At 43.6% G+C, this 72,089-nt stretch overlaps 2 protein-coding genes across 2 annotated transcripts in view; both read left to right on the forward strand.

Annotated features, from left to right (window-relative positions):
* Window positions 1-10,010: 10,010 nt before the first annotated feature.
* On the forward strand, window positions 10,011-36,748 carry NLRP9 (NLR family pyrin domain containing 9; the record flags this gene model as incomplete). Its single annotated transcript, XM_082863001.1, has 9 exons — window positions 10,011-10,290; window positions 12,858-14,421; window positions 17,521-17,682; window positions 27,142-27,309; window positions 29,263-29,433; window positions 32,502-32,672; window positions 34,760-34,930; window positions 35,338-35,508; window positions 36,616-36,748. The coding sequence occupies 9 exons, from the start codon at window positions 10,011-10,013 to the stop codon at window positions 36,746-36,748; spliced, it is 2,991 nt and encodes a 996-aa protein (XP_082719127.1).
* A 24,942-nt stretch (window positions 36,749-61,690) lies between these two features.
* NLRP13 (NLR family pyrin domain containing 13) overlaps window positions 61,691-72,089 on the forward strand; it is a gene marked incomplete at both ends in the record, with an annotated part of 12,277 nt that continues 1,878 nt past the window's right edge. Inside the window, 7 exon segments of the mRNA XM_082863002.1 lie at window positions 61,691-61,989; window positions 63,765-63,853; window positions 66,075-66,178; window positions 66,181-66,662; window positions 66,856-67,471; window positions 67,475-67,677; window positions 69,782-69,949. Of these exon segments, the coding sequence (XP_082719128.1) occupies window positions 61,691-61,989; window positions 63,765-63,853; window positions 66,075-66,178; window positions 66,181-66,662; window positions 66,856-67,471; window positions 67,475-67,677; window positions 69,782-69,949 (1,961 nt within the window).

Raw genomic sequence — 72,089 nt, forward strand, 5'->3', positions numbered from 1 at the left:
TATATAGAGAGCTATGAATAGCATTGTGGCTACCAGGAGTCAGCAACTCCTGAAGGAATTATTCACTGATGCATGAAGGAAGATCATTCCCACCTGAGGTGGAAAACAAGCCCAAACAGGTTCACATCGCCTTCGGAGACTAGTCAATCAAGAGTTACGCCAGCCAATGGGAAGGGAGAGATTCTATGGCCAATCAAGGGGCAGGCACAGCCTTTAAGTCTCAGTTTCTACAGCTGTTCTTTGATGGGGACCAACCAGGAGGACCAGGGACCAGACTGGGTGAGGAAGTCTTATCACTGATCTTTCTTTTTCTTCATTTCCCCCTCTCAGAGCTTACTACAGGTCTGGGGTGCTTAAAGAACAAGAGAGCGGGGTATGGGAAATGGTCAAGTCTTCCCCTTTGTTTTGGCAAGGATGTACTACAGTGAAAAGCATTTAAATTCACAGAGAGGTTGTGTATCCAGCACCTTCCCTCATTAAATCTCCATGGTTCTCAACTTTTAGGAGAACGGGACTCTTCCAGGCTGAACTGGGGCTCCCTATTTTTCTAAAATTGAATCGGAGGGGACTTCCCTGGTGGTCCAGTGGTTAAGACTTTGCCTTCCAATGCAGGGGGTGAGAGTTCAATCCCTGGTCGGGGAGCTAAGATCCCACGTGCCTTGCAGCCAAAAAACCACAACAAAAAACAGAAGCAATATTGTAACAAATTCAATAAAGACTTTAAAAATCATCCACCTCAACAAAAAAAAAAAAAAAAAAAAAAAAGAGGGCTTCCCTGGTGGCGCAGTTGTTGAAAGTCCGCCTGCCGATGTAGGGGACGCGGGTTCGTGCCCCGTCCGGGAGGATCCCTCTTGCCGCGGAGCGGCTGGGCCCGTGAGCCAAGGCCGCTGAGCCAAGGCCGCTGAGCCTGCGCGTCCGGAGCTTGTGCTCCGCAACGGGAGAGGCCACAGCAGTGAGAGGCCCGCGTACCGCAAAAAAAAAAAAAAAGAAAGAAAGAAAAGAAATTGAATCAGAGACATAGAAAATTCGAGGGCCTTGGATATTGGAGAACTAAAGAGAAATAATGAAAATACCAAAAGTCGAAGAGCTGTTTTTAACTTGGCTGGTCTATTGGTTCTGATTGTGAGATTCATGTAACCTGGGGAGACAAATGAAAAACAGAAGTTTTGGAGCCGGGGCCGAGGGGCCGTAAAGCCGGAGCCCGTGCCTCCGAAGAATAGTGGCCGCCACGGTGAGGCATGAGGAGGGGAGGGGAAGGGAGGCAGTTTCGGGGCCGGGGCTGGGAGCTCCGGCTGGGCTGCGGGCGCCGCGCGCCACCTGCGTTCCCGGCGGGGGGCGGGGACTGGGGTGTCTCAGCCGGGGGTTACTGAGGCGGGCGCTGGCGACCTCGGGGCCAGGGAGAGCCTTCTGCCTGGAAGGCAGGGCGGGTCTGGCGTGCCGGGAAATACCGAGCGGATGCAATCGCCGTGTGCGTCAGCCACGTGCCGGCAGCCCAAGGTGGAGGTAAGTCCGGCCCGCGAGCCCCTGCTCGGTCCCCGAGCTAGTTGATGGTGTCGCCCTATTATCGTCCCCATTTGAAAGCTGGTGAAACGGGCTCCGGGACTTTCACGAGGAAGTGGCAGAACTGGGACTTGAACCAGACCCTGCAACACCGAAAACTGAGCGTTTCTGCGGTACCATTGGCCCCCAGAGCCAGCCCACAGATCTGGGCCACACTGGCTGCGTCAGGTCACCTGGGGACCTTTAAAAGTACAGGGTCCTGAGCTCTATTCCCGGATAGAGGATTGTTGAGTGATTGAGGCAGTGGGTTTGGGGAGCCACTTATTAACTGATAGTGTTAAGGATAAGGTAAGAGCTTACAAGGGCCAGGCCCCGAGCTGAGGCTTATGTAGATTCCCATTTAATTCTAAAGAAGTCGGTGCTCTCATTGTCGCCATTTTACAGATAAACAATCTGAAACTCAGGGCATCTGACTTTTCCAGGGTCACTCATCCCAGTGTTGAGCCCAGCTGCTCTGTGTCCTGAGAGTACACACTGAGCCCCGTTGTTCCTGCCTTGTAATGGTCGCTGCCATTTTCTGAGGACCCCGCCCCCCACCCCAGCCGGGTCCTTCACACACATTCCTGCATGTGGCTCTGGAGGAGTTGGTACCTTAAAGGAGAAAGCAGGCGAGTCCGTAAAATAGGACAATATTAATAGGAAAATGACATAAGCTAAGTCTTTATATATATCTATCTATAAATTTGTTTATTTATTTTTGGCTGCGTTGGGTCTTCGTTGCCCGGGGTTTCTCTAGTTGCAGGGAGCAGGGGCTACTCTTCGCTGCGGTGTGCGGACTTCTCACTGCAGTGGCTTTCCTTGTTGTGGAGCACGGGCTGTAGGTGTGCGGGCTTCAGTAGTTGTAGCACACAGGCTCAGTAGTTGTGGCTCACGGACTCTAGAGTGCAGGCTCAGCGGTTGTGGTGCACGGGCTTGGCTGCTCCGCGGCATGTGGGATATGTGGGATCTTCCCGGACCAGGGCTTGAGCGCGTGTCCCCTGCATTGGCGGGTGGATTCTTAACCACTGTGCCACTAGAGAAGCCTGACGTGAGCTAAGTCTTGAAGGATGTTGGGATTAGACAGTATTGGAGTAGGAGAGAGGATGTTCAGTGGGTTAATGGGTATGGAGTTTTGGGGGGAGGGATAATGAAAATGTTATACAGCTCTATGAATATCCTAAAAAGTGCTGACTGTGCACTTGAAAAGAGTGACCTGTGTGGTGTATGAATTCAGAGTAAAGAAGGAGGGGAGGGCTTCCCTGGTGGCGCAGTGGTTGAGGGTCCGCCTGCCGATGCGGGGGATGTGGGTTCGTGCCCCGGTCCGAGAAGATCCCACATGCCACGGAGCGGCTGGGCCCGTGGGCCATGGCCGCTGAGCCTGCGCGTCCGGAGCCTGTGCTCCGCAGCGGGAGAGGCCACAACAGTGAGAGGCCCGCGTACCGCAAAAAAATAAAATTACAAAAAAAAAAAAAAGAAGGAGGGGAGCCGATCCTGGAGTAGATGGTGTGGCTGCAGTACGTGATGTGGAGAGAAAACTAGAGAAGTCATTTGTAGCCAGAGCTGGGGATGCCAAGCTGGGGGTAGACTGAATTGGCTGGCAGTGGCAGCAGAGGTAGGGTATTGTGTGCGTGTTTTGGGAGGATGGCCAGAACCCTCCTTCAGCAGAGGGAGTGGGAGGCATTTGGAAGCCCTGTCAAGTGTCACATTCGTTCAGATGTGTATCGGGCACCTGCTGTGCTAGCCACAGCCCAGGCCCTGGACCTATCATGGCAGATGTGACAGTTGTGGTCCTGACCTCCCTCCTGCCTAGTTGTGATGCCAGCAACTGTTTGCAGGGGCCCTGGGTGAAGAGAGCCCCCTTTCTGTCTCCATGTGTCCTTGAGAAGAGGGTGAGTCGGTGGCTGTCTCTACCCACCAGCCCAAGGAACTGTGCCTTGAAGGGAACTTTGCACATCCAGCTGTCCAAAGCCAGGTTGTCTTCTTGATGCACTTCACACAGGACAAACCACATTCCTTGGGGCTTCCCAACGCCCCCCCCCCCCCACTGCCTGTGGTCCTTTGTCCCAGCTGCAGGGCTTTGGTCCCGCATCGTGCCACGTGGCTCTCCAGGCAGGAAAGCATATGTACCATCTGCGGTGTCCCAGGTGTGGAGTCTCATGGCTCTGACCTCTGCTCCTTGACCAACAGCTTGGCCTGAGTTGGATGCTGTGTTGGCCAGTTGCTCTTGCCCAGGGTCTTCAGGCCCGAGCATCAGTCAGTGGATTATGGGGTGTTTTAGGGCTTTCTGGGAGAGGCCTCCGCCAGTAACTGTCTTCATCCCTTATGGTAGCTGCAGCTGGCACAGCTGTGCTCCCCATGAATCCTCAGCTCTGAGCATAGCTGACCTACCTGACACTTGGTAGGTGTCTGGGTATTGAGTAGGTAGCTGAGAAGCTTGGCGGCACCTCTGATCTCTAGATCAATCAGCACCAAGAAGGATCTGGTCTGGAAGCAGAGACAGCTGTTGAGCTACTCTGGACCTGCCACTGTCAGGTGTCCACTTTTTACATGCCTTGCCTTCTGAGGGCCTTAGCCCTCCTGTAAGGGGGGTATTATTCTCCCCATTTTGCAGATAAGAAAACAGGTTCAGAGAGGTTGAGTGATTGCCAGGGCCACACACACACACACACACACACACACACACACACAAAACAGAAGTTTTGGCAATGGGAAACTCTGAAAGGGAGACGGCAAACAACAGGCAAATGGAAGAGTTCAGTTTGGGACCTATTGTTATGGTAACTTGATTGATTGGCTTTGAGCAAATCGATTACCATCCAGAAGTTTCTAGGATGTCCTAATTTTATGCTAAATTGTATATAAATACTTTGTCCCTAATGTTTGTTCTGTATGACCTTAGAAGTCCTATGAGAGTGGGAGTGAGCCAGGTGATACAATTTGTGAGGAATGAGGCAGCCTGTGCCACAGACCATGAGTACATGCAACGTGAAAACATAACGGGTGATGGAGCCTCCAGTGTGCCTGATGAAAGTCCGTGAGGTGTTAGGGAGTGTTGGCGAGGGTACCAACCCCACAGCTGGGTCCTGTAGCAGGAGGGAAGGGATGATTAAGCAGCCAACATTTCAAAAGGCTTCAGGGATCACCGTCTTCAGGTGAAGCTTTCAGCTAGAGAGGGAATGAGGAAAGAATGTTTAGAGAAAATGTTTAGAACACATGAGAGGTTTTCTTTCATTATAAAATATCCATAAAACAAAATGTACTTTTTTTTTTTTTTGGCCACACCGTGCAGCATGCAGGATGTTGGTTCCCTGACCGGGGATCGAACCCGTGCCCCCTGCGGTAGAAGTGCGGAGTCCTAACCACTGGACCGCCAGGGAATTCCAAAATTTGCTCTTTTAACCATTTTTTACACATTTGAAAGTAGTTTATTTTAATGATCAGATTTACAGGCAAGAATAGAGGACTGTTTTCTATAATTTGCCTGATTGTTTTTTAAATAAAAAGTGCAGCTTTTTTCAGTTATACATGTTTATTCTTTTTCAGATTCTTTTTTTAAAATTTATTTTATTTTATTTTATTTTTGGCTGTGTTGGGTCTTTGTTGCTGCGCGCAGGCTTTCTCTAGTTGCGGTGGGCGGGGGCTACTCTTCGCTGTGGTGCACAGGCTTCTCATTATGGTGGCTTCTCTTCTTGCAGAGCACGGGCTCTAGGCACCTGGGCTTCAGTAGTTGTGGCTCACGAACTCTAGAGCACAGGCTCAGTAGTTGTGATGCACGGGCTTCGTTGCTCCTCGGCATGTGGGATCTTCCCGGACCAGGGCTCAAACCCATGTCCCCTGCATTGGCAGGCGGATTCTTAACCACTGCACCACCGGGGAAGCCCCTTTTTCAGATTCTTTTCTCTTATAGGTTATTACAGAATATTGAGTAGAGTTCCCTGTGTTATACAGTAGGTCCTTGTTGGTTATCTATTTATACATAGTTGTGTGTGTATCTTAATCCCAAGTGCCTAATACACCCCTCCCACCCCCTGCACCACGTTCCCCCTTTGGTAGCCATAAGTTTGTTTTCGAAATCTGTGAGTCTGTTTCTGTTTTGTAAATAAGTTTATATCATTTAAAAAATTAGATTCTACCCATGAGTGATATCATAATATTTGTCTTTCTCTTTTTGTCTTACTTCACTTAGCATGATAATCTCTGGGTCCATCCATGTTGCTGCAAAAGGCATTATTTCATTCCTTTTGTGTTTTTTTTTTTGAATTTAATTTTATTTATTTGTTTTTTTTAATTTGTTTTTTATACAGCAGGTTCTTATTAGTTATCTATTTTATACATATTAGTGTGTATATGTCAATCCCAATCTCCCAACTCACCCCCCCCCAACTTTCTCCCCTTGGTGTCCATACGTTTGTTCTCTACATCTGTGTCTCTATTTCTGCCTTGCAAACCGGTTCATCTGTACCATTTTTCTAGATTCCACATATATGTGTTAATATACAATATTTGTTTTTCTCTTTCTGACTTACTTCACTCTGTAGGACAGTCTCTAGGTCCATCCACATCTCTACAAATGACCCAATTTCATTACTTTTTATGGCTGAGGAATATTCCATTGTATGTATGTACCGCATCTTCTTTATCCATTCCTCTGTCGATGGACACTTAGGTTGCTTCCATGCCAGTTTCATGGCCTTAAGTATTCACACTGTTGTGCAACCATCACCACTCTCCATCCCCAGAACTTTTTCATCCCCCAAATGAAACTGTACCCACTAAACCACTCCCGTCCTCCCTGCCCCAGCATCTCTATTCTCTATTCTACTTTCTTTCTCTATGAATTTGACCATTTTAGGTATCTCACATAAGTGGACTCATACAATGTTTGTCTTTTTGTGTCTTCTTTCACTTAGCATAATATTTTCAAAGCTCATTCTTCTTGTAGCATGTGTCAGAATTTCATTCCTTTTATGGGTGAATAATATTCCACTGCATGTCCATACTACATGTTGTTTATCCATTCATCCATTGAACATTATGTAGTAAACATGATCCATACGTTATGACCTGTAGTTACAAAACTAGAGAAATACACGCTTGATTACACAAAACTACACGTGAACGCTTGTTCAAAATGATAAAACCTAGAGAAATGTGTGCTTATTGTCACTAGGGTGCATGTGAAAGTTTGTTCATAGAAGCATCACTTAGGTTATAAAACAGGTCCCTGACCAAGGATCGAACCCATGCCCCCCGTGGTGGAAGCATGGAGTCCTAACCACTGGACTGCCAGGGAATTCCAATTGTAGCATTATTAAGCTGTGGGAATATCATCAGTGTAATACTATACACCAATATAAATGAACCACTTAGAGCTACATGTAACAACATAGGAGAATGTTACAGATATAATGCCAACCAAAAGAGGCCAGATAGAAACTCCTTTAGCATTCCATTTACCGAGAATAAGCATATGCTATCAAGCTATATTGATAAAAATGCATATCTAAGTTTTAAAATCATAGAGCAAAACTTACAAATTAATGTGAGAATAGTTGTACTCTTTCAGGAGGAGGGTACAGATAATTGGCAAGGAGAACATGGGACATGATTTCCTACTTGACCTGGTTGTGGTTACATTGGATTTGCTTTAAGTTTAATAAACTATAAGTTTGTTTTATACAATTTTTTTACTTATGGTGTTTTACAACTTACAAAGTTAAACAGAAGCTACTCTTTTTGTTCCTTTGTTCTCCACTATTTGTTGTATTCCATATGAACTTTCTTTTAAAAAATCATTTTATTGTATCTGAATTTTAAGTCATAATTTGGAAATTCTTCCTACATCTGGTTACAAGAGAATTCACACGTGATTCTCTTAATACCTGCAATTTTTCAATTTTTACATTTAGATCCTGGATCCTTTTGTGCTGTGTTCTTGCATAGTAGATGAGGTTTACATTTAAGTTTAGGTCTTTCTAACTGGCTAATAAGTTCCTGAACTATTTATCAAAAAGTCCATCTTTGCATTCGTGGTTTGAAATACCTGCTTTATCAGTTACTAATGTCCATATGTGACTTGGTTTATTTCTTTGTATTCTTTTCCACTGGTCTATTCATTTGTGAGGACCACTATGCTTTAAGTATAGATACATTAAGAGTACGTTTTAATAGCTGGCAGGGTAACCCCTTTCTACTTCGCAGTTTTTCAGTTTTCCTCGTTGTTATGAGTGTTTTAAAGTTTTTCTCATATGGATTTGTACATTTCCTGTTGAATTTACTCATAGGCATTTTCTTTGTTGATACTATAAAGGGTTTTTCCTTTACATTAAATCCTCTAAGTGGGTATTGTTTGTCTATATTAAGACTAATAATTTTTGTATTTAATTTCATGTCCTGATACCTTAGTGAATTAAAAACATTTTTACTGAGATACAATTGACAATATAACATTGTATTAGTTTCAGGTTATACAACCTAATAATTATATATATACATACTATGAAAACTGATCTTAGCAGATATGTCCCTAGTGTGTTACCACCTTTTTGATTAATTTTTTATTTTCTCTGACTATATCCTCTGCTGAGTCAGAAGATTTTTGCATGGTAAACTGTGAATATCTTCATGTCTGAAATGGTTTACTTTTCTCTTGCATTTGAATGGAAGATATCACCCAGCAGAGATGTCGAGGTCAGCAACTCTCCACTCTAAATTGTTTGCAGATTCTTTCTTTGTACTGCTAACTTCTATTCAGGGTTGTCAGAAAGGATTCTCACAAAAGGATTCTTATCCTCTTGTAGACAAAAAACGATATTCAGTGCATTTTTGGGAACGTGAGTGATTATTCAATATTAAATCATTACATAATTTGAATATCACCCCTTCTTGTTGGTAAACTGCTTACATTTCTAGGAGTCTAGACATACACTGTCTAAAATAGTAGCCACTAGTCACATGTGGTAACTGAGTACTGCAGTGTGTCCAGTGAGACTGAGGAACTGAATTTTTAATTTTCATTAATGCAAACTTTGACTTTAAAGCTGATACTCAATTCAGTTTTTAGAAGGTTTATGTATGTATTAAATAACGACTATGAGAGTTTACTTTTTCCAATGCGTATTTTATAAAATCTAAATAGAGATCAAGTATTTCCAACGACAATTTACCTTCTGAAATAAGATATTCTGTAGGTATAAAATACACAGTGGATTCTGAAGACAATATTAAAAAAAGTGAAATATTTCATTGATTTTTTAAAAAAATGTTGTTTACATGTTGAATTGGTGTTTTAGATAGACTAAGTTAAATAATATAATATTAAAATGAATTTCCCCTGTTTGCTTAAATTCTTTAATGTGGTTACTCAAAAATTTAAAATTACAAACATGGCTCACATTATATTGGACAGTACTCCTCTAGCCTCAGGACTTTCCTTATTTTTGAAATTATGAAAGTTAAGTATCATGTGATCTTTTATCTTTCATTTTCCTTAACGCTCGGCAAGGTCTTTTATTCTGAAGATGCAAGTCTTCATATCTGGAAAGCTTTCTTCCATGAATTATTCCTTCCCTCTATTCCCTCTGGGTTTTTTTGTTTTTTTGTTTGTTTGTTTGGAACGTCAATGAGATGGATGTTGGAATTTCTGGAACTATTAACATTTTTCATCACTTCTCTTTGCACTGAGGCCGAGTTGGCCAATGTTCTTTGAAACGTACTTCCGTGACCCATCGTTGAGATGGCTGTTCAGAGTTCTTTCTGTCTAGGACCACAGTATGTAAGCTGGTGTGCCCTTGGATTTGTGTTTTCCTGCCCTCATTTTGAAATTTTGAATTTATTTTTCCAGGCACAGCTCTCTGCTTTCCATCTTTCAGGGATTCATCAAAACTTTCATGTACCAAAGACGTATCTTTAGGCTTTTGATTTCTTTTTTTTTTTTAAAGTCTTCAAAAGTTAGTCAGGCTAGACCAGAAACTGTTTTCCTTCAAGGAATGTTCAGTATAACATGGGCTTTTGAACTGTAGATAGACTGTCCCATGAGAACACAAGGTCAATAGTCAATGCTTCTCAGAAGTGCCCGCAATACACAGTAGGGACACAAGGTCAGAAATACCCTAATTTTTCCTTGCCTGGCCACACTGATAAACCTCAAAGCTTTATTATGATTTTAGGTAGTTGGAATGCTCCCTGACATTTGATTTAGTATAAACCACATTTTTAGTTGCTAGCACTGAATTCACATACATGATTTCGGAATGTTGAGAAAGGATGGGGTACCTTCCCCAAGTGAAGCTGGGAAGATAGGTTTTAAACAAATGCATGATATCCATCATTTTAAGCCCCTTTACACTGCTGAGATTTAACTCCATAATGACATCATTCTTCCCCAGGTATCACTTAGTCCTTGTTTTTGAGGAACCTCCCCCCCACTGCACCCCACTGGAGAAGTCCAAGCTCCACAATCCTGTGACGAGATGGCTGAATCTTTTTTTTCTGACTTTGGTTTGCTGTGGTACCTGGAGGAGCTCAAAAAGGAAGAGTTCTGGAAATTTAAGGAGCTGCTCAAGCAAGAATCTCTGAAATTCAAACTCAAGCCAATCCCGTGGACCGAGCTAAAGAAGGCTTCACGAGGAAAGCTGTCACAGCTGCTGAGCAAGCATTACCCAGGGACACTGGCATGGGATGTGACCCTGAGTCTCTTTCTGCTGATCAACCGGGGAGATCTCTGGACGAAGGCTCGGGACGAGATCAGACGTAAGTGTCATGAAAGGGATGCAGCGCAGGGAGCCTTGGGGGAAGGTTGGTTTACTGGGAGCTCCTAATAATGAAGGTCACATTGTTACTGTGTTAGTGGCCATGGCTCCGTCAGTTGAGGATGTGTGTAGGTCAGTAGGACGCTTGGAAATAGTAGAAGAATTGCAAGCCAACTCTGGTCATTCATGGGCCAGTGATGGACTGTGGATGCGTCGTGTCCTGAGACAAATCGTTCCTCTAAGTGTCTGCTCCCCATTTTTCTGTTCCACGGTGAGTCAATGCTATTCCAGGAGATGACCCGGGACTTAGTGTCTGCACAACCAGGACTGCTGAGATGGAATTCCATGATGGTTATTGTCCATCCTTTTTTTAAAAAATTTATGCAAACATTTTTTTATTGGAGTATAGTTGATTTACAATGTTGTGTTAGTTTCTCCCGTACAGCAAAGTGAATCAGTAATATAGACACATATCCGCTCTTTTTTAGATTGCTTCCCCATGTAGGTCACATCCTTTTGACCAGACCTGCACAAGAGACTGGGCAGAGTCCTAAGATGAGGAAATCATTATAGAGAACATATGCCCCTGGTGCTATAGAAAGAACTTTTTATGCATAATGTCTTTTCATTCTTACCACGACTCTGAGGTTTACAAGTGAAAAAGATGCAGGTCAGACGGTGTCTCCTCATGTTAGATGACTTTTCCAGAAGGGACAGAGCTGACCCGAACCAGTTATTTTTGGCTCACTGATTGCTTGATATCCTCCTCTGGGGGGATACACCGTTTTGTCTCCCGTCAGAAAATAAGATGAGTTGAGTTGTAAATCCTGGCAAATAAAAGTGACAAAATATGAGACAAATCACCCATTAAGGTTTTTTTTCTCTTTAAATATGTTCTTAGTTATTTTTGAGTGTTTCACCTCAAACTGGAGTTCATGACCATAGAAGCTCTCCTGGCATTTCTATGTATTTTATATTTCTGCTCTCCAGATTCTCTCTCTCATGTGTTTTCATGGCTTTATTGTGATTTTTTTAAATTGAAGTATAGTTGATTTATAATGTTGTGTTAGTTTCAGGTGTACAGCAAAGTGATTCAGTCATTCATGTATCTATCTATCTATCTATCTATATATATATACGTACATACACATATATATATATTCTTTTTCGTATTCTTTTCTCTTATAGGTTATTACAAAATATTGAGTATCGTTTCCAGTACTATACAGTAGGTCCTTGCTGGGTATTCATTTTATACATAGAAGTGTGTATATGTTAACCCCAAACTCCTAATTTATCCCTCCCCCTCCCTGAAATCACCCATTTTTATAAACAAATCTTCCTCTGTCCCAGAGAGAGAAAGGCTCCCTAATTTCCAAGCTCTTTTCCTAGTCACACATACTTAAACAAAACTAGCAATGCCCTTTGCTCAGAAGACATGCAGAAAGGCCTCACCTACCGTAGTTCATATTTCTTCAATGCAGGGTATGGTCCTTGTCTATGTTTGTAATTTGTTTATCTCCCGTAGTGCGTAGCCTTGAACATGGAAGGTACCTAATAAGGTTGAAAGAATGACAGTTCAAGGGTGCATTTCTGAAATTAAATTGCAATCAGCATGGTCTTAACAGAAATAGTCTAGACTTTATGATTTCAAGTCAGACAACTGAGACAAATACCTGACCCAAATATCTGTTCATTAACCAAATTAGCCAAGTAACATAAACTCTCAACACTTTTCTGTAAAGTAGGCATAGAATGAATCTTAATGGGTTGTTGAAGAGATGGAAGATGAAGTACCAGTGACAACTTTCTCAGCCCCGATTCCTGGGTGGCCCTCAGTAAATAAATAGTACTGCTTATGAATTCTTGACTGGGGGGGCTAACACCCCTCTTCTAGTTTGAAATGTAATCCCCAAGTATTCACACTTTCTGTAGCCTGTAGCTCTGACATGGGCTTCCAATCTTGATCAGGTGTTTCCACGGACATGAATTCAGATAGATTTTGGTCTTAACAAAACTGAGTTCAGGAGCCTGGTCCCATGTGGGCATATACATCAGTCTTTGCATGTGTGTCTGAGTAAATCTGTAGAGGTCAATCTGAGTCCCAAGGATGGAGTGTATTTTTTTTTAATAAGGGCTTTGAGTTACTGTTTATTTTCATGGCCAAGCATGTGCATACATGCATATGTTTATTTTATTTTATTTTTTAAATTTATTTTAATGTATTTAATTTTTGGCTGCCTTGGGTCTCCGTTGCTGCGTGCGGGCTTTTCTCTAGTCTCGGCGAGCGAGGGCTACTCTTCATCGCGGTGCGTGGGCTTCTCATTGCGGTGGCTTCTCTTGTTGTGGAGCACGGGTTCTAGGCACGTGGGCTTCAGTAGTTGTGGCACGCGGGCTCAGTAGTTGTGGCGCATGGGCTTAGTTGCTGTGTGGCATGTGGGATCTTCCCGGACCAGGGATTGAACCCGTGTGCCCTGCAATGGCAGGTGGATTCTTAACCACTGTGCCACCAGGGAAGCCCTGGAGTGTATTTTTTAATTGTCTTCTATTCTGTCCCCGTTAACTCAGATAAGCTAAACCCATATAGAAACCACATGAAGAAAAAATTCCGAGACATATGGGAAAAGGAGACCTGCCTTGAAGTTCCTGAGGATTTCTACAAAGAAACCACAAAGGATGAATATGAACAACTGAATGCTGTCTACCTTACTGCAGACAAGCCTGGAAATCCCTCACCCACTGTGATCTTGCAAGGTCCTGAAGGAGTTGGAAAAACAACGCTTTTGAGAAAAGTGATGCTGGAATGGGCGGAGGGAAACCTGTGGAGGGACAGGTTCTCATTTGTCTTCTTCCTCAAAGGCAGTGAAATGAACAGTATTACAGACACGAGCCTAGTGGAGCTCATCTCCAGGGACTGGCCTGAGTCTTCAGAGCCCATCGAAGACATTTTTTCCCAGCCAGAGAGAATCCTGTTCATCCTGGATGGCTTGGAGGAACTGAAATTTGACCTGACGCTTGACGCTGACCTGTGCGGTGACTGGGAGAAGCAACGGCCAACGCAGATTGTCCTGAGCAGTTTGCTGCACAAACAGATGCTCCCAGAATCCTCTCTGCTTATCGCCCTAGGAAAGATGGGTATGAAAAAAAATTATTTCTTGTTGTGTCAGACAAAATGCATATGTCTCCCAGGATTCTCTGAACGCCAAAGGAAGCTGTATTTCTCCCATTACTTCCGTGAGAAGAATAAATCCTCCAGAGCCTTCAGTTTTGTGAGAGAGAAGAGACCGCTGTTTGTCTTGTGCAAAAGTCCGTTTGTTTGCTGGTTGGTTTGTACCTGCTTGAAGTGGCAGCTGGAGAAAGGCGAAGACCTGGAGATTGCCTCCGAAAGCATCACTTGTTTGTATGTGTCCTTCTTGACAAACGTATTCAAAGCAGCAAGTGGGAACTGTCCACCTAAGCAGAACAGAACCCGACTACAAAGCCTGTGTACCTTGGCTGCAGAGGGAATGTGGACTCGCACGTTTCTGTTTTGCCCTGGGGATCTCAGGAGGAATGGGGTGTCTGAATCCGACACCTCGATGTGGGTGGACGTGAGACTTCTTCAGAGGAGCGGCAACTGCTTGACCTTCATCCACACGTGTGTCCAAGAATTTTGTGCCGCCCTGTTCTATCTGTTCAAACGACCCAAGGACCGGCCTCACCCAGTCATTGGAAAGGTGACCCAGTTTGTCACAGCAGCCATGAGCGAAGCCTGCTCCCATTTGTCCTGGATGGGGCTGTTCCTGTTTGCATTTTCAACTGAAAAAATAACAAACATGCTGGAGACATCTTTTGGTTTTCCACTGTCCACAGACATAAAGCAGGAAGTAACTCAAAGCCTTGAAACTTTAAGTCAGTGTGACCCCGGTAAGATGGTGGTGAGTTTCCAGGAATTGTTCAATTGTTTGTTTGAGACCCAGGACCAAGAATTTGTAATCCAAGTGATGAATTTCTTCAAAGAAATTGACATTTATATTGGTACCATTGAAGAACTGACAGTATCTGCGTTCTGTCTGAAACATTGCCAGAGTTTGCAGAAATTTCACCTGTGTATAGAAAATGTCTTTACAGATGAATCTGGATCCATCTCCAAGTGAGTCCATCTATTAATTCTCTCCCTCTAACCTACACACACACCATATTTATATTTAGCTTGCTCCAACCCCCAAGGGGTATTTCATAAATCACTGTATTTTTGTACTTAAAAACATGGCTTTTGTAGTCAGAAAGACGTTGATTTGAGTTCTCGTACTGCCATTTGCTAGCCGTGTGGCCATGAACTGTGTTTCTTAAGTATTTCTGTCTTCATAGGGCCAATGTCAAGTTGAAAGGTAAGCAGTTTTTATTGTTGCCAGGACTATGCTGCTTTTTTCCCCTTCCCGTAGCATTTTAGCATATCCTGGTGAATCCACTGGGAAGGGACGCTCGGAAGCTTATGCCTAGTTTCCTCTGGATTTTGCCCATGTGTCTTTTCTCTTTGCTGATTTTAGCTTGTATTCTTTCATCAGGCTCAGGCTACCAGCTCACACTTCAGCTCTCAAATACATACCCCCTTTCATGGTCTTTTTTTTTTTTAATTAAAGTATAATTCCCTGGCGGTCCAGTGGTTAAGACTCCGTGCTTCCACTGCAGGGGCATGGGTTTGATCCCTGGTTGGCGAACTAAGATCCCACATGCTTCATGGCCTGGCCAAAGAGACAAAAAGTATAATTAACATACAACATTATTAGTTTCAGGTGTACTACATAATTTTCAATATTTGTATATACTGTGGAATGATCACCATAGTAAGTCTAGTTAACATCTGTCACCATACAGAGTTACAGAATTTTTTTTCCAGTGATGAAGACTTTTATATACACCCCAATGTTCCTAGCAGCCTTGTTTATAATAGCCAAGTTATGGAAGGAACCTAAGTGTCCATCAACAGATGAATGGATAACCAGATGTAATATTTATAGATATTGTCAGATATATGGAATATTACTCAGCCATAAAAAAGAATGAAATCTTGTCATTTGTGACAACATGGATGGATCTGGAGGGTATTAAGCTTAGTGAAATAAGTCAGAGAAAGACAAATGCTGTACCTTTTCACTTACATGTGGAATCGATTCAAGACAAAATAAATGAGCAAACATAAGAAAACAGAAACAGTATCAATACAGAGAACAAACAGTTCCCACAGGGGAGAGGAGGATGGAGAGGGGGAGGGACAAAATAGGTAAAAGGGACAAAGAGGTATGAATTAGCCATTATGAAATAAAGAAGTCACACGGACGTAATCTACAATGCAGGGAAGAAGTCACTGTTTCATCCTAACATAGTATAGTGCGTAACCTATAAAAATAGCAAAGCACTATGTTGTACACCTGACGTCCATATCATATTGTAAATCGATTGTTGTTCAACAAACTGAAAAAACGTCATGCAGAACAGCAAGACAGAGAGATCTACTCTCTCAGAAGCTTTCAGATATGCAGTTTGGTATTATTAACTGTGGTCTTTACATCCCTGCGACTTATTTATCTTACATCTACCTGTACAGTCATGTTTTTGGACACAGTTCCTCGTTTGCTGATGGGTCACCAAATATCAATCTTTGTCCACATAACAGTCGAGTGTTGTCACCCCAAAGAGGAGGAAACAGAGGCAGAATAATGTTGAATGCTTGCCCAGTGTCACATAACCCACAAGTGTTTCAGGTGGGGCTTGATCCTGGTCGCCCTGGCCTCACGGCTCACTTCTTTGACCGCCATGCATGTTGACTCAGTGCATCTGACTGCTTCTCTCCCTGTTCAGGTTTGATTATGACTGTCAGCTTTGAGAGCCTCTGGGAATGGTGTTCTCCTGTGTTGAAAATGTCTTTTTTCTGGTTTTTTACCTGCATTCTTTTTTAAATTTATTTTATTTTATTTTTATTTATTTAATTTTATTTTTTTGCGGTACGCGGGCCTCCCACTGCTGTGGCCTCTCCCGTTGCGGAGCACAGGCTCCGGACGTGCAGGCTCAGCGGCCATGGCTCACGGGCCCAGCCGCTCCGCGGCATGTGGGATCCTCCCGGACCGGGGCACGAATCCATGTCCCCTGCATCGGCAGGTGGACTCTCAACCACTGTGCCACCAGGGAAGCCCTGCATTCTTTTCTTTTAAAAAAATTTATTTTGTATTGGAGTATAGTTGATTAACAATGGTGTGTTAGTTTCAGGTGTACAGCAAAGCGATTCAATTATACATATACATGTATCTATTCTTTTTCAAATTCTTTTCCCATTTAGGTTATTACAGAATATTGAGCAGAATTCCCTGTGCTATGCAGTAGGTTATTTGTTGTCTATTTTATATACAGTAGTGTGTATGTGTCAGTCCCAAACTCCTACTTTATCCCCTCCCCACCTTTCCCCTTTGGTGACCATAAGTTTGTTTTATAAGCCTGTTGAGTCTGTTTCTGTTTGTTTGTTTTTCTGTTTCTGTTTTGTAATAAGTTCATTTGTATCATTTTTTAAAGATTCTGCATATAGATGATATCATATGATATTTGTCTTTCTTTGACTTACTTCACTTAGTATGATTATCTCTAGGTCCGTCCATGTGGCTGCAAATGGTATTATTTCATTCTTTTTTATGGCTGAGTAATATTCCATTGTATATATGGACCATATCTTTTTTTTTTTTTTAATATGAACAGCTTTTTAAAAAATATTTATTTAGGCTGTGCCAGGTCTTAGTTGTGGCACGTGGGATCTTCATTGTGGCATGTTTAGTTGTGGCATGCAGGATCTTTAGTTGCGGCCTGTGGGCTTCTTAGTTGCAGCATGTGGGGTCTTAGTTGCAGCATCAAACTCTTAGTTGTGGCATGCATGTGGGATCTAGTTCCTCGACCAGGGATCGAACCTGAGCGCCCTGCATTGGAGGTGCAGATTCTTACCCACTGGGCCACCAGGGAAGTCCCTGGACCACATCTTCTTTATCCGTTCATCTGTCAATGGACATCTGGGTTGCTTCCACATCCTGGCTATTGTAAACATTGCTGCAATGAACACTGGGGTGCCTGTGTCCTTTTGAACCATGGTTTTCTCCAGATACATGCCCAGCAGTGGGATTGCTGGATCCCATGCTAGCTCTGTTCTTAGTTTTTTAAGGAACTAGTTGAATTGAGCCGCTGGAGAATCACGGTGTTTGTCTTCCTGTAGTACCATCGAGAAGCTCTCCCTCTGGCGGGATCTCTGCTCCGCATTTACTGCCAGCGAGAACTTCCAGATGTTAGATTTGGACAACTGTCAGTTCGACGAGGCCTCCCTGGCGATTCTCTGCAGGACGCTGGCTCAGCCTGTCTGTAAACTCCAGAAGTTCGTGTAAGTCGGATCTTCACCTATTCTTTAAGTCAATAGCAGGGTGGCATTCTTTCTACTCTGTCTTCTTTTGAAAACCCAAGCTACAATCCAGTGTTTCAAAAGAAAATGCTGAGTGCTTTCCTTGATTCAAATGTTTTACTCAGTGAGACACAAACTGTGGACAAACAGGGAGACTTTAAAACTGAATGTAGTCAAGAAGCTCAGTTCCCAGTAGCTACAGCTCAGGTTACAAAGCCTGGATGAGAAAGGACATTTTTTTTTCTGCTGTGAGTGGTCCCTAGAACTATACCTTCCTTCCCATGGCATCAGCTCACTTGTGCACAGCCAGTTAGCTGGGGAGTTGCAAGTTCATGCTGACTTGGAGAAATCTTAAGTTTGTTTAAGAAGCAGAATCGGCATTTTGAGGAAATCGGTTTTACCATTGTGTTACAAGACTGCGTGTGTTTTGGTGTAGGGATGTGTTTGAACTGTGGCCTCCGTTTCCATTTCTCTGTAACAAATGTTTTAACTATAGTGACGTGTACAATAAAACTTGCTTGGGGAACCTAAGAGGGAACAGTCCTGGTGGTTGGTGATGTTTGCTGGGATGATGATGGACTCAGAATAGATGTTTCCCAGGTAACGCAGGAGGAGGGTGCTGAGGACAGGTGGGAAAAGAGCCTGAGGTTCATAAAAGAGAAGAATAAGAAGAATAGCACAGAGAATAGGTAACGTGTATAGAACACTTCTTTGGCACAGAGATGGTTGCTTAATATTAACTTTCTCCTTTGTCTTTGAACCCTCATAACAATCTTGTCATCACCCTTTTACAAAACATGTACCAGAAGCACAGAGAAGCTCACAGTCCTTCTCTGATGTCCTGGTCCAAAGCGGGTTGGAAAAGAATGTCCAGACACAAGGCAGAATGTAAAGAAGACAGAATTTATTAGAGGGAAGTGTCACTACCAGAACAGCGGGCGGACTTCCCAGTAGTCTGGGAGAGTCGGGCCCGTACGTGTGCTATTGATCAGTTTTTATAGCCAGAAAACAAAGGAATGGTTGGAAGTGAAAATTTCGTTTACTGACTGGTCGAGGCACATATAGCTTCCTTCTATAGGGTGGGAGTGGGGCAGGCCAGATGCCTTTCCTTATTTGGGACAGGTCCTGTTGCCCAGGTGGGCGTCACCCAGGTGGGCTCAGGAATTTCATAACCATCGCAACAGGGTGGGGAGGGCGATTAAGAGTCCAGTAGGGGGTGTAACGCTGGAACTTTTTCAGACAGCGTCATGCTTTGACCTTGAAGCACCTTTGTCCTTGGAGCACATCTGATAACTTTTTTTTTTTTTTAGGGTAAAAAGAATGCTTTTTATTAAAGGTAGGTAGTCACGGAAAGGAGGTGTTTCTCGAGTGGAGAGACTGCATTTATGTACAGAAATACTTTTTTCTCTATGTAAATTTTTTAAATTTAATTTTTATTTTATATTTGAGTATAGTTGATTCACAATGTTTTGTTAGTTTCAGGTGTACAGCAAAGTCATTCAGTTATACATACAGTCATTCTTTTTCAGATTCTTTTCCCACATAGATTATTACAGAATACTGAGTAGATTTCCCTGTGCTATACAGTAGGTCCTTGTTGGTTATCTATTTTATATATAGTAGTGTGTATATGTTAATCCCAAACTCCTAATTTATCCCTCCCTCCACCCCCTTTCCCCTTTGGTAGTAACCATAAGTTTGTTTTCGAAATCTGTGGGTCTGTTTCTGTTTTGTAAATAAGTTCATTTGTATCATTTTTTAAAGATTCCACATATTTGTCTTTCTCTGTCTGACTTACTTCACTCAGTATGACTATCTCTAGGTCCATCCATGTTGCTGCAAAAGGCATTATTTTGTTCTTTTTTATTGCTGAGGAATATTCCGTTGTATATATGTACCACATCTTCTTCATCCATTCCTCTTTCAATTGACATTTTGGTTGCTTCCATGACCTGGCTATTGTAAATAGTGCTGCAATGAACATTGGGGTGCATGTGTCTTTTTGAATTATGGTTTTCTCAGGGTATGTGCCCAGTAGTGGGATTGCTGGGTCATATGGTAGCTCTACTTTTAGTTTTTTAAGGAACCTCCATACTGTTCTCCATAGTGGCTGCACCAATTTACATTCCCACCAACAGTGCAGGAGGGTTCCTTTTTCTCCACACCCTCTCCAGCATTATGTAGATTTTTTTTTTTTTTTTTTTTTTTTTTTTTTTTTTGCGGTACGCGGGCCTCTCACTGCTGTGGCCTCTCCCGCTGCAGAGCACAGGCTCCGGACGCGCAGGCTCAGCGGCCATGGCTCACGGGCCCAGCCGCTCCGCGGCATGTGGGATCCTCCCGGACCGGGGCACGAAGCCGTGTCCCGTGCATCGGCAGGCGGACTCTCAACCACTGCGCCACCAGGGAGGCCCCTATGTAGATTTTTTGATGATGGCCATTCTGATTGGTGTAAGGTGATACCTCATTGTAGTTTTTTTTTTATAAATTCATTTATTTATGTATTTACCTTTGGCTGTGTTGGGTCTTCGTTTCCGTGTGAGGGCCCTCCCCAGCTGTGGCGAGCGGGGGCCACTCTTCATCGCGGTGCGCTGGCCTCTCACCATCGCGGCCTCTCTCGTTGTGGAGCACAGGCTCCAGACACGCAGGCTCAGCGGTTGTGGCTCACAGGCCCAGTTGCTCCACGGCATGTGGGGTCCTCCCAGACAAGGGCTCGAACCCGCGTCCCCTGCACCGGCAGGCAGACTCTCAAACCACTGCTCCACCAGGGAAGCCTCCTCATTGTAGTTTTGATTTGCATTTCTCTAATAATTAGTGCTGTTGAGCATCTTTTCATGTGTTTCTTGGCCATCTGTATGCCTTCTTTGGAGAAATGTCTATTTAGATCTTCCGCCCATTTTTTGATTGGGTGGTTTGTTTTTCTGATATTGAGCTGTACAGCTATTTGTATATTTTGCAGATTAATCCTTTGTTGGTTGCTTCGTTTACAAATATTTTCTCCCATTCTGAGGGTTGTCTTTTTGTTCATGGTTTCCTTTTCTGGGCAAAAGCTTTCAAGTTTAATTAGATCCCATTTGTTTATTTTTGTTTTTATTTTCATTACTCTAGGAGGTGGAGAGATTTTTTTTAAATAATAAATTATGCCTTGAAGTCTTTTTCATGATTTCCCATCATTAGGAAAATATTCAGAATCTGAGCTTTTCCCTTCCTTCTCTCTGGTTTATCCTTCACCTGCTTCCCCATCGTATGCTGTGGCCCACGGAACTTAACTTTCTTTCAAACCCCTGACCGAGCTCATTCCTGACTCAGAATGTTTGTTCCAGCTGCTCTCCTTTCCGGTCAGTCTTTCCCTAGACTTTCACCAGGCAAGCTCTTCGAGATGCCTTCTCTGACCACCCTTCCCCCCAGTCAAGCAGCCCGGACCCCCAGCCCAGCCACTCTAGAACCCCATCCTATGTTTGATTTCAGTATCAGTTATGAAATTGCCACTCTTCTGTTGTAATTGCCTCCAAGCAGAAGGTAAGCTCTGGGTTCTGGGTCCTGGACTGTCATATTCGTGTCTGTATACACCCAGCACCCTGGTATCTAGTTGGAACTTAAGTATTTGTCCAGTGAAGAGAATGAACAGGTAGTTTGGCGTGATTGCAGAGATGAAGGGTTGCTCTTTGAAGTGAGAAGATCTTGAGTTAGTAAGTAGCTCTTTGACCTGGAGCACCCTTGAAATGCCTTGCCTTTCTTTTGCTACCTACTTCCTACCTTGTACCATCTGTCTACCGTGGAGATACCATGTGGTATCAGGTTGTAACTGACAAGCCTGTGCCTCTTTTAGACACATGTGCCAATTTCGTAGCTTATTCTTGCTTCTGTGACTCATTGTTTCCAGCTGAATTCATTGTTCATCCTATGTCACTATACCAAGAGCTTTTCCAAGAGTCTCTACCGGGAGCAAATTTGAGTCAAAAGTTTGAGTAAACTTGAGTCTAAAACCATCTCCCTTGCAACTGTATCCTTTAATGATGAGAATACATGTTGAATATTAAATCTTTTTTCCCTTGTTTCTTTGAATTCTATTGATTTTTTCTTAAATTCAGCCTTTTTTGGAACATCTTTATTGGAGTATAATTGCTTTACAATGTTGTGTTAGTTTCTGCCCTATAACAAAGTGCATCAGCTATGCATATACATATATCCCCATATCGCTCCCTCTTGCATCTCCCTCCCACCTTCTCTATCCTACCCCTCTAGGTGGTCACAAAGCACCAAGCTGATCTCCCCGTGCAATGCAGCCGCTTCCTACTATCAGCTCTTTTAGAAAAACAATTTTTTGGGGGGTGGGGGCACACCATGTGGCTTGTGGGATTTTAGTTCCCCAACCAGGGATAGAACCCAGGCCCTCGTCAGTGAAAGCACAGAGTCCCAACCACTGGACCGCCAGGGAATTTCCTTAAATTCAGCTTTGCAGATGTAGATTTTTTCCCAGTTTTTATCAAGGTGTAATTGACATAGAACATTGTATTCATTTTAGGGGTAATTGACATAGAATTGTATTCATTTTAGGTGTAATTGACATAGAACATTGTATTCATATTAGGTGTAATTGACATAGAACATTGTATTCATTTTAGGTGTAATTGACAGAACATGGTGTACATTTTAGGGGTAATTGACATAGAACATTGTATTCATTTTAGGGGTAATTGACATAGAACGTTGTATACATTTTAGGGGTACAATGTGATGATTTGATACATGTGTATATTGCAGTGATCACCACAAGAAGTTTATTTAGTTAACACGTATTGCCCAACACGTATTGCCCTACATGTGTAGTTATAATTTTTTTTTTCTTGGGATGAGAACTTTTAAGATCTACTCTCTTAGGAACTTTCAAATATATAATACAGTGTTGTTAACAATAGTCACCATTAGACCCCCCCAGGACTTATTTATCTTATAACTGGAAGTTTATAACTTTTGACCACTTTCTACCATTTCATCCTCCCAACCCACAATCTCTGGCAACCACCCAATATTTATGTTTAGTGTTTTTCTAAGATCCCATATAGAAGTGAGATCATATAGTGTCTTTCCCTGAATTATTTCACTCGCAGATGTAGAGATTGATCATTTCCATGTTTCAGTTATAGATCAGCTTCTAAAAACATCCTCGGTTTTGGTAGTGCTTAGGTTTCTTGTTTATCCCTAATAGTCTACAAATTTCAATATTATGGATCCCTGTGGGAATTTTGTTTAACCTAATTTCTGGCTCTCACTGGGGCCCTTTCAATCTTAGAACTGACAAATGATTAATAAAGAAAATAATTTGGGGGAAGGCTTGTGCTTAAGTTTAGGAAAACGATCAGGATGGCTTATCTCTGCTACAGTAGGGAGGTAAAACTTGAAACCATCCCTTTTAACATCAACAAGATAAACTTCAGATTTTTATAGAGTTAGGACACAAAATGTGAAGAAAAGATTAGCAAGCTTATAAAATATTTTTATATCAATGATTATTCATTGTGTCAGGTTTTTACACTAACCATTGTTTGATTCACTTACTCCATCAAGATAAGAGCTCTTTAAATCTCAGGCAAAGAGATTAAATGTCCACTCAGCTCTCACTATAGCACTCACCTTGTCCGGCAACTATTACAGGTATTTCACAGTATTAGCTCATTATATGCCTTTAATTACTTAATGAGGTGGTCAGTCTCAGTACCTCCTGGTACACACTAGAAAACCACAACCTGGGAGGATTCAGAAACATGCCCAAGGTCACACAGATGGCAAGAGGTGGAGCCAGGAGTTGAACCCATCAGCCTGGCTCCAAGGTTGCATGGTTCTTAGTTCACCAACATTATAAGTTGCTGATGGTTGAGATTCTGCTCTGCTTGCTTTTTTATTTTAAATTTTTATTGGCATATAGTTGATTTCCAGTGTTGTATTAGTTTCAGGTGTACAGCAAAGTTAATCAGTTATATATATACATATATCCACTTTTTTTTTAGATTCTTTTCCCATATAGGCCATTGCAGAGCATTGAGTAGAGTTCCCTGTGCCAGACAGTAGGTTCTCATTACTTATCTGTTTTATATACAGTAGTGTGTGTGTGTCAGTCCCAATCTTCCCATTTATCCCTCCCCTTCTTACCCCCCTTTTTGCTCTGTTAACTTTTCCCTTAACTCTAAGGAAAGCAAAAAAACCCCAACAAACTGCGTTACTGTCAGCACTTCCATTTTAGTCTGTCTCCTTTCCAAGAGGTTGCTGATCTGCACTGATGATGTAGATGGTGACAATTATTGATTAGATGTTCACCCTTGTGATTGTTTTCCCACCGTTTGTCTGCTGACTCAACGCTTACTGCCGGCCTGGTGTCGGAGTCCACTGCAGCTGCCCGGCGTGGGAATCACGGTGTGTTCAGTGGCACGGTGGCTCAGAGGACCTGCTGATGCCCCCATGTCTCACAGGTGTCACCGGCACATCAAGGGCCTTCCCTGTCTTTCCATGGTAGCACTTCTCCTGTTCACTGGGCCAGCCTGTCTTCTCCTGACAGTACTAGCCCCCTCCCTCAAATCCCTACGAGTCCCACCCTGCTGTCCTGGGCTGCATCCATCTCTGGGCAGGAAGTGCCTTGGGTATTGTTCATACGTTTAGGGCATCCCTCTGCCAGGAATTCCCACAAGTCTTCCAGGCTGTTGTGTCCCTCACGCCTGTCTTTTATTTCTGGCCAATGCATAATTCACATTTTAGTGCTTGAACATGGCCGAATATTTGCTTTGTTATTTCTCAAAGTCGATTAGGAGGGGAGAAGTCAGGGTACACTTAAGTCAGGACACCGAGAGCCACGCCGTGTGGCATGTATTTATAAATCATATATGAATTTTTAAAAAGTATATATATATTATACATTTAATATATGTTATTAAAAAATCAAAACCTGGGACTTCCCTGGCAGTCCAGGGGTTAAGACTTCTTCCAGTGCAGGAGGTGCGGGTGCAGGTTCCATCCCTGGTCAGGGAGCTAAGATCCCACATGCCTCATGGCCAAAAAAACAAAACATAAAAAAGAAGGAATACTGTAACAAATGTGGGATAGGGAGGGTGGGAGGGAGGGAGACGCAAGAGGGAAGAGATATGGGAACGTATGTTTATATATAACTGATTCACTTTGTTATAAAGCAGAAACTAACACACCATTGTAAAGCAATTATACTTCAGTAAAGATGTTAAAATAATAATAATAAACAACCTACTAAACAAATGGGTGAAAAAATATATAAGTAAATCAATAAAGTAAGTGCAAATAAAAGATAATGAAAAAAAATGATCCACATCCAAAAAAAATCTTAAAAAAAAAACCTAAAAAATCAAAGCCTGGTCATGTTCCAGGAACTATAATAAATCATGATTTCTTAACCATCATGACCCTCTCTACTTGTTTCATGAAGAAACTCCACCGTTAAGTTAATTTGCCCAACCTTACAAAATATCCAAGGGAAAAGCAAATGTTCTAATGCGGTTTTCTCTATCTCAGGAGCCTGAGTCTTGAACCATGACCTATTGGGTTGGTCACAAATTTCGTTTGGGTGTTCCCGTAACATCTTACAGAAAGCCTGAACGAACTTTTTGGCTGACCCAATATATTGTCTCCTTTGTATTTATTTTATTTTTTATTTTAACTTTTAAAAATTGTCTCCTTTAAAAATAAATCTGTTTTTTTTAAACTCAGAAATTTTATTTCAGTACGAATTTCAGTAGTAGATCATATGTTCAATATAAATTCAACCCAAGTTGTTACTTTCTATTTTTAGCTACTAGTAATTCTATCTATTTATTTTTTAAAATTTGTATTGGAGTATAGTTGCTTTACAACGTTGTGTTAGTTTCTACCACAGTAAAGTGAATCAGCTATATGTATACATATATCCCCTCTTTTTTGGATTTCCTTCCCATTTAGATCACCACAGAGCACTGGGTAGAGTTCCCTGTGCTATACAGCAGGTTTTTATTAGTTATCTATTTTATACATATTAGTGTATATATGTCAATCACAATCTCCCAGTTCATCCCACCCCCACTTCCCCCCTTGGTAACCATGTTTGTTCTCTACATATCTGTCTCTATTTCTGCTTTGCAAATAGGTTAATCTGTACCATTTTTCTAGATTCCACATATAAGCGATATTATACAATATTTGTTTTTCTCTCTCTGACTTCATGCTGTATGACAGTCTCTAGGTCTGTCCACATCTCTGCAACTGGCACTATTTTGTTCCTTTTCTTTTAAAAAATTTATTTATTTATTCATGGCTGCGTTGGGTCTCCGTTGTTGCGCATGGGCTGTCTCTAGTTGTGGCGAGCGGGGGCTACTCTTCTTTGCGGTGCGTGGGCTTCTCACTGTGGTGGCTTCTCTTGTTGTGGAGCACAGGCTCTAGGCAAGTGGGCTTCAGTAGTTGTGGCGCACAGGCTCAGTAGTTGTGTTGCCCTGGCTTAGTTGCTCCGCGGCATGTGGGATCTTCCCGGACCAGGGCTCGAACTCGTGTCTCCTGCATTGGCAGGTGGATTCTTAACCACTGCGCCACCAGGGAAGTCCCCTATTTTGTTCCTCTTTCTATTCTTTTTTTTTTTTTTTTTTTTTTTTTGCGTTATGTGGGCCTCTCACTGTTGTGGCCTCTCCCATTGCGGAGCACAGGCTCCGGACGCGCAGGCTCAGCGGCCATGGCTCACGGGCCCAGCCGCTCCGCGGCATGTGGGACCTTCCCGGACCGGGGCACGAACCCGTGTCCCCTGCATCGGCAGGCGGACTCTCAACCACTGCGCCACCAGGGAAGCCCTTTTGTTCCTTTTTATGGCTGAGGAATATCCCATTGTATATATGTACCACATCTTCTTTATCCATTCCTCTGTTGATGGACATCTTATAGAAAACCCAAGCAAACTTTGTGGCCGACCCAATATATTGCCTCCTTTTTATTTATTTTATTTTTTATTTTAGCTTTTAAAAATTGTCTCCTTTTAAAAACAACCTCAGTTTTTAAACAGGAGTGGAGCCTTTCCTTGGGGAAGGGTCTGGCTTGGCACGCAGTAATTTGAATACGTGTGTCTCTGTTGGATGGGAAGCACCGAGCCAGGCCTGGGATGCAAGGAGGTCCACACATGGTATTTCTCCCCTCATGGTGCTCAGAGGTTAATGTGGGGTAAGTTTGATTCTCTTCCCTTATAGCATCTGCGGTAGTATTCAGAAGTGGAAGGACTTCGCAGAAACAGGCACCATCTCATCTGGCGTCTGAAGATCCCGGAGAGAATTTATAGGCAGCAGTAACCAGATATCCAAAAAAAATTTTTGGGAGCCTAAGCATGGAAAGTAGGAAGAACGGTGCAACAGGTATTTTGCTCTGTGCTTGGACTTCATTGCATGAGTTACCGTATTTCCTCATCTTTTGCAGGTATAACTTTGCTTCGAACCTTGCAAATAGCCTATACTTCTTTAAGGCCATTCTTCATAACCCTCATTTGAAATACCTGAACCTCTATGGCACTGGCCTCTCCTATATGGACGTCAGGCAGCTGTGTGAGACGCTGAAACACCCAGTGTGTAACATAGAAGCACTGCTGTAAGTCTCGGGGTTGTCCACGATATATTTTTTTTCCAGTGTGAACTTTGCAGTTCGAATATGCCCATTTTCTTTCGTGTCTTTGTCTCTTACTCATTTCACCACTTCCATCTCAGTATCGGTAGACCTCCTAGTAAGATGAGGATGGATGGATTCTAAAGGACAAGGCTTCCTCTCAGGTCTGTCCCGTCTTTCCTTTCTCTGGTGCTCACTTGAATTACTTCTCATGGACACCTTATCTGATTCTCCTTGGCTCTGCTCCCAACCGACCATACCAAAACCGTAACTCCAGTTTCTTTTTCCTGAAGATAGAGAAACTTAAAATGAGAAAGTTTACGGATGATCACAAGTGTGATCTTGTAACTGCCAGATGACAACGTTGAGGCTGGAGGGAAAGTGATTTGCCCAAAGTCACTTCTTCATCTTGAAAATGATCTGGGATGCCCTTAGCGTCACTGGGTGATTTCTTAAACAGGCTCAATCCGTTTTTCAGCAGGAAGAACAAAAGGGAGTAACAGAAGTAGCAATAAACAAAAACAACTCATTAAACCGACCAAGAGAATACACTGTTCTCTCCACCAGTAATATGATAATCACATACACTCGGTTAATTTCATCTGTCAAGGTTCATCAGGAGAGACAGGGTCCATGAATAAGAGTTGTTTGAACATACAGGCTTGCTATTGACCCTATCTAGCATTCTAGCTGTTTCCGTATCATAACAATTCTTTTCTTCTACACTAGCTCTCTCTACTCAGGGGGCGCTTACAAAATTCCTTAGTATTGGCCCTGTTTCACATTATGCCATTGGCATAGAGTGTTTCATTTTACATGGTTAGCATAAGACTTGGGTAACAGATCTAGGAAACCAGGAGTCAGTTGTACACAGCTTATAGGTAGAATCTTTGCTTCTTTGGGGCAGACCAACTGTGCTCTTGCCTTCAGTTTGGTATTTTGGGAGTGGGAAGTCCTCAAAATGAGGTTCTCTCCAGCCCAATAATTCTCAACAGAGGATAGTTTCATCCTCTGTTAGGAGGTGTCCATATCTAGAGACTTTTTTTTTTTCATAGCAAGGAAGATTTCATTTAAGATGATCGCGGGACTTCCCTGGTGGTCCAGCGGTTGAGACTTCACCTTCCAATGCGGGGGGTGTGGGTTCGATCCCTAGTCGGGGAACTAAGATCCCACACGCCTTGCTCCAAAAAGCCAAAACACATAAAAAATAGGGGCAATATTGTAACAGAGTCAATAAAGACTTTAAAGATGGTCCACATCAAAAAAAATTTTTTTAATTAAAAAAAAGATTTTGCAGTAGGAAGGAGTTAAGACTATTGCAATAGGAAAGAAAGTTGAACTCACTCTGCTCACACAGAAGAGGGGTGAGCTAATGGAAAAAGCACTTTAGGGAGGAGCTTGTTCTAAATGATTAGGTCACTAGTGTTTGTGAATTGTGGAGACAGGTTTGATGGTCATGATTACATGGGAAGGATGCTCTAGACATCTGGTGGGTAGAGCTCAGGGATGCTGTTCAACAGCCTACAACACACAGGAAGCCCCCACAGTAAGGAGTGATCTAGCCCACAGTGTCAGCAGTGCTGAGGTTGAGAAACCTGCTCTAGCCCATGAGATGTTCTTTTAAGCTGCATGAAGGCTCAGACCAGGGTTTCTCAACCTTATCACTACTGATGATAAATAATCAGGTAATCAGACTCATTGAGGTCCAGATCATTCTTTGCTGTGGACGGCTGTCCACAGCATTGTTGAGAAGCACGGGCTCAGACGTTTTCCTAACTTACTGCTTTCCTAAAGCAATACAGGATCCGTGAGGAAAGTCATGTAATTACATCCGTGCCTTTACAAAGTCTGGAGCTGGCGGGTGCGGGATCAGGAGCCAGGATGTGGTCCAGGGTCGGTTGTGCATACGCCATTCCACCACATGTGTCTCTCGTGTAGGTTGGGAAAATGTGACATCACGGACGAAGGCTGCGAAGACATCGCCTCTGTTCTCGTCCATAACAAGAAGCTGAAGCTTCTCTCCTTGGTAGACAATCCCCTGAAGGACGAAGGAGTGAGGGTGTTGTGTGACGCCCTGAAGGATCCAGCCTGTGCCCTGGAGGCACTGCTGTGAGTCAGCGTGGGGGAGGGGAGGCCTGGGGGAGGGGGCAGACGGCAGAGCATGCCCACGGACCCTGAACGGTCCAGCAAAATGGAGCAGATACCAATATTTGCCCCCCAGAGGAGCCACGAGGTTGAATTCAAGAGATATAAGACTAGCCCTTAGACGCCTGGCATCTAATTTGGAGCCCAGTAAATCTTGGTGATCATGAAGAAGGATGATGTCTCTGTAGGTGTACTGGGGGCTGGGGAGAGGGACGGTATAAATAATGAAGAAAAAGGAATTCATGTGATTACTTGCCTGTGTGGGGTTGCATAGGTTCTAGGTTATCGCTGGGAACAATGTCTCCACTTCTTTCTTGTTGCTAAGATATAAAACAAACTGCTTCCTTGTTAGGGGCAAGAGAAAGGGTTTTCTATTTACCCAGTGAGGCCACAGGAGAAACTCAGTGCTAAATAAAAAAATGCCTTAAAGTAGGGTACAGGTGCAAGAACACCCAAGTCTGTGGAAGCGAATAAGTCGTCTAGAAACAAAACTTTTCTTTGTGTGTATGTGCATGCACAGGTGTGTATGTGTATATAGACCTGTGTATTACATACCCACCCAAAGTGGTATTTACCGTAGAAGGTGAGAATATTATTACTCAGATGACTTTTTAGACTGTAAGGGAAAATCCAAACTAAAATAAGGTCCAGGAACATTAACCATTAAAACCAAACTATTAAAAAAATAAGGAACAAACTCTGCACTATAAAGATTAGACCAAAAAATCTTCAGAGGTACAAAAGAAATGACATATTGGAAGATGAAAGGATTTGGCTATTAAATCCTGTGTGATATTATACAATAAGTAGCATTAAAGTGTATTCAACAACTGGTCACTTAACCGAGCTGTGTTTATCTAAGAGTTCTTCAAAATACATCATTTAAATTTTTTGTTGTTTTTAAACTTGAATCTTTATTCCTTAAAAATGAAAGACTACTTACAAATAGAACTACCATATGACCCAGCAATCCCACTACTGGGCATATACCCTGAGAAAACCAAAATTCAAAAAGAGTCATGTACCAAAATGTTCATTGCAGCTCTATTTACAATAGCCCGGAGATGGAAACAACCTAAGTGCCCGTCATCGGATGAATGGATAAAGAAGATGTGGCACATATATACAATGGAATATTACTCAGCCATAAAAAGAAACAAAATTGAGCTATTTGTAATGAGGTGGAGAGACCTAGAGTCTGTCATTCAGAGTGAAGTAAGTCAGAAAGAAAAAGACAAATACCGTATGCTAACACATATATATGGAATTTAAGAAAAAAAATGTCATGAAGAACCTAGGGGTAAAGCAGGAATAAAGATGCAGACCTCCTAGAGAACGGACTTGAGGTTATGGGGAGGGGGAAGGGTGAGCTGTGACAGAGCGAGAGAGAGTCGTGGGCATATACACACTAACAAACGTAGTAAGGTAGATAGCTAGTGGGAAGCAGCCGCATGGCACAGGGATATTGGCTCCGTGCTTTGTGACAGCCTGGAGGGGTGGGATAGGGAGGGTGGGAGGGAGGGAGACGCAACAGGGAAGACATATGGGAACATATGTTTATGTATGACTGATTCACTTTGTTATAAAGCAGAAACTAACACACCATTGTAAAGCAATTATACCCCAATAAAGATGTTAAAAAAAAAAAAAAAAATGAAAGACTACTAAAGATGCAAGAAAGTCGCTAGTAATTTTAAAAGAAAAAAATGTTCAACCCACTTTTTTAAACTTTATTTTGAACTAGTTTCAAAATAAAAACTAGACTTGCAGGAAAGTTGGAAAAATAGCACAAAAATTCTCTTATAGCCCTTACCCCAATCCACTAATGTTCAACCTATTTTTAGTAGTTAATATTTTTAATATTTAAATGTTTAATACCCTTTGAAACAAAAGTACAAATGTAAAAAATATATTCCACTTGGCCAGAATTCTGCAAAATGGGCAAGTTTATAGTATGATCGAAAGCACTAAGTTTTTTTTTGCAAAGTAGGTTGGCTAATAAATCAAGAAACAAATGAAAAGTCTATTTAATAATAAACCTCAGAACTTCCAAAAATTTTTGATGCAAGGTGTTAATTCCGTATAGCTTAAAATGGCAGAAAGTATAAAAATACAAATGCAGATTCAGGAAATGTATAATTGTAGGGTCATGGAACCATCAGAGATTATATTATGTAACCATTAAAGTCTTAATTTTTTTAAATGTTAGAGAAAGCATATTTCATCAAAAAAAGTAGGAATCAGTTGCTTATTGTCTGATTTCAAAAATTCAAAAACTGAAAGGGAAAACCCACCATGAGTGAGTAGTGTTTGCTAGTCAAAGAATTGAGTATACTTCCTGCCAAAGGTGACATTCTGAGATGCACCTGAAGGGGCCAGGGAGGTAACGGGAGTCGGTGGGTGGATGGGGGAGCTGGTGGAGTGAGGTGAACTGGACCGTGCCTGCCCCACCCAAAGTGGGTTCCTGATCCTTTCCACCTGTTATTTGCCATGTAACCATCTGCTGTGGAGTCCCAGGTATCTGGCTTGTGTGTGATAGTTAGAAGTGTAGAATTCCGCATGAAATGTCAGCTAAACCAACTACATTCAGAGGTCATATTCAGTCTTGATCTGCCCGGTTGCAACTTGTATCATATGCCTCCCTCTGTTTTCTAAATTCCCAATAGCGAGTAGACAAGAACTCATAACCACAAATTTTTTTAAATAACATTTTAAAAGAAGAATGTGAAATAGGATGTTGTCCAGCTATTATAAATAATAAGCACACTGTGTCACAGAGAAGGGATGACTTTTGTCCAAGTTCATCCAGCTGGTGATGATCTGACTTGGAACTGGGATCCGAGATTCCGTTCCCCGGTTTGGGACCCTGTAGTCCACATCCTTCTGTATTTCCACACCTGCTGCACGTTTTAATCCTCCTATTTTTTCTAAGTGACCACGAAGTACAAGAAAGTTTTTACATGGAGTTTCATGAAAATATGACCCTATAGAGCTTAAGTAGGTTGACGGATGAAGTATGTGTGTCTTTGCAGATTGACGTACTGTTGCCTCACCTCTGTAGCCTGCGACTACATCTCCCAAGTCCTTCTGTGCAACAAATCCCTGTCTTTTCTCGATCTGGGGTTAAATTTCCTGGAAGATGATGGAGTGATAACGCTATGTGAATCACTGAAACACCCGAACTGCAACCTAGAGGAGTTGTGGTAGGTCTGGCTGTGATTTGCTTGAATGTCAGCGTTTCCTTTTTGGCTGTGGGCATCCTGGGAAGGAAACAGGAAGGGGGGAAAAGCATGGAGTCTGCTGAAGAAAAAAAAAAAACTAGGCTACATGTTTACCCCACGTGATATCTCTGGGGCTCGCTGATGGGTGTGTGTCTTGACTCTAGGGCTTGTCAGGACTCGGTAGGGTCTGCCACTCTGGAGTTGGGTCTCTGCCCTTGGAAAGACCGGAAATGGAGTCCCAGGTGCCCTAAACTAGCTGTGTGACCTTGTGAGGGTTCCTCACCTCTCCCCAAGTGTAACATGAGGATAATTATATTTCCCACCTCAAAAGATGGAGGTGGGGTGGTGGGATGAACTGGGAGATCGGCATTGACATATATACACTCCTATGTATAAAATAGATAACTGATGAGAACCTGCTGTATAGCACAGGGAACTCCACGTCTCTGTACAGTAGAAACCAGCACTGTAAAACAACTATACCTCAATTAAAAAACAAAGATGGAGGCGACCACTGGGAATAATGCACATAAAGTGCTATTATCGCTGGCTGGCCCATCGAAGCACGCAGTCGACAGGCACAGCCTGAGGATCAGTCGTTCCTTTTACCGGGCAGATAAGGTAAATCGGTAAATGAAACCCTCTGTCGTCCCTGTTTCCACGGAGTGGCGTGCACACACACAGATACACATACACCCACGTGCAGGCACACACCTGTGAGTGTGAAGTTGCCAGTACGTGTGCATATCTGCATCTATCGTGGTTTCTCAATCAGCACTATTGACTCTTTTAAATTAATTTTTAATGGAGTAGAGTTGATTTACAATGTTGTGCTAGTTTCTGCTGTACAGCAAAGTGAATCAGTGACACATATATCCACTCTTTTTTATATTCTGTTCCCACAGAAGTCATTACAGAGTATTGAGTAGAGGTGCTGTGCTAGGCAGTAGGTCCTTACTAGTTGTCTATTTTATATATAGTAGTGTGTATATGTCAATCCCAATCTCCCAATTCATCCCTCACCCCTCTTTTCCCCCTGGTAACCATAAATTTGTTTTCTACAACTGTAACCCTATTTCTGTTTTGTACATAAGTTCATTTATACCCTTTTTTTAGATTCCGCATATAAACAATATCATATGCTATTTGCCTTTCTCTGTCTGACTTACTTCACTCAGTAGGACAATCTCTAGGTCCATCCATGTTGCTGCAATGAACATAGGGTTGCACGCATCTTTTTGAGCTGTGGTTTTCGCCAGATATAAGCCCAGGAGTGAGATTGCTGGGTCATATGGAAGTTCTGCGTCATGAGCTTGGGGGCAGGAGATACATAGGAGATATAATATGAAATACTCAGTGAAGTCCTCAGCGTGGTGACATTTGTACAGAGACTTGGAGGGAGTAAGGGAGCAGCCCCGCTGGTGTTTGGACCAAGAGTATGACAGGCAGCAAGAGCAGAGGCCCCAGGGGGAGAGACCAGGCAGCACAGGAGAGACAGGAGAACTGCAGGGAGCCTGGGCAGAGTGAAGAGAGTGGAGAAGTGGACACGTTGTTTCATCTCTACCATCATCATCATCTTAGGAGTACATGAGTATTTCTACCTTTACAGGAATAAGTGAACATAAGTGAAGCCATTCCAGATTGGACCTCATGATCGTATATATTTGTGTGTATATGGACCTCATGGTCATATATATCTGTGTGTATATGGACCTCATGGTCGTATATATCTGTGTGTATATGGACCTCATGGTCGTATATATCTGTGTGTATATGGACCTCATGATCGTATATATCTGTGTGTATATGGACCTCATGATCGTATATATCTGTGTGTATATGGACCTCATGGTCGTATATATCTGTGTGTATATGGACCTCATGATCGTATATATTTGTGTGTATATGGACCTCATGGTCGTATATATTTGTGTGTATATGGACCTCATGGTCGTATATATTTGTGTGTATATGGACCTCATGGTCGTATATATCTGTGTGTATATGGACCTCATGATCGTATATATCTGTGTGTATAGGAGAATTTTGTGTATTTTTTTTTTCTCCAGGTTGGTGGGCTGTTGCTTCACTTCTGTTTGCTGTGTGGACCTCGCTGCTGTTCTTATTCACAGTGAGAAACTAAAAACCCTGAAACTAGGGAACAATAAGATATATGATGCTGGTGTCAAACAGTTATGTGAAGCTTTGAAGCATCCTAAGTGTAAATTAGAGACTCTTGGGTGAGTGTCCAGTGATGTTGGGAAAGCTTACCTACTTCAAGAAGAGGAAAAGCTAGAGGATTAAAGGGATGAAGGGGAAGCATGTTTGAAAACAAGTGTGTCTGGAACAATCTGATAAGTAAAATGCCAGCCATGAAACCAGGGTTTGCTCACGCCTGGCACGGCTGATATCTGGGACTGGGTGGTTCTTTGCTGTGTGGGGAAGCGGGCTGTTCTGTGCATTGTGGGATGTTTAGCTGCATCTCTGGCCTCTCTCCACCCATGAGATGCTAGTAGCACTCCTCGTGTGTGTCAGATGTCTCCAGACACTGCCACATGTGCCCCTGTGGAGGGGGACGTGTCTAGATGGCAAAGTCTCCTCTCAGAGGCGTGGAATCCGCATTTCGAGGTGGTGTTTCCCCGTGCAGGTTGGAGATGTGCGAACTCACCTCTGCCTGTTGTGAGGACCTGGCCTTGGCTTTCACTCTCTGCAAATCACTGAGGTGCATGAACTTGGAATGGATTAGCATGGACCGTGATGGGGCGGTGGTGCTGTGTGAAGCCTTGATCAGGCTGGAATGTGGCCTGCAGACGCTTGGGTGAGTGCACACTGTTTCCCCCGGTGGTGAGTGACCTTAGAGGGAGGTTAGACTGCTGTGGGTTTGCCCCGCATGGGCATGGTTCACATTTGGGCTGGAGATTTCTTTGCTATGCGGAGCTGTCCTGTGCATCACAGGAGGTTGGGTAGCATCTCTGGTCGCTGCCCACACGTTCCATTCCCCGGGACACCTCCCTCCAGTCATGATGAGCAAAAATGGAAACTTCAGGGACTTCCCTGGTGGTCTAGTGGCTAGGACTCTGCATTTTCGCCGCTGTGGCCCTGGTTCAATCCCTGGTTGGGGAACCGAGATCCTGCAAGCCACGTGGCCAATAAAAACAAAACAAAACAAAAAACTTCAAAATTGCGGAGAGACAAGATTTTAATTGTTCAATGAAAAGAGAGAGATTGTGCAATATGATAGAGGTGTTAGTTAACGCTGTGGTGGTAATCATTTTGCAATACGTAAACGTATCAAACCAATGCATTGCACACCTTAACCTAACACAACGTTGTATGTCAATTATATCTCAATGAAATTTTAATTAACTAACTTTTAAAAAGAATGCCTATCACATCTATTCCCTGAAAATTTTTTAAAGGCTCCTGGCATTGTCACATGTCCCCCCGAGAGGCAAAATTACCCCCAGGCAAGAATGGTGGCTTTCCTGTAAACACCATCCCCTATTTACCTTGCCCACAAAGACGCAACCCCAGCTCAGAGCTGGAAGGGGTTCCGTAAAGGACCGAGCGGAGTCTTGACCCAGAAGTACATTTCCTCAAGAGTAGCAGTTAATACTGTTTGGAACATTATGTTTGCATTTAGAGTGTGTGTAGTTGATGTCTGTAGAATGAATAGGTGAATGCCTGCCGTTTGCCCCGACCCCGATGACCTGCAGAGGATAAACAAAACGGTTCACATCCCTCTTCCTCACTTTCCTTGTCTCTAGGAAAGTGTCGTGCATTCTTTGCACAGTCAGTACAGCTCTCCCAGCCGTTTCTAGGAAAGAGTGGAGAGGAAGTAGCCACTGGGGTGTAGAGAGGCCAACCATCATGGGTCAAGTCAAGAAAACTCTTTTTTTTTTTTTTTTTTTTTGTATTTTCCCAGCCTGAATAAATCTTCCTATGATGAGGAAATTCAGATGCTGCTGACAGAGGTAGAAGAGACGAACCCCCAGCTGACCATTTCACACAGTCTCTGGACTGATTACGAGCACAGGATCAGGGGTGTGATTGGCTGACAGGGAAGGTCCTGAAGTAATCTTCTCACAAAGGCTTCTCCTTGGTCGCAATGGGCGTTTCTCCTCCTGACACACCCTGTCCTGTAAATTGTTCGCCAGGGCAGTGGGGACTGTAATTTCAGAGCTCTTCCTTCACAGTATTCTAGCAATATGATTGTGGGATGTGCTCTCTGTGCCTAAGTCCTCTATGCCCCATCTTTAAAGTTCCCATCCTGCCTCACAATGTTTAGAAGAACAAATACATTAAATGGGTAAACACTTGGGAAAGCATGACTTTATTTTCTTACCGGACGTCTTCGGATGTAGGAACTTGGATTTGAAGGACGCACAATCCTCTGACACTTCTGACATAGAACTGCTGCTAGAATGTATCTATAGATTTTAGAATTTATTCACTACATCTAACATCCCAACAGGACCTTTCATTTTTAGTTTGTTCAAACTTACTTTTCATCAGTTTTCTGGTTTAGTAAAAAAGTATATTTCCAGATCGCTACTTATCCTTTAGCATATGCTACTCCATTTTTTAAAAAATTCGGTATTTTTCAAATGTATCTACACAGTTTAATTCAATGTTTTCTTTTTCAAATACACATTAATACCTCACTGTCATCATCAAACGTTGCCTAATTCTCTATTGCCTCTACAATAAATTATTAATGCCTTACTGGCCCTATATAGAGTTTTATTTTTGTTGAGTATAATACATTTTAAAGATTTATTTTATTGAAGTGTTAGTTGATTTACAATGTTGTGTTAATTTCTGCTGTCCAGCAAAATGACTCAGTTATACATATATATACATTCTTTTTTTTAACACCTTTATTGGAGTATAATTGCTTTATAGTGTTCTGTTAGTTTCTGCTGTATAACAAAGTGAATCAGCTATATGCATACATATATCCCCATATCCCCTCCCTCTTGCATCTCCCTCCCACCCTCCTTATCCCACCCCTCTAGGTGGTCACAAAGCACGGAGCTGAGCTCCCTGTGCTATGCAGCTGCTTCTCACTAGCTATCTGTTTTACATTTGGTAGTGTATATATGTCCATGCTACTCTCTCACTTTGTCCCAGCTTACCCTTCCCCCTCCCTGTGTCCTCAAGTCCATTCTCTATTCGGTCTGCGTCTTTATTCCTGCCCCTAGTTTCTTCAGAACCATTTTTTTTTAGACTCCATATATATGTGTTAGCATACGGTATTTGTTTTTCTCTTTCTGACTTCACTCTGTATGACAGACTAGGTCTATCCATCTCATTACAAATAGCTCAATTTCATTTCTTTTTATGGCTGAGTAATATTCCATTGTATATATGTGCCACATCTTCTTTATCCACTCATTTGTTGATGGACACTTCGGTTGCTTCCATGTCCTGGCTATTGTAAATAGTGCTGCAGTGACCATTGTGGTACATGACTCTTTTTGAATTATGGTTTTCTCAGGGTATATGCCCAGTAGTGGGTTTGCTGGATCATATGGTAGTTCTATTTTTAGTTTTTTAAGGAACCTCCATACTGTTCTCCATAGTGGCTGTATCAGTTTACATTCCCACTAACAGTGCAAGAGGGTTCCCTTTTCTCCACACCCTCTCCAGCATTTATTGTTTGTAGATTTTTTGATGATGGCCATTCTAACTGGTGTGAGGTGATATCTCATTGTAGTTTTGATTTGCATTTCTCTAAAGGTTAGTGATGGTGAGCATCCTTTCCTGTGTTTGTTGGCAGTCTGTATGTCTTCTTTGGAGAAAGGTCTATTTAGGTTTTCTGCCCAATTTTTGGATTCGGTTGTATGTTTTTTTGATATTGAGCTGCATGAGCTGCTTGTAAATTTTGGAGATTAATCCTTTGTCAGTTGCTTCGTTTGCAAATATTTTCTCCCATCCTGAGGGTTGTCTTTTCGTCTTGTGGTTTCCTTTGCTGTGCAAAAGCTTTGAAGTTTCATAAGGTCCCATTTGCTTATTTTTGTTTTTATTTCCATTTCTCTAGGAGGTGGGTCAAAAAGGATCTTGCTGTGATTTATGTCATGGAGTGTTCTGCCTATGTTTTCCTCTAAGAGTTTGATAGCGTCTGGCCTTACATTTAGGTCTTTAATCCATTTTGAGTTTATTTTTGTGTATGGTGTTAGGAAGTGTTCTAATTTCATTCTTTTACATGTAGCTGTCCAGTTTTCCCAGCACCACTTTACATTCTTTTTCATGTTTTCCATTATGGTTTATCCCAGGATTTTGAATATAGTTCCCTGTGCTATACAGTAGGACCTTGTTGTTTATCCATTCTCTATATAATAGTTTTCATCTGCTAATCCCAAACTCCCAATCCATTCCTCCCCCATTTTTAATAAACTTTATTTTTAGAGAAGTTTCATATTCACAGCAAAATTGAAGGAAAATACAGAGGTTTCCCATAGACCTGCTGACCCTACACATACCCCTAGTTTGATCTAAAGAGTTGACAGTTTCCAAAGATAATCCAATGCTGCTTGTGTTGTTTTTGTTCCACCACCATTGTTTAAACTGGCAAGTTTATTCTAAAGATAATATGAAAACGCAAAAAAATATAGAATATCCAAATCGATCTTTAAAAATTGAATGACTTGTCATAATTAACATTCATATGATTTAGGGTGAATCTTTTCATCCATCTTGTGAAGTTTCTCTTTATTATTTTGCCCAATTTGCCATTTGGTTTTTGGCCTTTTTCTCATTTTTAGAGCATTCTGATGCTATCCTTCTATCTGTCTGATATATTAAGGTCCCCTGAATCCTGTCTGAATGTCTAGGAATACTACTTCCTGAGATAAATCCTCAAAATAGAGAAGGAAAGACTGGTTGTCCAGTGAGAGACAAGGGAGCAGTCCTCTTTTTTTTTTTTCTTTCCTTAGTTTTTTTGGCCATGCCATGTGGCTTGTGGGATCTTAGTTCCCCGACCAGGGCTTGAACCCCAGGCCCTGCAGTGAAAGCGCCGAGTCCTAACCACTGGACTGCCAGGGAGTTCCTGGAAGCAGTCCTCTCTGGGTGATATATGTAGCACATCACGTTCCCCAGTGGAATCAGGTGGACATTAGGGATGCTCACGGATTCTGAGGTGGGATACACTAAGTTTACACGGAATACCCTCCAGGCTTAAAAGACCGGGGGCTACCTGTAGCAAGAATCATGGTATTTAAGGGAGAGGCCAGATTCCAGATCAAATGGAAATGTTCAGTATGAGCCAATCATAGGTGACAGTCTGATTTGAGAGACATGAGAGCATTGACCAAAATGCCCATTGGGAGTTCACGGCAGCGCTATTCACAATAGCCAAGACATAGAAGCAACCTACGTGTCCATCGACGGAGGAATGGATAAAGAAGAGGTGGTGCATCTATACAATGGAATACTACTCAGCCAGAAAAAAGAACAAAATAATGCCATTTGCAGCAACATGGATGGACCTAGAGATGATCATACTAAGTGAAGTAAAGCCAGACACAGAAAGACAAATATATGCTATCACTTATATGTGGAATCTAAAAGATGACACAAATGAACTTGTTTACAAAACAGAAGGAGACTCAGACATAGAAAACAAACTTATGGTTACCAAAGGGGGAAGGGTGGGGAGGGATAAATTAGGAGATTGGGATTAACATATACTCACTACTATATATAAGATAGATAACGAATAAGAACCTACTGTATAGCACAGGGAACTCTATTCAATATTTTATAATAACCTGTAAGGGAAAAGAATCTGAAAAAGAACATATATATATAATGTATATGAACATATTATATATATTATACATATATATATCTGAGTCACTTTGCTGTACACCTGAAACTAACACAACATTGTAAATCAACTATACTTCAATTAAAAAAAAATTTTAAAAATGCCCATTGGGAAAAACCATATAGTTGTATAGTAGTGTAAAAGGAACCCTAGACCCAACCTCTAGTTCCAGCTCCACCACAGATTACAACTTTGACTCTGAACTTCCACAGGGAATGTGGAAAACGTTCCTGCCCTCTGCTCAGCTGCTCATGTAGATCTTCTCAGTAATTGCCAGGAGTTGTCACTGATCCCCAGACGTGGGTGACGGTGATGAGCACTGAGGATACGGTTTTCTCCTCACTGGAGGTGCCCCAGACTCTCCACGCAGACAGTGTCACCTCTACTACAGATGACATGATAATGGCATCTCTGTGGGGAGATCGGGTCCAGGCACCCTGTCCCTCTAACTATGGCCCATCCTGATTGACAGTTCCCCGCACAGAGCGCTGGAGCCAAGTCCAGGCAGGCGACTGCTTCCTTGTGTTCAATCTCAGGGCAGAAAGCAGGACAGAAGGGCTCTCCAACAGGAGAGGAACTCAGGGCTGTGCTGTTAGCACAATTGGGCAGGACAGGTGCTCACCCTGCCTTGTCCTGGGGTGCCCCATTCATGCCCTGGCTGGGCTGGTATCTGGTGGGCACGTGCTGGGGAGTGTGGCAGGGTGAGACCGCGATGGTGAGAGTCACTGTAGGTCGCTCAGTCCTAGTGTTGACAATAGAGAAGAAAGGGTGGGGTCTCTTTGGAATCTCAGTCAGTCGTGCATGACCAGAGCCACTGAGCAACTCAGCCATGTACAAAAGTGTCTGCTTATTTTCTCAGACCTAACAGATGTTTTGGCTTGCGTGTGAATACATATGGAAATGGATGTGCAGATTCTGGGTTATAACTTCAAACTCCTGACACATCAGATAAGTTCCACTGACATATATTTACTTACATGCACAGACAGCTATTCACAGAGAAAAACAGGGTGTGGTAAAATGGCATTATGTTTCTTTTTCTTTTCTTTTCTGAAACCTTTTGCAGTAGGACGCAGTTGACTCTGTTCCTCTAAAGATTTGGGGGGTCAGAGTTTTCTTATGTTCTGTATTATGTGTGTGTGTGAGGCACCAAGGGGAGAAAGAAAACATTGAATGAGAAGAACTCTCTTAAATTTTCAAGTCTCAGAAAGAGTGTTACCGGTGGAGCGTACCTGACCTATCCTTCCCACTTTACATTTTAATATCCTTCCCTCCTATTCTTAGTAGTGAAGGATAATCAAACAGTATTTACTATAGTTTTTACTACTACTTCTGCTAATGCTAGATTAGAACAAACTTTGTTCAAGCCACTATGATCAACAGTGAACATGAAAAACGTGTTCACGCCAGCCTTGTTTTCTGTTTTTTTTCAAAATGAAATAATTTTTTTTCTTGAGAAGAGCTTTATTATTTTTTTTTTACTAGAAAAGAATTTTTACTGTTCCTTTAAAAAGGCACCATGTAGTGACAGGAATCAGTCATTCCTTGTCCCATTTGACCCCAAACTTTCCACCCCCATTCCTGGAAAATGGAAGAGGGTGACCCAGAATTGCGTGAGTTCAATCACTGCCCTCTGGCTATAGCATATATATGATTATATTGTTTTCAGATTTTTTCCCTTACAGGTTATTACAAAATATTGAATATACTTCCCTGTTCTATACAGTAGGTCCTTGCTGTTTACCTGTCTTATATATAGTAGTGTGTATCTGTTAATCCCAATCTCCTAATTTATCCCTTCCCCCACCTTTCTTCCCCTTTGGTCACCATCAGTTTGTTTTCTATGTCTGCGAGTCTCCTCCTGTTGCAAATGGAAGTTATCTTCTGATGCAAATAATTGCAACATGCACAACCATATGGACAGGAGTTTTGAGGTCTCATTTTCATTTCACTGTCACGCCAGCCTTTGGATCTATGTTCTGCATTAATGCCTACTTTACATTTCTTATGAGGAATAGAGACACAGAGTGATAAATAAAATTCCCCAAGTCGGACTAAGCTAGCAAGTGATCTTGACATAAAACAAGAACTCTCTGGTCCAGAGGCTGAAATTTTAACATATGCATGGCTTCTACCCACTGTGCTGTTAATACCCCATATTATAAATGAGGGAATAAGGTTTTGAGACTTTAAAGAGGTCCCAGCACCAGTGAGGGGGCAGTCAAGAAAAAGATGTGGTGAATCACAAGCTGATGGTCATAAGCTCTTCAGTGTGCCACTTCCCGCGATTTTGCATAGATCGTCACAAGACACACCCGATTTTCCAGAAGAGGAGGGAATTTGGGTAACTCTGGGATTTTTTTGCAAATTCTTATCTCCTTTCCTATACCTGACAATGGCTTCTGAATCCTACAGAAATATTACAGATTACTGCCTCTGGGACACATTACTCCCTAAATCAGAATATGTCAGCCTTTGTGCTCTGATGGAAACTTGTTATTCACTCATGAGGGCTCAGATCAAACTTTAACATGACACCTTAGGTGCCGTGGGTGATTTTGAGCTCAGATAGCTAGCTGACTCTGATTTGTAAAACCCAGAACAAAGTAAAAAGTCAGAGAAAATGTAGGAACACAAAAGCTAATGAAGGTGTAAAACGATCTGCTGTGTAAATGGGTCTAACATTCAAAATGTTAATTTTTTAAATTTTTTAAAAATATTCATATTTATTATTTTCAGGTTTATAGTATAAATATAATTTTCCAATAGCATTTTTTAATTCTCTGAATATGTGCATAAATGTGGATAATCATATTATATTTTCAGAGAGAGAAAATATCTTTTAAATGGAAGAGTTTATTTATGTAAACCAGGAATTTATATTAGTGAAATTCACTTTGTCTCTGCTCATTCTATTTCGAAGTGATTCCATTATACTGAAACCAGATTACCAGACAAGATTTTAAACTGAACTGTCAAGCATTGTCTAATAATATTATATTATCCGTTTGTTTTTTGTAGATATCCTAAGGTACATTCCCACCAACAGTGCAAGAGGGTTCCCTTTTCTCCACACCCTGTCCACCATTTATTGTTTGTAGATTTTTTTTTTTTTTTTTTTTGCGGTATGCGAGCCTCTCGCTGCTGTGGCCTCTCCCGTTGCGGAGCGCAGGCTCCGGACGCGCAGGCTCAGCGGCCATGGCTCACGGGCCCAGCCGCTCCGCGGCATGTGGGATCTTCCCGACCGGGGCACGAACCCGCGTCCCCTGCATCGGCAGGCGGACTCTCAACCACTGCGCCACCAGGCAAGCCCTGCCCCAGGTTTGAACAATGGAAAATCTAAAGTTCCCATAATTTAACAAAAGGAATTGTTGCAGGCTTCTCAGGTACTGTTCCAGATGTATCAGTCATTTCGCCAAAGAATACTGATTCCTTCAAAGGGAGATCTGATTTTAGAATCCAAGGTCTACTATTAGCTTTGCCCACTGCTGCCAGTAGGTTTCTGGTTCCGGGAACTCTCAGCAAAAAGAGCTCAGAGTTACTTTGGCTTCATGCACGTGCACACACGCATCCCAAATGCACAGACATATTTATAACGAGCTATGAGTTACTCATAATTCCTCCAAAGCGAACCCCAAGAACTCATTCTCGCCTTTCCCTCTTCTATACTTGTAAATATGCCACCAAAAGTGAGAATCCTGGACTACACCCACCTTAACATATTTATTATTGGCTTAGTCTTTTTCTTGCAGGTTTAGGGTCCCAGTCTCACAGCCACACTGCCTCTCTCATCTTGCCCACCCCCACATCTCCTCCTCACCTGCCTGTAATGCAGGTTCACTGCTGCCGTTCCTTCACACGGCTCCCCACCCCCTCACGGCAGCATCCCTGCCTTGTGACTAAAACACCCAACCACAAGGTCACCGTGCCCACTCCCTCCCTCACTGCCCTGCCTATCCCACTACCAACGTGCGTATCTGCAGCTATGCCAACACCATCATGGCCTAAGAGGTGAGAGGAAATGACAAGAAAGGGATGAAGTGGATAAAGAGAAATACAGAGGAGAAGGTGTCGCCCTAACATCTGAAGATTGTTCTCACTGGATGCAAACTTCTGGGCTGACCCTTGGTTTCTTTCATTTACTCGAGCTATAACAGCAGGGCCAGGATTCGAAAATAGATAGGTCTCATAGGGAGTAGGAAATGTAAAAGGGATGATGCAAGTCGAACAGAGTGGTTTGGCAACCACTGTAGAAAAAATACAATTTTATAGCTATTAAAAAAATCTGTCGCACGACCCTGTGACTAGACCAAAAGGATCCACTCTACTCAGCCCCAAAGTTGTTTTGGGGGGAAGCTGATTCAGTCCTGACATTGGCCAACCAAAGGGTATGAGCTTCTGCTCTGACTCTCCCTGAAGACAGTGTCACTGACACAGCAGATGATGTGATAATGGCATCTGTGCGGAGAGATCAGGGCCAGGAGCCTGGTCCCTATATCTGTGGCCTCAGGGCCCAGGGCTCATCCTGAGCGACGCGTCCCTGCAAGGAACTCTGAAACAGAGACCAGCCAGGTGAGTGCTTTTTTCTGTTCAATCTCAGGGCAAAAACCAGGAGGGAAGATATCTCCAACAAGAGGAGCTGCATTAAAATTGGGCAGGACAGATGCAAACCCTGCCTCCCTCTGAGCGTCCCATCCATGCTCTGGCTGGGTGGAGGGTGTGTGTGCGCTGGGCAGTGTCTCAGGGTGGGACCAGGATGGTGTGGTTTGCTGGAAATTCCTGGGCCCTGGAGTTCTAAAACTGAGAGAAGAGGGCTGTGGTCTCTTTGGAGTCTGTGCCAAGCCTTGGATGACCAGAGTCACTGAGCTCCCCCTTGTGGCCGACAAGGACTCTGCTCTTGTTATCAGACCTCGTGGATCTCGGCTTGCAGGTGAACGAGTTCCCCCGCCCCTGTTCTCAGTGCGTCTCTATCCAGGGCCTTATTCCGGTGCCTTTAGTCCCGCTGCCCTGGGCTCATGAGGATGCTCTAAGCAGCTCCTCCTCAGCTCTGCCTCAGCGCTTTGCTGCAAACCAGCGCCGGTTTCTGAGCTCACCTGTGACGAGTTACACACACTGTTACCAGCGCATCAGAATTAATTCCTGCTTCCACTGTGCTGTCGGCATTTGTACTAACAGAAGTTTTAAAATCCCACAAGATACGAGGGAGCTCGTGGAGGAGAAAGAGCTCAAGCACAAGAGAGACACAAGTTTTGAAAAAGCAAAACTTTTTAAATTTTTAAAATTAAAATTTTTTTTTCCACAAAATTTTGCCTGTGAAAGCAGAGCTGTGTCCTCAGGAAAGGTGCTGGAAAAGAGGGCTTTGGGCTTCTCTCTATTTTCCTCGTAAAAGTTGCCTCCAGCTTGTTCTGTTCCATGGAAACTGAGCTGCCCACGCCGGTCCCCGACTCCTGTGGGTGAAGAGCGGCTCGGGGGGCGGCGGCGGCGGCGGCGGCGCTGGGACGTGCGTTCCCGTCAGAGCACAAGGGCCCCTTCTGCAGCTTCCTTTGACGCTGGCTGTGGTGGTTTCCCCTGTGTGACCGTGTGGGGCTGGGGGTGATTCTCTGTGCAGGGTCAGGCGTGTCCTTCTGCGGTTCTGCCTGGTGATTGATGGGGTCGGGGAGACGCCTCACCTGTGGCTTGGTCTCTGCTGCACCGAATCTGCAGCTGGTAGGTCTGAGCACATCGCTCACCCCAGTAAACCCTCAGCCCCACGGGCGGGAGGCCATGGGCCATGTTCGTGGGAGGAGAGGTGCAAGGGGATGAAGGGGCCCGCATGCACTTAGGAGTCGCTGGGAGGTGTGAGGTAGGGAGCAGGGAGGGGGGTTTCGGGGGGATCCCGTGAGGATTTACTGGGCGTGAGACGCCAGTCACACATGTTGGCCTGTAAGGAAGATTCAGTAGGATGCGCTGAGGCCAGGGTAGAAGCTGGCACCTGGAGTGCCAGGGCCTTTCAGTTAATTACAACGAAAGGAGCGCTCTGGCCGCCGTAGGAGCAGACACGCAGCAGCGGTTCCCTGCGCCCAGGCCCTGTGGGCCGAGCATCTGCGAGGCAATAAAGAAACTCTTCCTTGCCTCTTACAGCTCTCAGATTATTAGGAAGACACAGGATGGAGAAGCAAAAGAACAAAAGAGGTATGACTTCCCTTCTGAGGTGAAGAGAGCGAATCAGTTATCAGCGTGAGCGACGCTGACGGTCAGGTGATTGTGAGCAGGTGAAGTCTGCTGGGCCGGAGCCCAAGAAGGAGCAAAACAGTGGAAGTGATGGGAGAGGGGGTTCCAGGAAGAGGGAGGGTGGCAGCTCCTGGGAGGCATCCATACGCGCTTCTGGTGTTTTAAAGGCAGGAGTTCAGCTGGCGCCAGCAGGAGAAGGGAGAGAGGACGGGGCGAAGCTAGAAACGCCCGAGGTGCCCGACCGTGAATGTTCTCCCTCACGCTCCTGCCAGTGGTGAGTGACAAAACGAATGCTAATCCTTTCAAAAACCCAGCTCTTGGTTTCACGGATCTTTTCTATTGTTTTCCTGGTGTCTTCTCATTTATTTCCGCTCTGATCTTTGTTATTTGCTTCCTTCTGCTAACTTTGGGCGTAGTTTGCTTGCCGGGAGGAGGGGAGGGGTGGTGGTGGTTCTCGTTTTCAGTTCCTTGAGGTGTAAGTGAGCTTGTTTATTGAGATTTCTTTTTTCTTATTGTGGGTTTTATCGCAATACATTTTTCGATTAGAATAGCTTTTGCTGAATCCCATAACTTTTGGTGTGTTGTATTTCCATTCATGCTTGTCTCAAGATATTTTTAATTTTCCTTTATGATTTTTTCTTTGACACATCTGTTGTTTAGGAGTGCGTTGTTTCATCTCCATATATCTGTGAATTTTCCAGTTGAACTTAGGCATTGCTAGTCCTCCAGTGAATCTGGGGCAAGGCAAGGGAAACTGACTACAGACACATGGATAGAAAATTCTTTTTTTTAACATCTTTATTGGAGTATAATTGCTTTACAATGGTGTGTTAGTTTCTGCTTTATAACAAAGTGAATCAGTTATACATATACACATGTTCCCATATCTCTTCCCTCTTGCATCTCCCTCCCTCCCACCCTCCCTATCCCACCCCTCTAGGTTGGTCACAAAGCAGCGAGCTGATCTCCCTGTGTGATAGAAAATTCTTGTCTGCACATAGCCAAAGCTATGAACCTTTCTGCTCGTTACATGTAGGGTACAAATGTAGAGCAGAAAATTATGGAACAGTTAATGAATCATAAACAGAAATCATTTCCTATAAACAGAACATTGTATTTCCTATATTAAGTATTCTTATTGAAGTATAGTTGATTTACAATATTGTATTAGTTTCATTTGTACAGCATAGTGATTCACTATTTTTAGAGTTTATACTCCATTAAAAGTTATTACAGGTTAATGGCTATAATTCCCTGCGCTATACAATATATCCTTGTTTTTCTGTTTTATACGTAATATGTTGTATCTCTTAATCACACATCCCTCCCTATCTTGTACTTCCCGCCAAGAAAAAAGAGGGGGGAAACTCTACCCACTGGTAACCACGAGTTTGTTCTTTCTATATGTGAGTCTCTTCCTGTTTTGTTATATACATTCATTTGGTTTATTTTATAGATTTACATATCTGATAACATACAGTGTTTGCCTTTCTCTGTCTGACTTATTTCATGAAGGATAATAATCTCTAGCTCCATCCACATTGTCGCAATGGTGGAATTTCATTTTTATGGCTGAGTAGTACTCCATTGTGCCTATACAGACCACATCTTTATCCATTCATCTGTTGATGGACACTCAGGTTGCTTCCATATCTTGGCTATTGTAAATAATGCTGCCATGAACATTGGGGTTCATGAATCTTTTCAAATTGGTGTTTTCATTTTTTTGGATATACACCCAGGACAGGAATTTCTGGATTACATTATAGTTTTTGACGAACCTCCATAAAGTGTTGCATAGTGGCTGCACCAATTTATATTTGAAAAACAGTGTACAAGGGTCCCCTTTTTGCCACATCTTCTCCAACATTTGTTATTTGTAGACATTTTGATGATGGCCATTCTGACAGGTGTGAGGTGATACCTTAATATGTTTTGAATTTGCATTTCTCTGAAGATTAGCAGTGTTGACCAACTTTTCACGTGTCTGTTGGCCATCTGTATGTTGTCTATGGAAAATTTTCCATTCAGTTCTTCTGCCCATTTTCAATTGGCTTTTTAATATTTAGTTGTATGAACAGTTTATGTATTATGGATATTAACCCCTTACCGGTCATATCATTTGCAAATTTTTTTTCCCATTCAGTACATTGTCTTTTCATTTTGTTGATAGTAACCTTTTCTGTGGAAAAGCTTTTAAGTTTAATTAGGTCTCGTTTGTTTTTGCTACATTAACAAAGTGAAGGATAAAAATCACATGACATCTCAGTAGACATAGAAAAGGCATTTGAGGGAATTCCCTGGCAGTCCAGTGGTTAGGACTCTGCGCTCTCACTGCTGAGGGCCAGGTTCAATCCCTGCTCTGGAATTAAAATCCCACAAGCATTACAGCACCGGTTTTAAAGTTGTTGTTACAGGAATCTGCCACAAGGCGGCAGCATTTCCTCATACCCAACTCTGGCTACTGTGGCAACAAGAGCCTTAGGGAGAGTCCTGCTCCTGGCTTGTCAGTTGCCGTGGAATCCGCCAGAAGAAGCACCCAAGGGTTGTGTCTCCTGACTTCTTACCCCTTAGCCTTAACCCCGCCCCCGGATGTCTCCCAAGTGCTGCAACACTTCTCTGCTGAGGGTGTCGTCGTCTGTAGGTGGGGCGACCCAAAGGAAGGAGGCTGGAGGAGGGAACCCCAGCACCAGGAGACGCGGAGCCCAAGGGACTCTTGAATGCTCTTCCAGCCCAGATGCTCCACCATCCTCTGGGTACACGAGGCTTGGTTTCACGGTAGGAGGGCCTGCGGGGATCTGGAGAGTGTGGTCCCATGCAGAGAGGACCGGGCACTCCGAGGGCAAAGGGGGCCCGTTTGCCTGCACATCCTCCCAGCTCCCTCAGCCGCTCGACAGTCCAGCCTTGGGACCCAAGACTTGTCCGGCTCCAGGCCTGTGACACCAGCCAATGTCACCAAGGCCTCGGTTAGCGTCGGTGTTTCTTTTCTTTCTTTCCTTCCTTTTATTTTTTATTTTGTCTTGGGGCGTAGGTGAGTTATAATGCTGTGGAGGGCTTTTTTTGGGGGGGGTGGGTGATTTCCAGCTCCTTGTTTCAGTTATACCTAGACGTTTATATGTCCTTTTTTGGCTTCCCTTCCCATAGAGCTTATCCCACAGTGTCTAGTAGGGTCCCCTGTGCTCTACAGTGGGTCCTTTTTGATTATTTTATAAAGCCTAGTGTGTACATATTCATCTCAACTGGCTGATTTCTCCCTGCCCACCAGCTTTCCCTTTTGGTAACCATAAGTTGTTTGTTTTCTAGGTCTGTGAGGCTGTTTCTGTTTTATAAAGACGTTCATTTGTATCCATTTCTCAGCTCCACCTATAGGTGATATTATATGAGACCTGTGTTTCCCAGATTCCCTTAGTTGACTTAGTAGGATCATCTCTACTTCCTTCCCCGTGGCTGGAAATGGCATTCTTTCATCCTGTATCATGGCTGAGGAATATGCCATGGAGTGTATGGACCACGTCTTCCTTATTCATTCATCTGTGCTTCTCCACGTAGGTTGCTTGCTCGTCTTGGCTATTGTACACAGTGCTGCCAGGATCGTTGGGTGCAGCTGCCTTCTACGAGTTAGTTTTTCTCCAGATCCATGCCCAGGAGTGGGGCGGCTGTGTCCCATGGTACTTGTATGTTTAGTGTTTTAACGAACCTCCACAACGTTGTCCGTAGCGGTGGCACGGATATACGTCCCCACCAAGCGTGTAGGGGGTTCCCTCTCTCCACAGCCTCTCCAGCATTTATCGTTGTCCATTTTTGCATGATGGCCATTCTGACCTGTGTGAGGTGCTACCGCATTTTCCCCACTGATTAGCATTTCTCTCCTAATCGGGAATGCTGAGCACCTTTTCATGTGGTTTGTGGTCATCTGTGCGTCTTCTTTGCAGAAATGTCCTTTTTTTTTTCTGCCCATTTTTTTTGGCAGTACGCGGGCCTCTCACCGTTGTGGCTTCTCCCGTTGTGGAGCACAGGCTCCGGACGCGCAGGCTCAGCGGCCATGGCTCCGCGGCATGTGGGATCCTCCCGGACCGGGGCACGAATCCATGTCCCCTGCATCGGCAGGTGGACTCTCGACCACTGCGCCACCAGGGAAGCCCTTTAATGCCCATTTTTTCCTGGGTTGTTTGTTTTTTAGATATTGAGCTACATGAGCTGCTTGTTTGTTACGGAGGTGAATTCCTTGTGGGTGTCTTGGTTTCCACTATTGTTTTCCCATTGTGAGGGTTGTCCTTTTCTTTCGTTTCTGGTTTCCTTTGCTGTGCCAATGCTTTTACGTTAGATTAGGTCCCATTTGTTTATTTTGTATTCATTTTTCATTGTTCTAAGATATGGATTCAAAGAGAACTTGCTGCAATTTATGTCAAAGCATGCTCTGCGTAGGTTTTCCTCAAGAGTTTTATGGTATGCGGCCTAAAGTTTAGAACTTTAGCGTCTTCAGAGTTTATTTTTGTGTATGGTGGTGGGGAGTGTTCTAATTTCATTGTCTTCTTGGTCGTCTAGGCACCCTCCCCACTGGGGCCCATAGTGGCTGTTACAAGTTTATATCCCCACCGATAGCGTAGGAGCGTATCGTTTTCTCCACACCCTCTTCAGCATCTATTGTTTGTAGACTTGTCGACGGTGGCCATTCTGACCGGTGTGAGGTTATACCTCGCTTTAGTTTGGATTAGCATCTCTCTACTCTTTATCGACGTGGACCTCTTTCCATGTGGTATTTTGTAAGCAGGGTGAGTAAGACTAACTTCTTGAAATTGGCTTCTGGAATGTGGTCCCGGTTTTGAATTCCCTCTCGCTGACCTACACGAGGACGTTTCTTGAGCGCAGGTGTTTCTTCTTTACAGCCCCGCAGGCCCTGTGAAGAGCAAGTACCCGTCAGCCCAGGTGTTCAGGGTGTAACTATGGAAACCAGCCACAAGGCAGCAGCTTTTCTACAGGCCCCCCCTTTTGTGTTTTCCTCCTTGTTTGTTTTTTATTTAATTTTTATTTCATATCAGCGTGCCGTTGATTTCCAGTGTTGTGTTTGTGGTAGGTGTACATGAACTGGATTCAGTTATCCATAGACGTATATTGATTCTTTGAAGGGTTCTTATCCCATATAGGTTATTAAAGTATGTTCAGAAGACTTCCCTGTGCTTTTCAGTAGGTCCTTGTGGATTACTTACTTGACATATATTGGCGTGTATATGTTAATCTCAACCTCCTCAAGCCTTCCCACCCATTTGGATAATCATAAGTTTGTTTTCTAAGTCTGTGAGTCTTCTTCTGTTTTGTAAATTAGCTCCATTTCTATGAATGTAAGGATTCGCCTGTAAGGGATAGCTTATGATATTTGTGTTTCTCCCTGTGCCCTGTTTGACTTAGTATCACAGTCTCTCGGTCCATCCATCCATGGCGTTATTTTGTTCTTTTTTATGGCTGAGCAGTTTTCCATCGTACATATGTACCGCATCACGTTCACTTTTCTTTGGATGGACCTCCTGGTGGATTCCACGTCCTGGCTACTGTAAATAGCTCTGCCCTGAAGATAGGGCGGCACGTGTCCTTTTGAATTATGATTTTTTTCCGGATCCAAGCCCAGGAGTGGATTGCCACATCATAGGGTAACTCTGTGTTTACATTTTTAAGGAACCTCCTTAGAGTTCTCCATAGTGACTGCACGCATTTACATCCCCACCAATGGTGGAGGAGGATTCCCATTTGCCCACGGCCTCTCCAGCATGTACTCTTGTAGATTTTTTTGAGGATGGCCATTCTGAGTGGTGTGAGGTGACTTCTTATCGTTGTTTTTTTTTTTTTTTTTTTGCGGTACGCGGGCCTCTCACTGTTGTGGCCTCTCCCGTTGCAGAGCACAGGCTCCGGACGCGCAGGCTCAGCGGCCATGGCTCACGGGCCCAGCCGCTCCTGGCACAACACTGTAAATCAACTATACTCCAATAAAAATTTAAAGATAATAAAATAAACAACAATATCCTACTGTATAGCACAGGGAACTCCACTCAATATTTTGTAATAAGCTATAATGGAAAAGAATCTGAAAAAGAATATATATATATATATGAATCACTGTGCTGTACACCTGAAACTAACCCAACAGTGTAAATCAACTATACTTCAATGAAAAAGGGAGCCAATTTCCAAATTAAAAAATAAAACCACAGTCGACAGAAATAAATAAACGCTTTAATATCCATGTATGTATTGCTATATGTGTATATATCTATGTATGTGCATATTTAGATGTATAAGAAAATAAAGTGTAAATATAGTGTATCTACACAGGAGAGGCTAGTGAAGCGCTTAGGTCTGTAGCACCCAAGCCCAGCCCCATCTTGTATACCAGATTCTCACTCACCATTCAGCTCCATCTGTACCCGAAGACACAGTTCTGCCTGGTCCATCTTGGCGAAGATGTCGTGAGTCACCTCCCAAGCGAGGCGTCCAGGGAAGGACTCGATTAGGAGGTGAACCACCTCCGCCCACCGGGCTGTCTTCAGCTGGTCCCAGCTGATCTGGAGAGAGCCAGGTCTGGGGCTCTCTTCCACTAAAAGCTGCTTGAACCTCTGGAGATTCTCCTTGCTTAAATAGACCATGTACAGCATGACTCCGTCTTTGAAAGGGAAGGCGGAGGAGGAAGAGGATGGGAAGAAAGAAGGCGAGTGAGCGGAGGAAGGAGTGGGGGAAGGAGATGAGGAAGAGCGGGGGGGAAGAGTCAGAATCCCAGCTCACGTCACTCATCTTTACCCGAGGCCGAGAGCCTCAGCGCCAGCGATAAAGAGGACCGGTTGGAAGAGAGAAGAGACGCGACCTGGGGAGACATGAAGTTATAGGAATGTGAGAACACCACCCCAGGGGACAGATTTATGTAATCCGTACCTGATGGAGCATACCATGTGCTGGATATCCTCTTCCCCTCCCTTCCTCCAAGATTCTCTGGCCTGCGGAAAGACCTGGGAGCCCCTCCACTATTGGGGCTCAGTGTTTAGACTCAAAACCACGTTGTAGTTTTTAATTCTCTATGCCACTTATTAGCAAGGTGACTTTGGGGAAATTGCAGAGCCTCTTTGCGCCTCTTTTCTCATCTCTGGTACCGGGATCTTATAATATGTGCTCTTGGGGTTGTGAGGATTCTCAAAGAGATACACCCACAAGTACATTGAAGACAGTGCCTGGTTCATCACAGCTAACAGTGACTCAGGGCTGCCTTCTATTGTGTGTAAAAAGTGGAATGTGGAGGAGAAAAGAATGAAGTCACTAGGGGGAGTGGGGCTTTCGCCTTGGTCTTCCTACTACTCCTATCCTATTGCTTCTCTGAGTTATCTCTTTTATATATCATCATCTGTTAATTCTCATCTCCATCACCCGAGAACTTCCTGGATACTTAAGTCATCATGTATTGGGCACTGACTCAAAGTTTTATCTCCTTCAATTCACTGCAGTGAATTTGGAGAATTGCAAGCTCCCTGTGGATGACGACCACCTCTGAAGTAGCCACGCTACCTAACCTTCACCTCCACTCTTGATTCTGTTATTCTGATATTGGAGCAAAAAGAAAAAGTCTACCTTAAGAGAAAAGAAAGGTCTCAAATAAACAACCTAACTTTACACCTCAAAGAACTGGAAAAAGAACGAACTTAGCCCAACTGGACCTGGTGAACTCAAGTATCTGGTGTAGTAACTGTAAGAAAGTGATGTGGAAAAATAGGAGGTAGGAGAGAGAGGAAAACACCACCACCACTCACCGCTGAAGGGAATGAGGCTTCCTGTCTCCTTCCTGTCACAAACATCTCCCAAGGCAGAAAGAAAAAGCACTTGGTCTGCCCCACTTTCCACCTTAATAGGCTCTGGGGTTCTGGGCAACGTGCATCCTCCCTTCCCATTGGCTGGGGCTGGTGCGTTGTCATTCTTCTTCATGGCACAGATTTGAAAGCATTTAGCATCCTCGGGCAGAGGAATTGGGCTACAAGGCTTATTCTCACAGGTGCTTCCAGTTTGTGAAGGATCTGCTCCCCTACCTCTTAGATTCAGAAGAACAAGCAACTTTAGAAAATTACAGGATTGGAGTGTTCCCCAAACTCACAGAGGGCTAACACTGCTGTCAGCCCAAAGGTGCTGCGTCCAACAGAAAACATCTAGAGCAATTAATTGGATGATCTTGTTTACATGAGCATCTCCTATTTGGAATGTAATCCTACTAAGCAAAAGGAGGGTTTCAGTATCACCAGGACCCAATGTGGGTCCCAAAGCAATAGACCCTATCGAGGGAGACTCAGAGACAGAGCAGGTAGGAAAATGACACACACACACACACACACACACACACACACACACACACACACACACACACACACACACACACACACACACACACACACCCCAGACATATATAAACACATATATTGGTAGTAGGTCTCCATGGGGTCTTTTGGGTCTTCTGAAATGTAATCAAGTTATCTGCACATATAGTTTTACCTGTTCCTTTCCAATTCTCATGCCTTTCTCTAATTGCTGATTTAAATTTAAAATTAGTTACAATTGTCAACTGCCTGTATCCCCAGAGCCTATTAAGGTGGAAGGTGGGGCAGACCAAGTGCATTTTCTTTCTGCTTTGGGATGATGTTTGTGACAGGGGTGAGTTAAATTAGTTAAAATTGCTAATTTAATTGGCTAATACCTCCAACATGATGTTAATTAGTAGTGGCCATGAGATCATCTGTCTCGTTCCTGACTTCAGTGGAAAAGCCTCCGTGTTTATGATGTAATGGCTTCATAGGTGGTTTTCCTGGCATTGGGAGAAGAAGTGGTCCCTAGATGTGGTTGCCTCCGTGATTTTCAGGGCTCATAGACTCTCTTTTAAAATTGTTTTGAAGTAGAGTTGATTTACAATGTTATGTTAGTTTCTGCTGCACAGCAAAGTGATTCAGTTATACATATATATACATTCTTTTTAATATTCTTTTCCATGATGGTTTATCCCAGGAAATTGAATATAGTTCCCTGTGCTATACAGTAGGACCTTGTTGTTTATCCATTCAATATATAATAGTCTGCATCTGCTAACCCCAAACGCCCAGTCCTTCCCTCCCCCACCTCACCTCCCCCTTGGCAACCACTAGTCTGTTCTCTGTATCTGAGGCCTCAGCGCACTCTTGATTCCTTTCATCTTTCATTGTTCTACAAGATCCCTCAGATGGTAGGAGAGGTATTCACATCAGTGACCTTTGGCTGAAGTGGAAGATTCCATTTACAACAGATGGGTTTTTAATTAGAAACCCATCTCTGCCTCTCCTCTCCCAGGTGGGGATGATTGACACCTAAAAGAGAAGGACTCAGCAATTACCTGTAGCAGCTGAGTTTTGACCTATGCGGGGATAGGCTGCAATGGAGGGGGCGGGACGCCCAGAGACAGATCTGATAGGAGCTGAAGGGACCCGAGGGCCAATCACAGGCTGGGGAGGGCGTGGAGTTGCCTTCATCTTTGAGGTTCCCTGCAAAGGGCATCTGGAAACTTGTATGAGATTAGAGGTCTGATGGGTAAGTGATGTCTCCTTTCTCTGGGGCTTCAAACTCTCCTGTCCTTTGGTTTGTTTTTCTTTTTTAAAAGAACAGCTTTATTGTGATTGATTTAAAGTCGTGGGGTGGGTAGAAACAAGCAGCTTTTTTGAGGTATAATTAATATACGAAAAAAACGCTGCACGTATTTAACACTTGTAACTTGATGAGTTTGGACACAGGCATACACCACAATCAGGGAATAGACATAGCCAGCACCTCCACAAGTTTCTTTGTGGGTTTCCCTGGAGGCGCAGTAGTTGAGGGTCCGCCTGCCGAAGCAGGGGACGCGGGTTCGTGCCCCGGTCCGGGAGGATCCCACATGCTGCGGAGCGGCTGGGCCCGTGAGCCATGGCCGCTGAGCCTGCGCGTCCGGAGCCTGGGCTCCGCAACGGGAGAGGCCGCAGTGGTGAGAGGCCCGCGTACCGCAAAAACAAAAAACAAAAGTTTCTTTGTGTCCTGTGTGTGTATGTGTGTGTGTAGTAGGAACATTTAACATGACACCTATTCTCTGAAAATTTTCAGGGTACAATTCAGTATTGATGACTGTGGGTACTTTTGATGTAGGGCAGGTCCCCAGAACTAATTCATCTTGCATAACTGAAACTTAAACCGTGGGTGAAACATACAATAGAATCTTTTTTGTTTTTTTTAACTTTAATGAGAACAGGGTTAAGCACATTTATTTATTTATTTGGGCTGCTCTGGTCTTCGTTGCAGCATGTGGGATCTTTTTTTTGTTTAGTTGTGGCATGTAGGATCTAGTTCCCTGACCAGGGATGGAACCTGGGCCCCTTGCATTGGGAGCGCAGAGTCTTCCCCACTGGATCACCAGGGAAGTCCGTCTAGAGTCTTATTCAGCCTTAAAATAGAAGGAAATCCCTGCCATTTGTGACAGCATGGAGGACGCTGGAGAACATTTTCCTAGGTGAAGTAAGCCAGTTCCAGTAGGAAAATACTGCAGGATTCCGGTCTGTGAGGTACAGAAAACACTCCGACTTTTATAAGCAGAGACTAGCAAGGTGGTTACCGGGAGCTTGGGGCCGGGGAGCGGAAGGTGGGGAGTTGCTGCTGGCGTTTTCTTAATCAGCAGGAATCTGTTGCACCTCTGTCCTCTCGTACGTGAAAGTGGGATCAGGCTGCTCGCCGCGCGAAAGCCAATAAAGAGGCAAGGTTGGTGGAAAGGAAAGTCTGCTTTTATCTCGGATGCCCGCAACTGCGGGGCGGGAATGAGGACTCCTGTCCGAAGGCCGACTCCCCCCTCCCTGACAATCAAGGGGCAAGAGCTTTTAGAGATGGAGGGAGGGGGCTACATGCAGAAACAGCACAGTCACCTCTGACAGTCATCTTGAAATTGGTCGTCCGTGGTCTGATCAGCTTCACAGATTGTTTTAAGTACAGTTAGTCTTCAGGTCCAGGGTCATTTTGTTTCCATTTCTTTGAGGCCAGTTCTCAGAATTGTGGCAGCTTAGGTCATGGCTACAGTCTGGTCATCATCTAGTTAACTTCTTCCTCCTGGTGGGCGTTTCAGTATCTACAAGACAGCTCACAGGATATGGCTCAGAATATTACTTTGTAGCCCTTAAGGAGGAAATAAAGTCCTTGACTATGCTTAAAGACTAAATGATTATTATGCACTTTTGTTGGAGTGTTTTCCTTTGTTTCTGCACTTTTTTACTTCTCTGATTAGACTTATTCTTTGACTAAAGTTTTCCCACAGACAAAAGGCAGGCTGAGGACATGGGGGGCAAGGACCATAGGGTTCTGCTCTGTTTCACTCTCATTTGAAGGTTCCCACTTTCTAGACCCAGGAGATTTGATAGGTCTTTGAGAAACTTCAGCTGAATTTCTCCCTTCCTGTATTTTCTCCCTGCAGCGTTTCTGCACCTGTTTTCACTGACCACTGCCCTGTAACCCTCTTTCCACCCTCCTTGCCTCAATCTGATGCATCCTTCAAGTCTCTTATAATTCCCTTTCCTAGGCTCGCTTGTTCTACACGATATCATCTCATGGACCCTGTGGGATCCCGTCTTACACTCAACACACATGATACTAATTACAGCTGATCTTCCCTATTCATGGATTCCATGCTTCTGAATTCACCCGGTCACTAAAGTTTATTTGTAACTCCCCAAATCAGTGCTTGTGGTGCTTTCCAAAGTCATTCTTAGGCACGCACAGAAAGGTTGAAGAAATATTTTTTAAAAATTGAAGTACTGTTGATTTACAGCGTTGTGTTAATTTCTGCTGCACAGCAAAGTGATTCAGTTACACCTATATATGCTTTCTTTTTCATATTCTTTTCCGTTATGGTTTATCACAGGATATTGAATATAGTTCCTTGTGCCACACAGTAGGACCTTGTTGTTTATTCATTCTATATAGAATAATAATTTCCATCAGCTAATCTCGAACTCCCAATCCAACCCTCCCCCTGCTTGTTCACTTCGTTATTGAGATGTGTGTTTAAATCTCCAATTATTCTTTTAGTTCTGTTTTTCGCTTTATATATTTTGAAGCTATACTATTTGGTACATAAAATTTTAGACTTGCTGTATCTTCCTGCTGGACTGATTCTGTTATGAAGTGTGCTGTATTCAGTAACAATTTTGCCTTAAAATCTATTTTGGTAATGATATAGCTGTACCCATGTTTTTCGTGTTGGGGTGTGCACACTGCATTTTCCCCATTAATTTATGTTAAACGTTTTATGCTCTTGTACTTGAAGTGTACCTTTTATTTTTTATCTAATTTGACAAAGTCTTCTTTAGTGTTTAGCCCCCTTATGCTTATGTAATTGCTGACACATTTGGAATTTAGTATATTTTCTTGTTTTCTATTGTTCCTTTTCTACCATTTTTTTTTTTTTTTTTTTGCGGTACGCAGACCTCTCACTGTTGTGGCATCCCCTGTTGCAGAGCACAGGCTCCGCACGCGCAGGCTCAGCGGCCATGGCTCACGGGCCCAGCCGCTCGGCAGCATGTGGGATCTTCCCAGACCGGGGCACGAACCTGTGTCCCCTGCATCGGCAGGCGGACTCTCAACCACTGCGCCACCAGGAAAGCCCTCTACCATTTTTTGAATAAACGAAGTACTTTGTAATATCATTTTTCTTTAACTTAGTTACATTCTTTTATTCTTAGAGTGGTTGCCCCAGAGAGTTCAATATTCATCTTTCACCAGTAGTTGACCTGAGATTACATCCGGACTTTACAGTCAATGCAAGAACCTTGAAACACTTGTTTCATTTACTTTCTTTCATCCTTTGTGTTATTGTTTTCATATTTTACTACGTATGTTATAAAGTCCAGAAGATGTTGTCAAGGAGTAATATTCATTCACATTGATTCACACACCAGCTACTTCTGTGCTTTTTCTTTCCTTCTGTGCTGCTATACTTTCATCTGAAAAAGTTTTTAGACTGTTTTTAGTGGTATGTATGTCTGCTGGCAATAAATTCTGTTTTTAAAAGTTTAAAAATTTACGGCTTTATCAAGCTAAGATGGACAAATAAAAATTGTTCATGTCTAAGTTGTACAGAATGATTTTTAAAGCTATTCAACATTATTTAACACACATACACATCGTGAAATAATCACTACAATCAAGTTAATGAACACATCCATCACCTCACATAGTTGACTTTGTGTGTGATGAGAACACTTAAGACTTACTCTCTGCAAATTCCAAGAATACAGTAAGGTACTACCCATAGCCACGAAGGTGTGCATTACATCCCTAGATATTACTCATTGTGTAATGGAAATGTGTACCGTTTGACTAACATCTCCCATTTCTCCCACCTCCCGGCGGCCCCTGGCTACTCAGCATTTGATTGGAAATCTCTTTATTTTCCCCTCATTTTTAAAGGATATTTTCACTGGACATAGAATCTAAGTGGCAGGGTATTTTATTTTTTACATCACTGTGAAGATGTCATTTCATTTTCACTTTTTTAAACATCTTTATTGGAGTATAATTGCTATACAATGGTGTGTTAGTTTCTGCTTTATAACAAGGTGAATCAGCTATACGTATACATATATCCCCATATCTCATCCCTCTTGCATCTCCCACCCTCCCTATCCCACCCCTCCAGGTGGTCACAAAGCACCGAGCTGATCTCCCTGTGCTATGCGGCTGCTTCCCACTAGCTATCTATTTTACGTTTGGTAGTGTATATATGTCCATGCCACTCTCTCACTTTGTCCCAGCTTACCCTTCCCCCTCCCCATATCCTCAAGTCCATTCTCTAGTAGGTCTGCGTCTTTATTCCCGTATTTGCCCCTAGATTCTTCATGACCATTTCTTTTTTTCTTAGATTTTAAAAAATAGAATTAGTAAACAAAACTGTGTGTGACTGGTTGTTTAGATAATGAAATGAGGGTAACAGTTCATGGTATATAGGAAGTGCTTAGTATTGTTGATATAAATAATAAACAATCTGTAATAAGATTAGAAGACTTTTTTTGGAGCCAAACTGAGGATTATAGCCTGGGAAACAGCCTCTCAGTAGCTGTGAGGGGACTCTCCAAAGAGGTAAAGGAGGGGCCGGGATATATGATTTTTTTTTTTTTGGTTGGGAAATGCATGCAGTCAATCATACATCTTTGTAAAAGATGACTGTCAATCACAAAGAACAGGTCTCTCAAGTTGATTTTAGTGTTTATCTATGGAAAGATGCAAGAGTCTGGGGTCACTGAAATTCTTCCTTAGATGTGCATTTCACTATGTAGGAGCCTGAAGATGAAAGCACAGGAAGCTTCATCCTGTTTTTCCCATCCTGAATTCCCTTCGGGGCACTGATGGTGGGAGACTGCCCGGGGGTGGGGGGGGGTGGGGGTGGTGGTGGTCGTGGTGAGACTTAACCCTTCCTATAACTGGATGATGAGCCGCACTTCATGGTTAAAGCAGGTGGACAATGTATGTGTGACAGGCCCGAAGACAGGCTCTTCTGGCTAGCATCAAGCTCAAGCCAAACCATGTATCGTCCAGGAGGACCTCCCCACACCTCACGACGTGAACATTTCTTCCAGCGGTATCGTTTTTCCTTCTCCTTAGAGCTGAGGTCCTCATGTCTGTCCAGTGCTTTTGTAGGCACGGGTGGTACAGCCTAGGACAGGCAAGGTCTGTGTTCAGAGCGACTTGACATTCACGTGGAAGAGAGAGAGAGAGAGATAAGCCACACAAACACAGAGCAGGAGGTGCTGTGCGGAGAAAACAGGACACGTGGCTAGAGTACACAGTCTTGAAGGAGGTGGAAGTCATGGTTCATGGTCTTGGCTGTCTGTCTTCTACAGGTGCTATTCATTTTGTGGCTGTCAGCGTTCTTGAGTGAAGCTGGAAGCCCTGCGTGTCGGGCCGGATGACTTCTCCTCCTAGCGTCTTTGTAGATGATGGCTCCAGCGATAAGCTACTGTCTCACCTGATAGGCTGGGGTCGGTGTCAGCTGGAGGATTTCAAACTTTGCTTCTGGTCCCCACAGCTGCTGCCTGAACGTCCAGTAGATCCCCTGGGCAAACTTGAAAGCCATCAGGCCCACTCACCTGCTCGGTCTGTTGAAGGAACACTTATCCGTAAGGCAGATATGGGACGGGACCCTCCACATCTTTCAGCACATGAAGCTGACTTCGCTATACGAGCAAATGAGAGCAGAGATGAATGGTGAGTGGGTCTGTGCGGGGGATAGCTTCCTGGTGCTCGTGGGAGCAGGAAGGTTGTTGCTGGATTTCTAGGGGGTCCTTCCAAGTTGCTGGTCTCCCCCTAAGAAAGACTCTCCCTGCCGGGAATGAAAGTTTAAAAGTACGAAGGCTGTGAGAGCTTGGAGCTCTAGCGTCGGAGGGGATGGTGATCAAAAGCAAGAAGAGGGAATTGAAACGTGCATACCTAGTTTTGTTCCAAGGCTGCTTTCAGAAATGCAAACTGTGCCAATGCAGTGGTTGCACTAGGGGATGATTTGCTCACCACAGGAATTTCATGTTTGCTTATGCATGATTTTTTCCAAAGAGGTAAATGCAAAAGAAAAAACCTACAACGAGGGCTTCCCTGGTGGTGCAGTGGTTGAGAGTCCGCCTGCTGATGCAGGGGACGTGGGTTCGTGCCCCGGTCCGGGAAGATCCCACATGTCGTGGAGCGGCTGGGCCCGTGAGCCATGGCTGCTAAGCCTGCGCGTCCGGAGCCTGTTCTCCGCAACGGGAGAGGCCACAGCAGTGAGAGGCCCGCGTACCGCAAAAACAAACAAAAAACCCACCAGACTGTACCCGGCTGTAGTATTCATTTATCTATTGTAATATTGTAGCATTGCAGTATTTATTGTACCAGTCATGTGTTTCATTGTTAGTTAGCAAGTATAAAACTGCACTACCATTTTAATTGTTTGTCTTTTTAAAATGTATCACGGATCCCATTTTCCATCTGGATTTTGCTTGCGACTTTACCTACTGCAGAGAGTTTGAGGAATGCATATGTCACTTTCTGGCAGACCTGGCTGCCTCTGAGACCTGTAGAAATTAATAACTTTTGCTGGTGCCTGTTACAAGGCAGGCACTAATCTTAATGCTTTCTGTGCATTGGTACTGACTTTTCACACTCTCATAAGAAGGGGGTCTGTTCTTCCTGTTTTACAGACAAGGAAACTGAGGCACAAAGCTCAAGTAAATTGCTCAAGGTCACAGAGGTGGGATGTGAACCCAGGCAGTGGGTCTCCACATCCTCTGTGCTTGACCATGTACTGCTTCTCTTGCCGTAGAATGAGAGCATGAGTTCAAGGAGTGGGATGGGAGTTGGCAACGTGAAGTCTTCCCCATCGGAGCTTTGGGCATTGGAGGTTCTGAGTCACAGAAATCCAGGCTTCGAGCATCTTCTGGGCAGGACGAGGGGATGGGGACTCAATTCCCCTGCATCTTCAGTTCCGTCTTCCTCTCCTCCCCTCTCCCCATCATAAATCCCTTACATAGGGTTGTCTGGAATAGGCAGGTGTTGAGCAGAGAGCCTGGGAATGGGATCTAGAATCCTTAAATCCCAGTTGGCAATCCCGGAGAGAGACATTGGCACAGAGGAGAATGACATTAAAGGAAGAACTTCCCTCCTGGCCACTGATCCTAATTGGCAATGTCAATGTCCTGCTTGAAGCTGCATCACAGGAGCCCCTTTTCCCCAGTCCTTACCTGGTTCCCACCTGGCCTTCTAAAGGGGTGGGGCTTGCAGAAGATACCGCCTAAGCAGGAGGAAGCCCTAGACCACACCCATCCCACAGCAATGTGGGAGATGACGTAAAGGGACGGTGGACAGGTCAGGATCACTGATGCCCCCATCAGCTCCGTCTTCTAGGAAACATGGCACAGTGAGAGTTTCTGTGCTTGAATGGAGCTGTGGCAGAGGGATTTGTGACTGAGTCTGTGAATGCACATGTTTATAGGCACAGGTGTGCTGTCTTTTAGGGACTATGGGTTTAAGAGGCAGGTTTTAAAAACGGAGCTGGATTCAAAGGCTGGTTCCACGTCACCAACTGTAACCCTGGACAAGTTACGTACCACGGGGCCCCGTTCTCTCTTATTGAAAACAGCTAGCTGCACCTGAGTTTCTAAGGTGAAAACTTACAAGGCGTTGGGTGCAGTGTAGATTCTCAATCATTTGTTCATCTTTGGGACAGTTTTTCTCTTAATAGTATCACTTCCCTGGTGGTTTCCAGATCCTACATCATCACTGAGGATGACGCCAGACAGGCAGTATCAGAAGTGGGAGGGTCTTCAGCACCTCACTGTACACACCCTCCACCCCACCAGGACTAGTTCATCAGATCTGGGAGAAGGGGTGAACCTTTAGTTCAACAGGCTTCCATAGATGGCCAAAGGGAAGTGAGAGCTGGGTTTTTTTTTTTTATTAAGAAATTAGATTTAAATTCCAGGCTGTTCATTTGGAACAGCCCAGCTCTTCTTTTTGTACTTTCTGATTTTTTTTTAAATTTTAATTTTATTGGCCTATAGTTTAGTTGATTTACAGTGTTTCAGGTGTACAGCAAAGTGATTCAGTTATACATATATTCATTCTTTTTTAGATACTTTTCCCACATAGGTTATCATAGAATACTGAGTAGATTTTCCTGTGCTATACAGTAGGTCCTTGTTGGTTATCTATCTTGTGTGTATGTCAATCCAAAACTCCTCAATTTATCCCTCCTCCCCAGTGTTCCCTCTCTTGGTAACCGTAAGTTTGTTTTTGATAACTGTAAGTCTGTTTCTGTTGTGTGGATAAGTTCATTTGTACCATTTTTAAAAACATTAGATTCCACATACGAGTGATATATGATACTTGTCTTTCTCCGTCTGACTTGCTTTACTTAGTATGGTCATCTCTAGTTGCATCCCTGTTGCTGCAGATGGTATTTCATTCTTTTCTATGGCTGAGTAATACTCCATTGTTCATATATGTACCACATCTTCTTTATTCCTCTGTTGATGGACACTTAGGTTGCTTCCACGACCTGGCTATTGTAAATAGTGCTGCAATGAACATTGGGGTGCATGTGTCTTTTTGGATTATGGTTTTCTCCAGATAATATGCCCAGGAGCGGGATTGCTGGATCACATGGTGCATGGGGAGACATGGAAGGGGTCCTTTTAGTTTTTGAGAAGAGGACTTTGTGAGTGGTTATGTGAAACACATCAGGGGGCTGGGGTTAGACCATTTCTCGGTGCTTTTCTTCCGTGGCATTTTATTTCCAAAATATTAGAGTGGCTTCTGTGTGCTGGCATTGCTGTGCACACTTGGGGTACATCAGTAAACAAACACAGGTTGGCTACCGGTCTCCTCCTCCGGGGTGGGGAGATGGGTAATGGACGTGATGAATAAGTACATTATAGGGTGTGCTAGAAGGTGACAAATGCGGTGGAGAGTGGAGGGGAGGGCGGGTGGGGTCTGCCTAAGGTGTGTTCTTCAGGAATCAGGTGCGGTGTTGATCGGGACCATCAGGCACTACGGAGGCGCTAAGATTCGAGCAGAGACTCGGAAGGGAGGGAATGAGTCAAGTGGATATTGGGGTTGGGGGGAGAGCATTCCAGACAGGAGGCTGGCTGCATCCAAGGCCCCCAGGCAGGGATGAGCTTTCAATGTGTGCTGTGGTCTTTGCAAAGTAGCATGTTTCCAAAGTAGTTGGGTTGATGAGGCTTGAAGATAACGATTTTCAGTCTCTTCAGTTCCAAGTCTGTCAGAGAAATGGTTGGTTCTACTAAGACCATCCATCATTATTAACTTTTTTTTTTTTTTTTTTTTTTTTTTGCGGTACGCGGGCCTCTCACCGTTGTGGCTTCTCCTGTTGCGGAGCACAGGCTCCGGATGCGCAGGCTCAGCGGCCACGGCTCACGGGCCCAGCCGCTCCGCGGCATGTGGGATCTTCCCGGACCGGGGCACGAACCCGTGTCCCCTGCATCGGCAGGCGGGCTCTCAACCACTGCGCCACCAGGGAAGCCCTATTTTGAGTTTTTTAAGGAACCTCCATACTGTTCTCCATAGTGGCTGCACCAGTTGACATTCCCACCAACAGCGTAGGAGGGTTCCCTTTTCTTCACACCCTCTCCAGCATTTATTATTTATACATTTTATAGATTTATAGCTTTTTGGCGATGGCCGTTCTGGCTGGTGTGAGGCGGTAACTCGTTATGGTTCTGGTTTGCATTGCTCTGATAATCAACAGTGTTGAGTGTCCTTTCATGTGCCTTTTGGCCATCTCTTTGGCCTCCCTCCTGTTTTAGCTCCCAGAAGAAGATACAGAGAGAAGATGAGGATGAAAATATTGGTCCTGTGGGACAGCACCCCTTGGCCTGATGACCATATATATCTCCACAACACGGTGGAGCACAGGAACGCAGAGAGCTGAGGAGGCTACTGCATCCGAGCCGGCCTGGAGCCCAGCCACCGACGGTAGCATTGGAGGGCCTGGCGGGTGTTGGGAGGACCACCCTGGCCATGAAGGTCATGCTACACCGGGCAGAGGGCATACTCTTTCAGCACCAGTTCTCCTGTGTTTTCTGCATCAGCTGCCACAAGGTGGGAGAGACTGTGAACACCACCTTTGCTGGCCTGCTCTCCTGGGACTGGCCCGACTCTCAGGTCCCCATTGAAGAGTTCAGGAGTCATCCCGAGAGGCTCCTGTTTGCCACTGATGGCTTTGAAGAAATGACTGTGTCTTCCAACTTGTACGAAAGCCCGCCCTGTACAGACTGGTACCAGCAGCTCCCAGTGGCCAGAATCCTACTCCGCTTGTTGAAGAAGGAGTTGGTTCCCACAGCTACCTTACTGATAGCGACCAGAGACTGTGGTAATCAAGATCTTAAAAATTTGTTAGTGAATCCGTGAAGCTTGGGGAGAGAATCGGTTGTCGTCTCAGGGTTCACAGAGGGAGACCGGGAGGAGTATTTCATCAGGTTCTTTGGTGACCTAGACAAAGCTAATAAAATCTTGAAGGTTAAGAAAAATGGAAACTCTTTTTGATTCCTGCTGTGCCCCCCTGGTGTGCTGGACTGTGTGTTCCAGCCTGAAGTGGCAGACGGCAAGTAATCCTTCTTTCTGGCTGGCCACACAGACCACCACCAGCATCTATGCCTATTTTTTCTGCAGCTTCTTTGCCACGGCGGAGGTGAGCTTGTCAGATCAGAGCTTGCCGGAACAGTGGAGAGCCTTGTGCTCTCTGGCTGCAGGGGGGATGTGGTTCTCAAACTTCACATTTGCAAAAGAGGTCCTGGAACAAGGGCATCTGGAAGCCTCTTTTATTGATTCTCTCTTGAGGTTGAATATTCTTCGAAAGGTCAGTGACTGTGAAGAGTGCATTTCTTTCACTCACCAAGGTTTCCAGGCATTTTGGGGGGCCATGTTTTATGTGCTCTGGGGAACAAGAGGATCCCTTGGTGGTCCCTCAAAGCATCAAGAGGTGAGGGTGTTCCTGAATGACGCCTTTGCTAACACAAACTTCTGCTGGCATCAGATGGCTCTTTTATCCTTTGGTCTTTTAAATACAGACCTAGCAAGAGAGCTAGAAGATACTTTACACTGTGAAATGTCTCCCAGGGTAATGGATGAATTATTAGACTGGGCAGAAGGGTTGGAGAAGCATGATGCTGTCTCAGTCCACTTCGGATTCCTACAGTTCTTCTAGTGCTTATGTGAGACTCAGGACGAAAATTTTATAAGGCAGATTTTGAATCACCTCCTTGAAGCTGATCTCGACATTCATGGGTATCAGCGCCTCCAGGTTTCTTCCTTTTGCCTAAAGCACGGTCAAAAGTTACGTAAGCTGAGGCTCTCTGTCAGCGGTCCCATCCTTGAGACGAAATTAACTTCTGCCGTGGAAACTCTGGAGTGAGTAATGCAAAACCGTCCCTTCCCTAAGTTTCTCTCATCTTCACAGGCTCTGCCCAAGTTCTTCCATGAAAAACTGGGGGTCTGTGGTTGTGTTATCAATGGTTATGATTGACCAGATATTCTAGATGAGCTCCAGTCTGTGAGAACATTTTCCTTTAGGTGTCATGGAGGATTCCCTGGGTACTCAACTCATCTACTTAGAAGTAGATTTTATATCTCAGGCACTGCATGTTGAAGGTGTGTGTGCCAGGCATTGTACTATAACACCTACTTGTGTCAAAATGATGCCCATAACTCAATGGAGGGGGATCTCTTATTGTTATTCAGAGATGAGAAAACGGCAGAATAAAAGCACAATTTTCTTAGTCAATGTGACTATTAAGTAGCCCAGCTCCCTTTCAGAGCTCCAGACCTTAAATAAAATGCTGTATGCCTCTCCTCTGAGCATACATTGGAGCCAGGGTGGGACCAGTGGTGTCAACAAAATCTTAAAGCTTGTTCTGATGAGTTTGTCCTCCTGGAAGAAGAAACTTAAAAATACTTGAGCCACTTTTGGTTCTTCTCCTATGACCTTATCCCATCACTGACACTTCTGGCTTCTGAGCTGGAAGGTAAGGAAACCTGACTGTTCTGTTACTTATTTCAGGTCCCGGGAATGTTTTCTAAATTCTTATCTTGAGACAGGAGCTGCTGTTCATGTCTCAGATCCTTTCCTGTTTAACCCTCAAATCTATAAGAAGCACCAGTCCAATTTGGATTGAACAAGTTAAGATTTTGAATAGATGAATTTCTTTGTGTTCACCCACATTGGAGTATTAGTAAGATGCTTGGTTTGGGGGTCTGGGGTAATTAATGTCCAATACATATAGACTATCATTTGTCCTATTTGGAATCCGTAAAAGTTAAGTAGGGGACTTGATTTAGGTAGCATTCACTGTTGGGTCATGTGAGTAAGTGCCCTTTACTATAAGTGATTTTCTAAGGATCATCCCACTTATTATGAGAATTAATGCCCAGACATCAGTCCTCACTTTATGCGTGACCACCCTAAGACTTAAGGAAGTTTAAGACCTTCCCTAAAATTCCTAACAGATCTTCTGATGTTGGGTTATGTCCTACTTTTCTACAGCACAGCTTCTTACTGCTTTTTCTCCTCAGTGGTTTTAAACTCTGTATATCAGTATTAACTGGGGTGTTAAACACATGAAAGTACAGGCGTGTATACACAACACACACGCACACACATACAAGTACACTTGAGGTTGGAAACAACAACTATAACCAGTTACAGTTCTGGACTATGGAGTAGAACTTTATATATCCTCCAGGTGCTTTCAGAATATATTCTTTGTTTTACTTCCCTCATCTCATCTGAGATAAAAAAATTTAATTTCTGACTGTATTGCTCTTTTATTGTTAACATTGAGAGCCTACTGCATAAGCGAAATTCTAAATAATTAGAATTCTAATAATTCTAAGATCTAAATATTTGCATGAATCTTCTTTAATCCTCACAAAATCCTATGAGAGTTAATTTTTTTTTTCTTTTGCGGTACGCAGACCTCTCACTGTTGGGGCCTCTTCCATTGCGGGGCACAGGCTCAGGACGCGCAGGCTCAGCGGCCATGGCTCACGGGCCCAGCCGCTCCGCGGCATGTGGGATCTTCTCGGACCGGGGCACGAACCTGCGTCCCCTGCATCGGCAGGCAGACTCTCAACCACTGCGCCACCAGGGAAGCCCGAGAGTTAATTTTACTAGGCACATTTTGGAGATAGAAAGGTGGAGCACAGAGATTAGATACTAAGAGGCAGAGCTCTGAATCTGTCTTAAGTCTATTTAACTTTAAGTCTGAACTCTTAGGGATTATACCTGTGGTCCGCCTCACTCATGTGGTTGCTTTCCTCCAAAAAGAATTGTTAAGGATTGTGGGAATAAAACACCTGGTGCTGTGCAAACTATGCTTTTTTGGTTACACATTTTCATATTCCGAACTCCAGTGAGTCTCTTTTGTTAAGGTCTTTTCTTGCCTCCTGTAGATCATATTCTGGGTGTTGGTTGAGTTTTATTTACTCTCATCAGCCTTCTCTCTCTCCCTCAGAGGACAGGGGTTGCCGATTTCAGGAAACATCAGTGGGAGGACATTTGCTCTGTGTTGTGCAATGGGAACATGAGAGAGCTGGACCTGAGTAACAGCAAGCGTAATACTTCATCTATGAAGGCACTCTGTTATAAGCTGAGAAATCCAAGGTGCAAACTCCAACAACTGACGTAAGTGTGAGACTCGCACGGTTTGAAGAATGCAATAGGAGAATAACCCACTTTTCTTTTTCTTTTTGATGACTGCCGTGAGTTATCTATTGGCCAGAAAGTAAGCTAGGTATGCAGGAGAATAAAATAAAGGGACTTACGTTCATGAAGCCGCTAATTAGGCAAAGTAGATTGAAATTTAAGAAAAGGGCCATCTGCGGCGGCAGTAGGTGGCAGGTTGGTCAGAAGGGATCTGACCATTCTAGAGCACATCGTTTTAGAGCCATTCACAACTCACTTCTTGTCATGAATATGGCATTAGAATTCAGTTAGTATATGACACTCCCTTGTAAAGGGCATCCTTTATTTCTGCTTGGTGTATTTGAAGCTGAACCTTTAATAGTTTAGGTATCACAGCGGCAACTCAGATGGGGGGTTCTGGCATCACCTCTACAGAAAGTTGTACAGTGTGATTTTCTGAGAGGAAATACCCACAAAACATAGAAGATGGACTATTTAGGGTACCACCGTGAAACTAAAAATGATGACTCAAAAAAATAATTCATCTCATATTTTTAACTAAAAAAGGGCAATCTATCTTGCACGAGAGATACATGTAGACAAACTACTTTTTCCTTAAGACGTTTGAGGTGGAGTGCTTTTTGAGCCAAATACGAAGGAATAGAAAATGTCTAGGGCATGGTAGGGGCAGAGTGTTTGAGAAGAGCTAAAGGTATGTGGAGTCCATGAGACGTGCTCTGTGTCTTAAGGAAAGGTGAGTCATTTGTGGTACAGCATTTATTCATTCAATAGATATTTATTGAGCATCTGGTATCTGTTCTGAGGTTATAACAGTGAACAGAACAGGTCATTCTTGCCTTCATGGAGCCTACACTGGGTTGGAGAAACAAACTTAAATAATCAGGATGGTATATGAGATGGTGACATGTCCCAAAGCAGAAGGAAATCAGTTCAGCAACTCAGAAAGGGTGTGAAAGAGGGAAGCTTTGCAGTTTTAGATAGCGGAGGCCCCCTCTGCCTTCCCTATCTACCTGAAAGATATTTGAGTAAAGATCTATACATTGGCTATGAAGCATAATTTGGGATTGAAACTTAGTGGTCCTGTAGCATGCTGCAAGTAGAAACGACAGATTCTCAAATCTGGCCCAAAGATAGGGAAGAATTAGCAGGTGGAGTTCGACCTTGAGGGAGAAGCCAGGGAAGAAATTAACTGATAAAGGACACAGCAAGTAGTACTTGGAGTGGAATTTGAGATGGAATTCGGTTAGATGTTCTGGAGTCTAGGACAAGTAACTCTATCCTACTCTTCCTCCACCTTTCCCAAGGTTATGCCTCAAGGTCTAAAAATCAGATGCAGGCACTGATTCAACGATTTAAGAGCAGAGGAGTTGACAATGATGTTTTTCCTCACACTTCTGTGTGTTGAGCGAAGCAGATCAAATGCACGGGTGGCAGGCTTAGACAGCCTTTGACGTCCTTTTCCTCTCTCTCTCTCTCTCTCTGTCTCTGTCTCTGTCTCTCTGCCTCTCTCTGTCTCTCTCTGTCTCTCTCTGTCTCTCTCTCTCTCTCCCCCTCTCCCTCTCCCCCCTCTCTCTCTCCCTCCCTCCCTCCCTCCCTCCCTCCCTCCCTCCCCTCCCCCTCCCTTCCTTCCTTCCTTCCTTCGTTCCTTCCTTTCTTCCTTCCTTCCTTCTTTCCTTTCTTTTCTTCTATTTTCATTCTATAACTTAGTTCTCAAGATAAGGAGAAACAAGTTCAAGGAAAAAACGAGAGAGTTGTTCTCACCAGTCCTCTCTGGGTTGGTGTGGGATGGGTGGTCACCTCCCTAGAAGAGTGTCGGCAGCCCCAGGACACCTTACATTAGATCTGGGGAGGAGTGGGGAGAAGATGGATTCCTGACCTCATACATCCAGCTGAGCTTAGTGATCATATTTGAGATTGCCTTTTCAACATTTTAGTACCACGACTCAAATCAATGTTTGGACTCCTCTTATGTTTTTTTGTTTTAAAAAATTAATTAAATTTATTTTTGGCCACTTTGGGTCTTCATTGCTGCACGTGGGCTTTCTCCAGTTGTGGCGAGCAGGGGCTATTCTTTATTGTGGTGCGTGGGCTTCTCATTGCGGTGGCTTCTCTTGTTGCA

This window comes from Leucopleurus acutus (assembly GCF_964270905.1).
Source record: "Leucopleurus acutus genome assembly, chromosome: 20".
In the NCBI taxonomy this organism is placed as follows: domain Eukaryota; kingdom Metazoa; phylum Chordata; class Mammalia; order Artiodactyla; family Delphinidae; genus Leucopleurus; species Leucopleurus acutus.